The 60,948-nt window shown below is 37.4% G+C and overlaps 4 protein-coding genes across 8 annotated transcripts; 1 reads left to right on the plus strand and 3 right to left on the minus strand.

The window, feature by feature from the left end:
• Positions 1-16,810: 16,810 nt before the first annotated feature.
• On the plus strand, positions 16,811-31,281 carry LOC102682992 (rac GTPase-activating protein 1). 4 transcript variants are annotated; one of them, XM_006636308.3, is made up of 17 exons: positions 16,811-17,029; positions 19,107-19,188; positions 20,852-21,054; positions 21,554-21,690; positions 23,255-23,333; positions 23,567-23,620; positions 23,782-23,883; positions 24,852-24,984; positions 25,253-25,404; positions 26,379-26,543; positions 26,660-26,755; positions 26,872-27,070; positions 28,101-28,206; positions 28,340-28,472; positions 28,807-28,933; positions 29,096-29,210; positions 29,814-31,281. In XM_006636308.3, exons 2-17 carry the CDS (start codon positions 19,107-19,109, stop codon positions 29,872-29,874), a joined length of 1,944 nt encoding a protein of 647 aa, XP_006636371.2. In that variant the 5' UTR covers positions 16,811-17,029; the 3' UTR covers positions 29,875-31,281. The 4 variants fall into 4 exon arrangements, with proteins under 4 accessions (XP_006636371.2, XP_015214029.1, XP_015214027.1 ...); XM_015358543.2 differs by having other exon boundaries at positions 16,811-16,961; positions 19,103-19,188; XM_015358541.2 differs by lacking the exon at positions 16,811-17,029 and adding an exon at positions 17,044-17,134 and having other exon boundaries at positions 19,103-19,188.
• Positions 31,282-31,369: 88 nt separating this feature from the next.
• Positions 31,370-41,962, minus strand: gmppaa (GDP-mannose pyrophosphorylase Aa). 2 transcript variants are annotated; one of them, XM_015358548.2, is made up of 13 exons: positions 41,653-41,962; positions 41,224-41,321; positions 40,305-40,408; positions 39,265-39,457; positions 38,802-38,861; positions 38,393-38,523; positions 38,233-38,247; positions 37,005-37,139; positions 36,393-36,490; positions 36,265-36,311; positions 34,228-34,320; positions 33,901-34,069; positions 31,370-33,347 (listed from the first exon to the last, which is right to left on the minus strand). In XM_015358548.2, the coding sequence occupies exons 1-13, from the start codon at positions 41,690-41,692 to the stop codon at positions 33,247-33,249; spliced, it is 1,284 nt and encodes a 427-aa protein (XP_015214034.1). In that variant the 5' UTR covers positions 41,693-41,962; the 3' UTR covers positions 31,370-33,246. The 2 variants fall into 2 exon arrangements, with proteins under 2 accessions (XP_015214034.1, XP_006636283.1); XM_006636220.3 differs by lacking the exon at positions 38,233-38,247.
• Positions 41,963-42,853: 891 nt separating this feature from the next.
• Positions 42,854-50,580, minus strand: catip (ciliogenesis associated TTC17 interacting protein). The gene is made up of 10 exons (XM_006636309.3): positions 50,232-50,580; positions 49,587-49,679; positions 48,656-48,841; positions 47,672-47,727; positions 46,946-47,032; positions 46,447-46,614; positions 45,811-45,935; positions 43,825-43,901; positions 43,456-43,544; positions 42,854-43,142 (listed from the first exon to the last, which is right to left on the minus strand). The coding sequence occupies exons 2-10, from the start codon at positions 49,654-49,656 to the stop codon at positions 42,939-42,941; spliced, it is 1,062 nt and encodes a 353-aa protein (XP_006636372.2). The 5' UTR covers positions 49,657-49,679; positions 50,232-50,580; the 3' UTR covers positions 42,854-42,938.
• Positions 50,581-50,672: 92 nt separating this feature from the next.
• On the minus strand, positions 50,673-60,683 carry pnkd (PNKD metallo-beta-lactamase domain containing). Its single transcript, XM_006636310.3, has 9 exons — positions 60,518-60,683; positions 59,842-59,957; positions 59,286-59,398; positions 58,410-58,468; positions 56,229-56,321; positions 54,565-54,728; positions 53,623-53,709; positions 52,912-53,027; positions 50,673-52,022 (listed from the first exon to the last, which is right to left on the minus strand). The coding sequence occupies exons 1-9, from the start codon at positions 60,676-60,678 to the stop codon at positions 51,849-51,851; spliced, it is 1,083 nt and encodes a 360-aa protein (XP_006636373.2). The 5' UTR covers positions 60,679-60,683; the 3' UTR covers positions 50,673-51,848.
• Positions 60,684-60,948: the final 265 nt, after the last annotated feature.

The raw sequence follows: 60,948 nt of genomic DNA on the forward strand, positions 1-60,948 counted from the left end.
AATTTAACTTTGAAGAGACAGTATTTTTAAAAAGCTGAGAGATATTTGATACTGCAAAAACTCCATTATAATAAAGAAACAAAGATAACCTTTCAACAATGTAAACAGCTCACCCATAGCCTAAATCAAAACAGCATTTTTAATCGCAAATACAGTCATGAAATTCACAGTCTATGTTTTACACATTTTGAGAAGTGGTGAGGTTAATGTTTTTCTGAGAATTTGGATTACTAGTTTGGGTTAGAGTAACAATAACAGAAATAGTAAAAGCTTTAAAAAGTAATGAACATTGCAGCAAAACCAATGAGCCATGACGCTGAATTGTAAAGCCTCTACTGAAACAATAATTGAAACTAAATTAAACACTTGAAACATTACAGGAAAGGACAAAAGAACCAGTGGCTTTAATCGAAACAAGAACAAAAAAATGAAATGGTAAGTACTAAAATAATAGCAGCATATACAGTTCACACAGCTTAGGTGCAAAACAGTAATGACACCCTGTTGTATGTATAAAGTGAATAAATCCAGCAACAAAAACATTGTCTGAGAATAAAAAACATTAATGCAATTAATTGTCAAAATTACTGAAGGATGCAGTTGAGAGTTGCAAGTTCTCGGGTGCTACAGTATATACAGTAAACAGATGACCCTTGACCAGGTGCTGAAAGGTTATGGACTGAGGATAGTTCATTCCATCACAGAAAGCAGCACTTCTGAGACAGCCTTTTCGGCAAGGTAGGGATATTCATTTTTGCTCATTGCACAGGAAGGTCTAAGTTGCAGAAACTTTTGCATGAAAGGGATCTGATGTGTAATCTATGTCCTCATCAAGACCAATAAGAAAGCAAACAGAAAGCCTGGATTAATACTAAACATAGTGGAACTGAAGTCAAGTGAAGTAAAACGTAGGAATGCTCACAAACGAGACCATTCAGCCCATCTAGCTTTGGTTTTTAGTGGCTTATTGATCCAAAGATCTCATGCAGTTGTTTCTTGAAAGAAGCCATCAACAATAAGGCTAGGTGGCTAGTTCCCAGCTCTCATAAACCACCAGCATGACCTCATTTAGAATATGGTGTTCAATTTTAGTCATCGTAGCACAAAATATATCATAGCCTTGGAAAGAGTTCAAGAAAATTCCCATTCTTGGGGAATAATCACATACAGAGAGGTTAAAAGAGATTTAAAAATGTATTCAGTCTAGAACCAAGGGGATTGAGAGGAGATTTGATCCAAGTATATGAAATTCTAAAGGGTAAAGATGGATCAACACAGGGGATCTGAGCACACAGTGGGGAAACAAGGGGTCTCAATTAAGAGAATGGTAAGAAATAGGCTTCTCAGACACAATAGGTGGTTGATGCCCAAAATCTCCTTTGACAAAGTACCAAAGAGGCAATATGGGCCAAATGGCTTCCTTCTATTCTAATCTTCCTTATGTTCTTATCCTGGGGGATACCAAACCTTGTTTTCCAAGGCAATTTCATTTTAGTAGAGAATTAAAGTTATTAAATTGCTCTCCTTACTGCACTTACTGTATACTGTGATATTAAAAGCTTTTTTAACCCACTACCACATCTGTCCCCAGTTTTCTGAGAGTAATGAAAACTATATTCATATTGGAAATATTTCAAATATTTTTTAAATATGTTTTGACTTCAGAAACAGTTTTGGATTTTTTGTAGACCATGCCCTGTGGCTGCTAGGGAATCACTGGTAAAGTGCTGGACTTCGTGGTGATACAATTGGCCTAAAATAAATTTGAGGAAAGATAGCACTAACAAATAACCCCTTCAAAAAACGCCAGTGAACCCAAATCGGTGTTGAAGCCAAGACAATTTTTACCTTTGCTTGCTTGAGGTGAGGAAGTGGCTAGAGGTATTTCTCTGTCATAGCCCTCCGTCTTCTTTCTGTGTGCTGGTGGAGGGCTGCGGGAGGGATCTGACCAACTAGGAAAACCAGCCTTTAAAATGTCAAGCTGAGCTACAAGTACTATTTACAGCAAAAAAGACAATATGAAAGTTATTTGTCAAACAGTACTTACAAAAAAAGATTCAAGTTTGATTCAGGTGACAACAAAAGCATTTTAATGACAAGCAAAATTTCTCATTTGGTTCATAGTGCAAACATACAGTATAGTGCTGTGGGTGCACTTACTGAATACATTGCTCCCTGAAGTGTGCTGTAGTTATGTAATTGCAGCAAATGTCGACAGTATTTTTTAAAGAAGGTTTGATATTGTACCCTTTCTTACAACAAAGGACTTCCAGCAAAGTGTAACTAAGCTGTGATACAAGAAAGAGTTAACAAAACTTGCAAGTGCATTGATAACTCCAGCTGCTTGAAGACAGATTGTGGATACTGTACTAGATTTGTGATTTATATTCTTTCACACAATACATAGTCCAGTGCTATTCGTGTGATTCTGGTACAGACTGTTAGTAATTAAAATAAGGTTTATTAAATAAAATTAAAAAAGAAAAAAATATTTAGCATTCCAAGCTTTTAGACACTACTTAGATTTCACTTCCCTCAAAGAGACAGACATAGACCGTGGGACAACCATTAACTCATAATGTTCATTTTCTTGTGTAAATCTTTTTAGAATGGCTTCTTTCGGTTCAGAAGTGCTGGAGACTATCCTGGCAAGCAACAGGCAAAAGGCATGGTACACTCAAGACAGCACGCAAGCCCATTGCAGGGCAGACAGACACATCAGCACAGACAGGACCAGTTTTCCCAGATGCCAATTAATTTACCGGCATGTGTTTGGACTGTAAGAGGAAATCCATGCAAACGCAGAAAGAACATGCAAACTCCACACAGACAGCACCCCAGGAGTTGAACCCAGGGCCCAAGCCCTGTGAGGCAGCCATACTGACCACTGTGCCACTGTGACACCCATATAATAACACAGAGAATAAAAAAATGTACCACTCTAAATACGCAATAATGTTTTTACTAAAATAAAGTTTGTGGGTTTTGTATATGGATGAAATTATCACAAGAAAACTACCAAAGGGAACCAGTATACCTCCCATATCAAGAGAACACAATCAGCCGGGTTGCAGTTGCAGATGTACAGTTTGCGCTGCTTCCAGTGGTGGGCACCCACGCTCCTAACCCATGGTTTTCTGTTGCTCAGCCTTGTTCATAACGAATATTGTCATCATCTGCCATGTCTGTTCAATAAAATGTCAGAACACCTGATACAAAAATGCTTTATTTTTTCCCCACTGATAACTTATTGTGAATAATTAGTTGTTATTATTATGTTAGTGATAAATTTCTTATGATGGTCTGTATAAAAACATATCTCTGAAAGTCAAAACACAATAGTCCTGTTTAGAAAATGCATTAACTAGAAAGATGTTGGTTCCTGCCAGACCCATTATAACAAAATAGAAATAGTCTAATTCAAGATTGCACTTCTGCATTTTCTCATTTTCTTCATTGCTAATTTTCTGTCTCCACAGTGAAGTTAACTGTGTTGTCATAGCCTAGAGGGAAACTCTTCTGATAAACTGCTTGCTTCTAGTAGGTAAATATGTATATTACCCAGCAAACACTGAATTTTAAGAAGGCATCTTCATTTTACAGGCAGCCATGATGACCATGTACACATAAAAATATTTACAGTATTGAAGTCCTCTATCTGCATGTTCAGAATTGACAGCATATTGTGCTACACATTCTTACAAAAGCGCTCCTGTGCAGAAGAACAGTTGCTCAAGCATGTGCATGAGGATTAAGTAGTGTACAAAGAATTTGGTAAATTTGCATTAGAAACTACTAGTGCTTTTGCTTATGTGAAAATATTTAATTTAATCTTTAGGGATATACTGTATGTTCATCATTACATTGATAAAAATCTTTCAAATGAAGAACTTTAAAAATACACAATTTTTTCTTCTCATTTCACATTAATTAGAAAAAAAATACACAAATAAAAATTTCTGAAAAATAGAAGAGAGAAACACAATGAGTGAATGAGACCCAAAGAAGGCTCTACAGCCAAACAATGTGTTTCCACCCTCTATTTTTCAGTGTGGAATTAACCTTTACTTGTTACTTTGCAGCCAGTGTATACTGACACAGTTCGCCACTCAAACAAATAAAGACTAAGTTTGTTAATTATCCATTTATCCTGTGTGATATTGTAAAACTTTTTAATTTTTTAAATTTTTTTATTTACTTTGAATTTGCTAGTCATGTCAATAATCAAACTGACATAATTTGACTGGGTGTGTTACATAAAATAAATTGATTTATTTGATATTAAAGGGAATTCTGCCTTGTGTGCCTCACTTTAATGACTACATTTGTTTGTTAAATATTTTGACAACTTTGGAACTGTTTGCCTATGGGAATCCTTAGTTTTGCCTTCCAAAAGAGATTAAATATTCAGTGGCAGAAGACAATTACTAACATTGCTGAAAACATGCCACTCATTAAAGCCAATCACTAAACTACATGGAAATATAAAGAGATACATAAATTTCCCAAAGTGCATCACTCCCAATTCAATTAGCATAACTGTCAATTTAACACCCTCAGCTTATGGCCCAGAGTTTGTTGTTAACCTGTTTTCCAGAGAATAAGAATGCAAATTCAAATTTAATGTTGAAATACTGTAACACAAAACCTATTTTGGTAAAAACCAGCCTGTATTTTATTTCAATAATGCTAAGGTTATAATTCAAAGCTTCAAAATTATAGATGATCATTGTAATTAAATTCACTACTTTGATGAAAGACAATACATATCAAATTTATCCTAAGATGAATGTGAAATTGTTTCAAAACTGTCAAATACTTTTTTTCTACCAAATGTCTTTAGTTTCAGTAATAGTTATGCATGCAAGTGTTGCTATTTATCAGGTAAAGTTACACATTTTCCTAAAAGGCATTTTCCTTTTTGAAAATATTCCATTTAAACCAGCACATGATTGTCTTATTTTCAGCATTTCCTGTTCTGTTTTCTAAACAATGTAAATAAGAATGCACACAGAGGAGCAGGTGATTATGCATTCTGCCCAACACTTCCCATCAGAATTACATTTTTATCAACATTGCACCGGGGAGAGGGTTTAAATTAGAGAGCAAAACTCAATTTCCAAACCACAGTGGAATTATAAACGAGAAAAAAAAGATAAACCAGAAATGACTTTATACAAAGGATTCATTAAAATATTTCTGCACCATTCAAGTTGGAATAGGCTCACTGCATTAGAAAGGGGAGGAAATTCAACTTACAAAATTACACATTATCTTCTTATCAAAGGAGCATTATTTTGATTTGTATTGCAAAGCTCCATAAAAAGCACTTAGAATACAACATCCCTTTCCCAAGGCCTAATTCATTCTCTGTATGTAAAAATAACTTGGCTTCCCACTGGCTTTATGTACTCTATGCTTTACAATAAAAACAGTGTTTTGGGAGCTGCAGAGCAAATCCAGCTATATGAATGCATTTCTTTCCACTATTTTGTCATTCCATTTCTGAATACGTTATGTGGTATCATAATGTCCTAATTGGTTACATAAAATTAACTTCATATTTCATTCTTGAATCACCCAAAGCAGTTTTTTTCCAATGTTTTTAATTAACTCAGTATTCCTAATTATTAACAATTATCATAAAATATAATGAATAAAGAACAGGCATTAAATACAGTGGACATTTTCACATCTTGTCTCAAATCATCTTGTGGTCTATAATGAGCATTTATAACATTAATAAGCAGTTGCTGACCATACCTCCTGCTGTCATTTCAACCACGCCCTCTCCTGTTTTCACAGGCTTGTGATTCTGTCACTTTACCAATTTTGATTCTGCTTACAGTATAGGATTGAGCTGGCAGCTAAAATGCAACCTACTACCTGTATCTTAGACTCCATTATCACACTTCTACTCAAAGGCAGCTTCTAGGCTCTTTCACCATTTTGTCCATTACCTTGTCCCTGAAATCTGGTTTAGTTCCTTGTAGGCGTTCAGTTTCTTTCTATTATAGTTGTGTCAAGAACAGAAGAACCGTTACATTAACAGCCATTAAGCCTATCTACTCAGTATGGTTACTACTATCTTATTGATCCAATGACCATACTGGACAGTTTCTTGAAAGAAAGTCAGTGTATAGACTTTAACAACTTTTTGTAGGATTTTGAACAGGTTTCCTTGATGTCTTCTCTGTTGAGGTCTTACTAGCATAGTATACAAGGTTAACATAATATCATTTGATTTGAAATTTTAGTTTTCCTCATTTTTTATTTGCCTTCCATTTTGCTTCACCATATTGCCTGGAAGATGTAAATAGTGTTCTGCATACAATAAACACTGATGTAGTCTCACATAAGCAGCCCTTTCTAGATCATTCCTGCAAACAAAATCCTGCACTTGTCTCCATTTTTATCTTTCTGAAATCCTTTTGCATCTAGTGTTTGCTGCATATCATATTTTGATATAAACTGCAAATTTGATGAGTATACCAGAGTCTAGATCATTTATATAGTTTGTTTGTTTGTTTGTTTTAACCAGTTCTACGTCCATATAAAACTCCTTCAATGCCAATTGCCTTGATTTTAAGAATTAAACATTTTAGGGAACTTTATGGGGACCAAAAGCCTTCTGATATTGTGCATATACAATGTGCTCTGTTTGTATCCAAGCTGTTGCTTGTTCTAAAGACCTCTAGCAAATTAATTAAACAACACCTGCCTTTTCTAAATCCATGCTGACAATCTCCTAGAATCCTGTTGCCATACAGGTAAGCCTCTAGTAGAGTACTAATTAATGTTGGTATAACCTTACATGTAATAAAGGTAAGACTTATTTGACCTGAGTTCCTTGCTCTGGTTTTGTCCCCCTTGGAATGAATAGGTACTACGTTAGCAATTCTGCACGTGTATTATCCCTGTCTCGAGTGACTGCTGGAAGAGTTTTGCTAATGGGCTATGAATAACATCTCTTGTTTCCTAAATTACAATTGGTAGAATGTCATCACTTCCTGGAAAGATGTTTGTTTAGTGCTATTAATACCCGTAACTCACTTAATTCTTCTACACTAATAATTTTTAATAAAGAACTTTGTCTTCCTTCAGCCTGAGGTATGAGGTTGATCTCTTCTTTGGAGAATAAAACAGTCATTTAAAATATCAGTCACTTCCTTTTCATCATCAAACGTTTCACATTATTTATCTCTGAGACACTTTACTTCATCCTTTACAGTTCAAGAACTTTTATTTATTTTAGCCTCCACTGCACTATTTATTTTTTCCTGTCTTGGCCTTTTCAACATGGTTTATCACATGTGCCTGAACTTCATAAAACCCATTTTCTAACTGGATACTGTTCTTTTTTAATCATTTAATATTGCCATTCCTTTCTCTATATATTTTTATTGATTTATTAAACCATTTGGACCACTGCTTTCTCACCTAGAATTTATAAACTCTAAGGATGAATATCTTCTGTGCGTCTTGCAGAAATTCTTTAAACTATCACCATCCATTTTGTCCTGATTTTATATCGATCCTACTCCATTTTACTGCTATCAAACTCTGTTCCAATCCTTCATAGTCTGATTTCTTTAAATTCTAAATTTTTTGTTTTGGACTTTAGGTGTGTAGTAAGGATGCAATTGTTAACCATTTCTACCACTTTACTATCAGCTATTGATTTTTCCCATTCTTTGTGAGAAAAAGTAAAATCTTGCCCCTTGATAACCAGTTCTTCATTAACACATATTTCTATTTTCACTATATAATAATGTACCTATATGTGATGGTGTACTGTATATCCTTACCCTAACATTATACCTTTTGAATGGTTTTCTGAGCAACCTTTGATTCATCAAGGTTACGTCCCTGTGCACAAATGCTCTTTTTATGTACTGTGTAGCTACTCCTCCACCTCTTCTGTCTTTCCTGTCTCTTCAGAATGCAGTGTATCCACTAATGCTGCATTCTTTAACATCACTCTTTGTTAGCCATGTCTCAGTGATTCCAATTACATCATAATTGCCTGCTAATGCAGTGGCTTCTATTTCTTGCATTTCCTAATACTCCTGGTATTTAAGTATAAGCACTTAATTACCTGGTTGTTTGATGTTTTGTTTTTCCTTAGACTTCTCCTTTGAGTCTTTTTTAAACTTTCTTTCTCCTTTCCAAACTTTCTTTAGATTCTCTTTCACCTACATTCTGGTTGAAATGTTTTTGAATGTCTCTGTACATTATTGCCTCTAGCTGACTGGTACATATCTCATTTAGATGTAAAATATGTGGATCATATGCATGACTGAAAGTTACATTTAGAATGTAGGTCTAATTTCATGTTTATATTACCATCCTTGGATGAATAATGCTGTTCATTTCTTTCAGGAAGTCATTGAATGCTGGAATTTTCAAAAGCTGAGCAATGTGAGGTCAGCATTATGTTGTACTGGATAGCAGAAGGAGTACAAGTTACCTTGTACAGACAAAGGAGTGAAAAACAGAGTGAAGGAGTCAAAGCCAATCCAGTATCTCGTTAAACTAGACCTGTCAGGAAACAGTCTCTGCTGTAGAAAGTAGAATAATGTCTGATTGATAACTTGACAACTATCTTGCAAGAGAGCCTGGCATTTCTTTTAGAAGCTTTAAAACCATTATCTAACATCTTGCCTTGCCAAATGTTTCTCTTAAATGGGTACCCCCAAAATCTCTGCTTATTCTTTCTCATTCAGAGATAAGAGTCCGTAAATGTAATGAAAGCTTTTCACAAATGATACAGAAGGGTTTGTTTAAACTGGTTACTGGTAATGTGAAATGGGTTCACCATTGGTACCCTCCAAGATTGAATCAATGCACTGGAAGCACTCAGCACAGCTATCCATGGAAGGTGATGGAAACTGACACTTGGTATTCTGGTGTTGCACACCTAACAGCTAGTTCACAAGCCCACCATACACCAGTATGAGTTTGAGCAGTTACATTATTCATACTACAACCCAGGCTTAGCCAAAAGGGACTAGTATTTGCAATGATGTCAGCCTTTAGTTCTCCATGACTAGACAGCAAAAGACATGACTAGACACCCTTAAAAGACAAAAAGATACCCTATTGAGAAGTGTCTAAAGGAACATTCAACAAAGATTATTGTTTAAGAATAATCACTGTTGTTTTGTTTCTATTTACCTGAGTTACAAAACATTTATATATACTGTACACTGTGCTAGAACAAATCAAAAATGCATTTTTCCTTCATAGGTGTGCTGTAAACACAACAATTGAAATTACAGTCTTAAAGTATATCCTTGCAAATAATTAAATGAGGGCAAAATAAAACTTTGTGATGAGAACACTGATTTACACAGCCCATTGAGCTCATCATTTTCCTGTACATTACATGGTTTCACTAGAGCATGAAGCTTAGTTTTGAAAAAACTTTTCCATGCATTGATAATTCTCTATGTAAAAATGTTTTCTAGTATTTTCCATTCTGTCTGTTCAGCTCCATCTGAAATAGCAAGAGTCTTCCCATTTCTGCATCTGTGGAAAGCATGCTTCAATCACTTATGTGCAGTATCCATTTTATACATTTATCACTTCACTTTTGCTCTTTTCCACATGCTGAGCTGTGTTTCTGAATAATTTGCCAATCAGACAAGTCTGTTTTTTTGCATTTTAATAGTGTTCAACTCTGGTACAAAAGTGTCAGTGACCCAGTAGTGCAGAGGAATTGTGCAGTGTCATACAGCAGCAATATCCCAGGCACTCTGCAGTATTTCTAATGGTCAGTGTTTTCCATTAAACATGCGTAAATTTAAAGATAAAGCGCACAATGAGAGCACAATGTCACATTTGAAGGAGCTGAGCAGAGCTAAATTAGTGTCTGTCAATAAAAAGCGTGACAAAACTGAACCAAGTAATTATAGACCAATATATCTGACCTTTGTTATTTGTAAGGTTATGGAAACAATTATTAGAACTAAACTAGAAGATGATCTATATGGAAACATGTTTCTAGGAGATGGTCAACATTGATTAAGATCAGATAGATCTTGCTTAAGTAACCTGTTAGAATTCTTTAAATAAGCAACTATAGTAATGGACACATAGAGGACACAATATGGCATATTTAGAGCATTAGATATGAGTTTGAAAAAAGTTCATTTTATAAGATTATTTCCCAAATTACAAGCAGTAGGCATTTGTGAAAAGGTGTGTGTTTAGATTAAGAATAGTAGAGACTGTAGATCGGGGTGAACGCTCAAATAGGGAAGCGGTAATTATTTTAGTTTCACTGGGATCTGTACTAGGACCACTTCTGTGTCTAATTTAAACCAATGATCTACACAGTGGTACAGTTTGTAAACTACTTATGATTTTGAAGATCATACCAAAATAGGGTGATTAGCAAATATCATAGAAGAAGCAAATGAAATTCAAAAAGATTTAGTTAAAATTAAAGATTAAGATGTTAACATTGAACAAAACAATAGTAAGACCTCACTTAGAATCATGTGTACAGTTTTGGTCATGGAAGTCCATTTAAAACCCAACACTGTCACTGGCAAGCATGGACAGGGTTGTGAGTACAGGGAACAAATTACTCAGCCATATTGTTGAAACTGGCTAAAATTGAAACTGGATAAATTATTGCAGCTACTAACTACCAAATGGGCCAAAGTAGCCAAATAGCCTTATTTTCCTTATAACCTTTATTACATTTTCATGTTCTTAATTAGCTGTGTCTGGTAATGTTTGGAGACACTAGACAGTATTAAAATTCTCAAAGGGCAAACTGTCCAGAACAAAAATCTGCACATTTTCCAGGGGAGAAAACCACATCAGTTCATGCACTAACATCTAAATTAGGCACTGCAGTATAAAGTGTCTCACATGTTACATAATCTTTACAATGGTTTAAAAATTCTGGACAGAGATTTTAGTATTGTTCATAGCAGAAATACACAGATGGCTCTCTGTATTGCATCATGCTAGCCAATTACTAAGGTCTGCAGGAATGGAACAGATGACAAAGTACAGTACATTCATCCTTATCACAACAACTGAAATGGCTGCATTGCTAAGGAACCTGACACAGTAAGTACGAAACACCCTGCCATTCTGGAGCACAAAGGACAGTCCCTCTCACACTGGTGCCAGTGCACCTTCACCAGAACCCTGCAAAATGTGTGTGCTGCAATATTCCCTCTTATCCATTTTTTTTTGTAAGATGGTGTTAATGTGACATTCAGGCTAAAGAGGGCAATCTGGAAGTTACTGATCCTGGAACATTAGCTGCATTCTTCAAAACAACCACGAACCATTGAAATACTACTACATATTCCCTGCCTGTGTTTTATTATACAGTATATCTTCCTTGAATATGTAAAAAGATTAATTATCTGCAAGATCCTATAGAAATATTTATATTTCACCATCAGTTATGAGTGTAGTTTATTCTGATAATACTTGATACTAACTGGAACCTATTTTGAAAAACTAGAGCTAAAAAACTAGAACCACAGCTGTAGAAGCATTTTTATTACTTTTAACTACATTTTCATATTTTTAATAACACCATTCCTTGTCTTTGTATGGACTCAGTGATGCAAAGCATTGAGAAATAGCAAGACTTAGAAAGAGCTCTATTTTTAATCTGAGAAGGATTCCCATGTCTTATAAAACCTGAAGCAATGTAATGAAAGATGCACTTGTGACACATCCAGTATTTTTGCAAGCTGTTTAATATTGTGGCAATTTCAGGTATATAGTTCATGGCTTCCCAAACCCAATGAAGACCTACAGCAGTTCTGAAATTCCTGAAATATGGTGAAGGATACTATGGTAGCAATATCACTATAGCCGACTTTTTCCAAATTAGCAGACTATTTCAAACATTGTTGAAGTCCTACTAATGTCTCTAAAAGTGGCATAAGGCTTATGTTCTCCCGAGCTTTGTTGAATCAACCAAACACAGCAAATCTTTGCTCAAACACGTTGCTAATCACTGTCGGATGGAACAGCCTCTTCATCATATTAGTTCTACCAGATGACCAGTTACAGATGTGTGTGTATACACAGTGCCCTCTACTGCTAGAAAGTGAATTACAGAAAACAGGCAAAGACGGGCAGTTCTCATTCTAAAATAACATAATAATGAGAAGTTCTAAAATCTTAACAAAGATTATAATTTATAAGCAAAAAGTGCTTTCTTAGGAAAAGTAATATACAATATTTAGATTCAGAAAGATCAGAATTAAATGCTAAATAGATTTTTCAGACTTGTTCTTTCCTAATCTGCTTTGAGCTTCTCAGCCCATTGCCCACGTACTGTATTAATCAGGGGTTGGAAATCTGAGATATGACAGGATTATATATAATGAGTTTATTCCTTGTAAATACAGAAGGGATGCCACCGATAAGCTGCAGGGTCAGTAAGTGGACAGACGTGGGAAAGATCATGTCCAGTATTGCTGCTTCAGAAACAGCTTTAATTAGTTCTGCCTTGGTAACCCAGCCTGAGTCACTCTCCAGAGGCCTTCAGCAGGAAGAGTGCTTGATATTGCTTTTCTATCTGCTGGCCCGGGTAAAACTGCCAGGAACAAATCAATCTGGAAGGAGAACCAGCACATAAACACCCAATAAGGGAGCCTGAGTCTTTCATTTTCACATGTGTCAATGACCTTAAACAAAACACTTGTTTTATTTATTCTTCTTTTCATCTTCATTAGTAGTAATTTCTAAAATACTACACATTAGCAATTTGTTATACAGTACTGACATTTTCTAGCAGAAGTTCAACTTTTCAGTAAGCATAAATAAAGCAATATTAATCCAATCCAATAATATTCTGATAAAAATATTTTTTATTATAAAAATAATACATTTCCATTCTGATATTTAAAACTTGTGACACTGCTGCAGCAACAAACAGTTGCCCCTTACCTCCACACAAATATACAAACTGGCATTTGGGTGCATTTTATACTTGTATCTCTGGAACTCTGTGCTTTGCTGCCCTTAATTCATCAGACTCAAAGAGCAAAGTCTCAGCGGATGAAACACTGGTGTTTCAGCTCCCTGGAGTCCTACTTTGATGTGCTCTGTGCTCTTCATGGCAGAGCCTGCAACAGTTACAAGAACAGCCCTTCCTGTGTGTTACCGTCAGGGTCTGCAGCACGCTCACACCTCCCCGAGATGCACTGCTCCTCCCCTGGTGACTGAACTCCTCCCTTTCCCGCAGCCCTGTGGTGAGCAGTAATGGGCTCTCGGTCCTGCCTCGCACCCTGGTCTCCCGGGATGGGCTCGGATTTGCTGCGCCCTCGCCAGGGCGAGTGACTTCCTGACAATGGAAGGGAGCTGTGCCCTGAAGGGCTCTGGCCCCACACTGCGCAAAGAAGGGTTTTCAAACCTGCATGAACAAATTACTTTCCTGTGCTTTGATGTGCACTCACACAATGGCCATGGTTACTTCAGACAGTAATAGTCTATGTCTGATAATTTAAGAATCAATATTTGTACATTTTTCACCATCTTCCGCACTGAATTATTGAAATACTGCCTTCATATTCTAACCAGCTGCACTTCGGCTTTCATGTGAATTAAAAGAGTGCCTGTGTGTCAAAACAAGGGGATTTAGTCCCTCTTAATTTGGATCCCTGTTTGTACCTCCTCAGGCAATATATCTGTCAACTGCTCAATTTTGTGTTAACACAAAGTGATGTTTTTCAAAGAGGATTAAGACTACAGAATAAAAAAAGGATTTGTTTTGGGACATTTGTTGAGTTGGGGGGCAACCATTTTCCAGACAAACTGCACAGAAAAGTTATATTAACTATCAAAAGCATTTGAATGTAGCACCACCTGGTGGTTATTAATCAAGTTTCCTCTAAACGTAAGTGGTTTTAACTTTTTTCATAAAAGGAAACATCATTGGTAAGCAAGTCTATTCTTCTATTTCCTTGGCACACAATTTCTTAAACCCCAAAGCAAGACATCAAACACACCTATATATTTATATATTTTAAGCATGTGGGCACTGTAATACAATTTGTACTTTGTAGTTATATGACAAAACATCAAACATCAATGGGATGGATCAAGGACGGTCATAACCCTTCATAGCCAGACTCTGCTCTTCTTACTTTGTTCTCTTTCCTCCTTAATCTATTTTAATGTTCATAAACACAGTGAGCTAGTGGACAAATGTTGTCTGAACTTCTTTGATTTTTTGTTGTTTAATATGAGCTATTGGAAAATACTTATTATAGTGAAGTAAATAACTCATGAAAATGAATGGCATTGGTAGTGTTCATAATAGCAGCCACAAAAAAATACAATATGTCCTCATAACTTACTGTCCTCATTCAGTTGTGCATTTGTCAAAAGCTCTGGCCGCCCTGCACCTGTCCCAGGACTCAAGTGCAGGGTGACAGCAGATCCTGGACAGCATGCTAAGGAGCCATGGAAACGTACAGAGATAGATGCCAGTTCACCTGGACAGCTTGCAGACTGCACACAGAAGGCAGCCCAGTCCTGGTCCTACTAGCTGTGAGGCAGCTGCACTAAATGTCACTTCACATGCATTTTTTCTCAAGATTCATCACAGAGCATCGCACAAACATGACCAGACCATTTCTTGCTTATTACTTTCCCTAGGAATAAGGAGAAAAGATGTAGAATTCCTGAGGTAAATTGTTGGTAATGTCTTCCATCCACATCCTGAAAAAAGCTAGGATTTACCTCCAAGAATAAAACTTGATGCAGTGCGAAAAAAGAAAACAGATCCCTGTGCGATACTAATTGTGTTATATTTATCTACATAAAGAATTTAAAGAAAATGTTATCTCTGCTGTGCTACTTGTATTGCCCAAAGGGAAACCATTTTTATTTATATGCAGTTTATTTATGAATCATGTAAAATGGTTCTTGCTGTCTTGTTTAGAGCAACCTTACTCTTAAACACTGACATAACTAGTAATGACAAGTCAGCAGGTTCTGGCTCATGAATTACACTTTATAGATTAGTGAAATTCAACATCCATCCTCTAAATCTATTCCAGTACACTACCTTGTTACAATTTAATTATTAATTAAATTAATCAGTTTAATTATTTAACGGAAGCCAAAAACAATCAATTAAATAATCAAGGCACTGGATACAAAGCCCACTAAAGAAATTAATTGCAAACGTCTCAAATGTGTGCAGGTCGTACATGATGGCTAGTGATTAAACGTACACTATAGAAATCGTTTAACATTCATGGCTTGTGGTTGAGACCTAACCCACACCAAAGGAGAGAGTTAGCAATCATTCCAAGGCTGGAAGTAGCACTATCTGCCAGATTGGAGAAGTGGTTAGAACTCTAGACTTATGACTGGATGGCTGTTGGTTCAAATTCCAGGTGAGCACTGGTGTTGTGCTCTTGAGCAAGGCATTTCATACAGATTGTTATGACACAATGCTCAGATGTGTTAATCAGTACAAATATAAGGCCTTTAGGATAAAGGTACGAGCCAAATAAAGTAGAAGTGATACTAAGAGCACATTTTATACATCTAAAGTAAACATTCAAATTAATCTTTAAGGTATTTCTAAAGTTATAATACTAGGAGAAAACAATAATACTTACAAATAATGATGATACTGAGAGTGAATATACATCTGGGGCAGGGTCTCTCACTCCTGGTTCTTGTAGACCATTTCATCGATCAGCTGTCTGGAAAATAATCACTATTCATGATGTCAGCCTTTAATTCATTTACATGTGTCTGCATGGAAATTAATTTGGCAACCTAGTAAAACTAATTTAGACAGGAATAGGGGAGCAACAGTTTATTAAGCTTGGCTCAGGCTGACTAGAGAACTCTGTGCTAAATGTCTCTACAACAATACAGAGAAAGGCCAAGAGGAGAAAACAAATGCCGTGGATTTGTTTTTTTGTTTTTTGTTTGTAAAGTGTATTAGTATTTTTTTGAAAGAATTAATTGTAAAAATAAAAATGAGAAAATATGATGTTTTCAAACAAGTCTGAGCGACTTGGAGGTCACAGTGTATGGAAACCTGAAGACTGTCTGCCAGGATCTGGACTCAAACTCAGGACCCTGGCTGTAGGTGCTGAAGACTTCACCTGCACATGACACAATGGGCATATGTATGTTTTATTTTAACACTCCTTTAGATGTGCATCATTCGATTAAATAAACAAATGAAGCATCAGAACACAACCGGGCTTTACTGAGGGCTCCAGGTTTTACACTGGTTTGTGAACCAGCTACGTGAAGTTTGATGCAAAATTTCACACTGTACTGTAGGTGTGGCAAGTCTGGAGACCTACTATCTATCACCGTAGGAACAGAACAGCATTCAGAGACCCTCAAGTGTGCATCACTTGTTACAGGCATCTTCAGTTTTAAATCTGTCCTTACTAAACTTTGATTTTTTAAACCAAAGTATCACAAAGGAGGAAGAGACGATAAATGGCTTACAGCAGATTACATATTCCATCTCAGTAGCAGAAGAAGTGGAACACTTTCCTTCTGTTTTCTAGTTCATTTTTACAGCTCCGTGGGGGACGCGCATGAAGCTGCGCCTTACTGATTTTATCACATGTTTAAGTGAGAGCAGCTGGCAAGACAAAGCTGTTAAACCGCGGAATTACTCTTGAGCAATCTTCTACCAGTTGAGTGAACGTTTACTAAACAGTATAAAGACATATTTCTAAACCACCCATTAGCTGAAAGTGTAAGATGTAGAACTGATTTCTGAAGATCATTTATGTTATGCTAGCTAATAAAAACCTAATAGAAGGTGGAGAACCAGGTGAACTAATTCAAAGACACCTCCCCGAGTGCCGCTCTTGCTTGTACTCACTAACTCCATCTTCGCCTGTTGGGGGGAATATTCCCTGAATTACTCACAATTGAGTCTTCAAGCGGTAAAGAACATGTATCGTGCAAACTAATGGAAGGTGAAAAGTCAGCATCTGTAACACAGAAGAAGGGTGTCACGGCGAGTTACTTGTTTCTCTGATTAAAGGTCATAGTGAATCAAATTCCCTAGAACAAGTTGCGCACGTGACGTGCGAATCAGTTTGCAGTTGCTTTGTCTTTTTCAGCCTGTGAATAGTTGCATTATAAGGTTGTAAGTATAAGGTTGTATTATATTTATTTCTAGACTTATCTTAATGAGATGTAGAAAAAAGCTCCTCATATTTCTAATCTGCTCTATAAACGGGCAACAGGGTATCAAAAGGCATTAATGGTAAAATTAAACGTCATTGTTGTTGCAATTGTTAATAACGCGTAGTATTTCATACAGTGCTCACTGAAAAGGTATGGTTGTACTGTATATGGGCTTTCGGTCCAAGAGACCCGCTGAACAGGTGTATATGCTAGGACATCACGTTGTTGGAAAACGAGTTTTCCTTAGATGGGTAGATTTGGTTCTCGGGGACGTTAAAAGGCAAAAAGACGGTAAACTGCGCTTAAATAGATAATTATTTATTGCAAACGAATATTTTCCAATTTTATTAACTTAGTCGGGGGTATCATTTAGGTTAAGCACCAGATACAGTTGTTTCGAAATGTTCAGTGGATGATGCTTTACTATACAATCAAACGTTCACACCCCGCCGCAGAGTTCCTCTCTACTTTCAGAGCTCTTACCGGGGGAGGTGATCGCGCCCTCTAGTGTTCATGGTTTTCAGTACAATTGAGTGAGTCGTCTGGCGGAGGGCTGGCGTGCCGTCTGCTGTAACTATTTTAATCGTCTTTTAAGGGAAAGTTGTGTTCCGTTGGCTTATTCATATTCAGGTATATGCATTATTACATTAATGCATTTTTATGCAACGCATAGCCACTGTTCACTAACGATAAGCCATGATACCGCTGTCTCTCCGGTTGCTGTGTTTCCTAATGTTTTCCTGGGTTGTACTTCTTTTTCGTAAATAAGTTCATTTTTATTTTGTGTTCTTGTTGTTTGGACGTTGGGAGTCCCCATAGCGTTTTCCCTTTGTTTACATAAATTTTGTAGCAGCCCGATTCCAATCTTGATATTCATTAAACCGCATCCTGTGCTCAATACCTTATTATGCCTGAAGAGTGGAAATTGCGATCAATGCCAGCATTCGATTGTGCAAAGGTTACTTCACAGTGACAAATAGCAATGTCATAATAGCTGCTGAGATATATTTTTATTTCTGATGGGCCCATTAAGTTGGTTTGTTTGTAGGTTTGCATTTATTAAATTACATTAATATTTTCATTGTTTGTTTTTAGATGATATCAGTCACTTAGGGAACGTTAGAAAAACAGAAGTAACAAGTTGTCAATAAGTCTGGTTACACAAAGAATGTTTTTTCTTGTTGTTCCTGTTTGAAGAATTGTTTTTGAAGTTATGCAATATTGTCTTGTTTTACTTTAATGCTAATTTAATCCGCCATAAATTGTATGATTATTCTGTAATAATATTAAGTGATTAGAGCCTCAAAGATTTATTTTCATCTTTAGGCCTAAACAACCACTCTAATATCTCAAAGAAAAGATGATTAGTGGACTAATATCTAATGGATGTTTTTCTTCACATAGGATTTTGGAGTAGTGTTGAGAATTCTTTTTCCTTTATGTTTCAGTAAGCATGATCTGTTATTGCACATTGCTATCATTATCATTTTTTGAAAAATCATCTTGAGGACTTGTGATGTCATTGATTTTTTTTTTTGAATGCCATCACTTCATTTCCAATCATGAAGAGTAGTCTGTATTTCCATTAGGAACAAGTAATAGGTTTATTCCATGCTGAAAAGAATAAACTGGTGTTTTACCTTTATAGCCTATGCATGGTGACACAGCTACCCACCTGTATTTCCATTAGTCTACATTAGGATTCCTGTTGAAAAAAACCTTGCTCTTCTGGCTGGTGTTTTGTGATTGGATTCCATTTGATTTATCCAAAGCAGATCTCCACACACACACATATATATATATAAGAATTTTAAAAGAGACAATAGGGAGAATATTTTCGTAATCTCTACATGTAGTTTTTTTAATGATAATAATAATGATTCATATTTTGTTTTTGTATTACAAACATTCTCTGCTTGTTTCACAGCAAGATGGGGGAAACATTTGTAAAGGAGCTGTTGAGTTTGTGTCTCATTAAAATTGCAGTGGATGACAACACAAACTCAGAACTTGGTATGTTTCATTTCTTCTCCTTTAATGTGATTCAGTATGTCTGTGAAAGATATGAAAAAACAAAATAGCTCAACATTGTTTTAAAATATATGGTAATTTGGTGACAATATGTATTGGTAATATGCAATGTTGTTTTCAGATATTGATGTAAGATGAAAAAAATCAATGAATTCACACCTCAGGGTTCAGTCCCGTGTGGATGTGAAATTTTGCTTGGTGTGGACAGATGGCTGTTATTACAGTGAGAAAGGGGCGCATGCGCCTGTAGGTTAGTGGAGATATTAGTGTTTCTATTATTGCCATTTTACTGGTAGAATATTACTTGTCCTTATCTCCAGCTTTTTAATGAACTTTCATTCCTAACACCAAGGTTAAAAATTAGGTTTAGCCTGTGGAGATTGCTTTTTTTATTGTCACCTTGATATATTGTTGTAAAAATAATTAAGTTAATTCCCTCTGTTTTGTAGAGCTTATTAAATTTTAGCAAGGCTGTTTGCTTGTGGACATTGCAACCAAAACTCATTAATTTAGGGAAGTAAGCATTATTTGGATTGTTTTTTTTCATGAAAATCCCCTTTCAATAAGCTTGAAAGGTTTCTTTTGTTCTTAGAAAATACATTTCCTTTATATACAAACACTGTTGTTCACCAAAGCTGCAGTTTTCAAGCACTGTGAGCCAGCTCTATCCTTCAGAACTGGTTTTACTTGCAGTGATTTAAATGAATCAATGAAAATGGGGATTTTGAACAGTTTAAAATGGATTAAATAAGTAATTTAAAAATTCTTTCTTCTTTTTTTTCTTTGCAACATAATCAAAATTATTCCATTCAAGACAACTGTGTGCTACGTGCTTTATTACTGCACTTTGATTCAAACATTAACTACACACCTAATAGGACATTTAGAAACCTGCTGTTACTAGCTTTCTTTTGTTAATACAAGGTAAAATAAGTTGAAGCAGTATACACTGCTCTTGTTAGGACCCAGAAAAAGGTCACTAATTTGTAATATAATAGTTGGACATTTTTATATAAAAACTTGGTTGTGCTATACTTATTGAGTATGTGACAGTATTTCATGTGCTTTTCATGAAGAGGACTTTTTTGGATAGCTTTAGTCTTGTAGATACAGCAATCTAAACTGACATGATATTTTGGGATTCTGTTTGCTTTCTTTTGCTTTGTGTTTTGTGATCTGGGGCTTGCCCAAGGGAATATTGACCTCAATCACGGGTTGTGTCACTAGTCGACTGTGACTATCATTCCCTCAGTGGGGCTGTGCAGTTGGCTGAGCACCACTGAGGACAAGGTGCGACCATTCAGCCAGGACACTCAGGTCTCAGCCACACAGCAAGATTCGGAATTGGGTTTTTTTCAGACATAGTTTTTCTGCTGAATCAAATAAATTAGCAGCCACAGCAAGATATTTTCGATATCTTCTTGAGAAAAACTTAATTCAGTGCCAGATAAATAAGGCCACCTCAATATGATCTCAAATAAGAAATCTATATTGTAAAATGCATACGATTGGGACATTTTAGATGTCATTTTTTTAAAGGAGAATGCAGTGTTAAAACAATCATCATAAGCATGAACAGAGTACATTCCTTTACTGATTTTTGGCATATATTATAAGGCACAAGCCTGTCATCATTTGCTTTCAGAATTCCTCCACGTGGTGAAGAATTATGAGGAAACTAGGAAAAAATGGCTGCAGTCTGAGCTAGAGCTGAAGAAGTATAAAGAGCTCCTGATGAAGTCGGAGTTGACAAAATCAGCACTAGAGGTAAAATTAAAACATGCTCGCAACCAGGTTGATGTGGAGATGAAGAAACGGCACAAAGCAGAGGCTGATTTTGAACACCTGGTAAGTTACTAAACAGAACAAAGTCTTTCCCCACTATATCATTGACAATAAATCTGCATTTTTGTGCATTAAGACTTTTTTGTGCGTGTGAATCTGGCAACAATTTAAGAATATTCTGTTTTAAAGAATAAGTCCTTGGATTGCTGTAGTAAAAGAGGAAGTTCGGGGCTTAAAGCTGTGTGAAAGTTATCGCATTTCTCTACCTTTGCCAATGGCAAAACCAGCTTAACATTGTTTTGAGACATTTAGAAAGGAACCTTTGGTGGTTAAATGTGAAATTTTCTCCTCAGTCAGATTGTTTTAAGGACCTTAACCATAGAGGATGAATTAAACCAAAACCTCTTCTTGCAAAAGATATACAGTAGGTATGGAGTTGTCCTCTTTGTAAGAGTAAGCAACTCATGATGTATATACATTTAATGTCATTTGCAAGTAGGAACAATTTACACATTGAATTAGTATAGAGCATATTTTTGTGTGTGATGTTTTTTAATCACAGGAAAGACAGATGCAGCTGATTTGTGATGTTTTAATGCATGATGGCCAGTCTGGTGCTTATCTAAATGAAGAACAGAAATTTGTGCTGGCCAACTTCAATACGAGAAGATCGGGTGTCACTCACAATATGGGCAGAAGGTAAAACTCTAAAATTTATAACATCAGGGGTTGGCTTGTATCTTGTCATTTCATTTCAAGTTTAATGCTTTTATAACCTTGTAGAACTTACTGACTAATTTAGTGACTAATTCAGAAGGTATCTGAATTAGTTGCTAAAATGTCAGCCAACACATGATTCTTGGTTTATATTTCCACTGTCTTTAACTTTTTAATTCTCTGTCTCATTATTAGACATATCAAATGAATAAGATGTTGATATTTTCCTTATCCTTTATAATTGCAATTAACTGCATCTCTATTAAAAAGGGAGAACTTAGATGTCACTTGATAATTAACTGATTGGCCGGAATCTAACTTAATTTTGGCAAAAGATCTATTGGTCTATAACTTTATTACAAGATAATTTATTTGAAAATAAGCTGTATGAAATAAGATGAGTTCTTCTATCCATTCTTGGTTCTTAGTTGTTGGTAGTACTGGAACTGGTTTGCGTACCTAACTTTGTTCAAATTGGGCACTGTTCCTCCTTGACACAGTTGGCTGTTTACAGGGCTCCGTTTTGCCCCATTGTTATTAGTTCCTAAATTTCTCCATTGGCTCAGTTGTAATTTCTATGATGTTTAAACTCAACTATATGTTTGCATGAAACCTAATATCAATCAAACACTGTCAGCATAGATGATGTTAGAAATGGATGCAGCAAAGATTTTAAAACCAGATCTGACAAGTTCCAAGATATAATAATTATCTCTTCCTATCAACCGTGTCCACTTCAGTTCGACAATCGACAGTTTTGGCATTAGTCAAAATACTCACGTCAGAAATCTTTGTGTCATCTTCCATCTTGTTTCAAAAGCAAGTGCAGTGTGTGAAGGTGTTATGAACATTTTTCATTTTTGTAACTGGATCAGATGTAGAAAAGCTAATCCATGCATTTCTCTTTTTCTGGCTTGATTATTCTAATACAGTGCTTGCTAATGTATCCAAATGTGTTCTTGCCAATTTGCAATTTGTTTAGAAGTCGGCTGTTGAGATCTTAACTAAAAGTAAAATGCATGAGCACATCTCTCCTGTTTTAGCTTCCTTAACTGGCTCTCTGTGGATTTCCGAATACGGTTCAAAATAGTACTGTGCAGCTTTAAGAAATTACATGATTTGGCTCCTGACTACATCTGTGAACTGTTATCTCCCTACACATCTGCACATCATTTGCACTCTTTGGACTCTGGCCTTCTTTAGAGCTCCCAGAATGAGGATCCGAACCCTTGGAGACTGTACTTTCTGTACTGTTGCTCCAAAGCTCATATTGCATCTCTCATATCAGTTAGCACTTTTAAATCCTGTCAATTTTCATACACTCGATTTTAATTGTTTTTTTCATGTTTTTACATTTGCAATGTTTTAAACTACTTTAAAGTGTCAATAAAAGAACTATATAAAATAGCTTCGTACTCATTGAGTGAGTATAATCTGAGTTTTCACTTTCAAGGTCTGCTATATGGTATACTATGGTATAAGTAGTAACTTTAAGTATAGTTTTGGTTTTTAAAAAAAATATTTCTATTTTTGTTTTGTTTTTCAGATTATCTGTCATTGATGAATCCGGCAACTCATTTCTGTCACATTCAGATATTAGTTATGACCGAACAGATGATGACCTGGTAGAACATTTTTTAATTTTTAAGTCCTAAGCCCCATTTTAAAATTCCTGATACAGAATATATTTCAGGTGCTATTGAATGTGATTGAAAGGGGAGGATTGGTTAAAACATGATGGTGGTAATAGTTTTGAAATGTACTGTATGAATGTAAGTTGTCTACTATAGTAGCCAAAGTAAACACATTTATCTTAATATTTATAATAATATTAAAAACCATAAATGCTGTTTTGTAGGATCTGGATACTTCTGTGGTTAAACCACTTAAATCAAGAGCCCGAGAGAAAAGGGTAAGCATTGTCTGACATAAGAAACAAGTAAAAATATGGGCTACTTGTGATGAAATTGGGGAGAGGGAGAGGAAGCCTCATATTAATAAGCACGGTGGGACTTGTAATATTCTTATAAACCTGAAAACACCTGTGTGTTTGTTTTTATGTAACTCCTCCAGCGCTCCTCTCTCGCTCCGGGGGTTGGGCCGCCTCTTCTCCCTAAGCGGGTTCGAGCCGGAGGACGATCAGGTGACTTCTTAGGAGGAAAGGCAGCTGAAAATGTAAGAAGAAATTACTTGTGCTTTTCATATCATAGGCTGTTTAAATGAACAAACACATCAGAGAAAAAGAGGACAGATATGCTAAGATAAGCTAAGCATTTATAAAATGTTTGTGTCTTGCGAGTCTGTGGGCGAATAGTAACAATACCTGGCTCGACAAGCAGTTCATGGGTCCAGGATGTTCTGTGCCCACGAGCTCCAGCTGCTGCAGTCACTGAAAGGACACAGTAGGGATTCTGACAGAGATGCTGTGTTGGGTTGAGAGAATGATGAGAATGAGAATCTGTGCTTTTTATTTTAGTGCCTTTACCTGTTTTTTTTCTAATCTTTATTTCAACCTTTAGAAAGCCGAGTTTTAGCATCCTATCAAGCGTGTACAATGTGTCTCGTTGAATAAATGTAGTGCTGCTATCTTGAATCTCCAGAGAAGGTGACAGCAAAAAAGCACAGCCTTCTTGCCCTGAGGCGTTGTTACATGGCACAGTTAGCAGAAAGTCAGCCAGCTGTTCAAAAGGAGATGCTGCCTGTGAAAGAAATTCTTTCATTAATCACCTGATTATTCCTGAACTTGTATCTTTTATAGACAGGGGGCAGCATGTTGTCACTTCTTATTGGAAACTTAATTCATCAGGCCCCAGGCCCTACACTTGTCATCATTCTCGCACTGCCTGTGTCCTGGTGTGGAGACGCTGCTGGACCAGGCATGATCAGCTTCTGTGACGCCCCTTCCTATTGCTGCACCTTAACATTAATCGTCCCTTGAAGGAACACAAGCTTTCACACTGAAATTAATTACCCTGACTTCAGTCAATAGCCCTGAATGTGATTATAAGAGACTCATTAGTGTTTGATAATTTTCATAATACCATTTGAGCTTTGGAATCATGATTAAATATATTATTGTGTGTGAAATGTAATCCAAGGAGAGAACTATGTAATGCTGAACATGGAAGTGTTTTGTTTTCCAGGTCCACTGTGAATCGATTGTGACAAAAACTACCGTGACTCTGCCCGAGGACAGAGGTCACATTCAGACTGTGTCTACTATTGAGACACTGCCTCAGAGGTCTTTCAGAAACCAGCAGATCTCCTCTGTAACAGGTGCTTATTGATATTTGCTTATGTTTTTACTGGCAGCTGCCCATTCTGTAACATTGGAATTGTAGAATTAAAAACAGTACAGTACAAAAACTGTAAGTGTGACATACATATGTATGCTGTTGATAAAGTGCTCTGAAGGGGCACAAACATCAGAATTTAAAAGAGTTTAATGTTTAATAAAATGTTTTGGATTCTGTGGTTATTTCATTATTATTCTAAATCTCAGTTTTGTGTAGGACAATAAATTAAGAATTTTAGTCCCTTCCAGAGCAAACCACAGTGTGGGCTGTTGGGGAGGACACAAATGGAGGAAATCTGACATGTGTCACTGAGATGGAAATAGATTCGAACATTAAGTTTCAGAATGTTCCTGCTATCCCTGAAGAAAAAGGATCACGACACACATTTATTTCTAAAACGGTGAGACCATTTTTGATTCCTTTAATATTTAAGTGACTTCAACTATTCATTGCAATCCTGCTGTCACTGAATGAAACATTTTTAAATATTAGGTGTGGTGTTAAAAGTTATGCATAATAACTTAACTTTCATTGTTTTTAATAGTAATTACTGTACCAGGTGGGTGTTATGCAGCTTAGTGTCTGTTCAACTTGTATGGAAGTGGGATCAGAGTACAATCTGTAGCCAAGTGTTCCTTCTGGTTTAAGTTCTCATCAATACATTGTTTCATGAAGTTTGTTCTTGAACTGTTTCAGTTCTGCTACAAAATGAAAATGTTGCCTTTTGTAAAAGCTAATGAGGCTGCATTTGCAGTTCAGGGACAGGGTATTGATCTTCTGTATAAGCCAACATAATTGACCTATAAAGTTGCACACATCGCTTAATGCTCTTCTGCTTTGACTTAGTCATGGTGGACATCATGCTGCAGGAATGTTCTGCTCTTGAGTGCTCAGCATTTTTAAGCAGTCAAATGGAAAACAGGTTAACTGTCATAGAAGAAAATTTTTTTCAGCTTCAATTTTGTTTTCTGTTTAAATAAACTTTTTTGGGGAAAAAAAAGGTTCCTTCCTTTAGAATCTCCAGCTTTGTACTGAACTCACCTCACTGATGCAGTGCTCATTCCAGAGTGACGTATAGTGTTACAGCTGTGAGTCCCACAGTGCCTATGGTGGAGATGGCATTGCTCAGAGGAAGGGATGTAGGTCTCGTTGGTGTCCAGCAAGCCACACATGAGCTGCTGGTGTGCGACGCATGGAGGTCAACCCTGATCTGTGCAAGCCAACTCAGCCCAGTTACGTGCAGGTATTTAGGACCTCAGCTGGTGACGTCTGAGCTGACCGCCACAACAAGCACTCCTCATTCCCTTCTCAGTCCGAGGCATTCAGGAACCCCTTCTCCCCATCTTTGAGCAGATTCCCCTTTTGTCGTCTCAGGTTATCCGTCCTGAAGCTTGTATCCCATGTGGGAAGAGGATCAAGTTTGGGAAGATGGCTGTGAAGTGCAGGAATTGTCGGATGGTGGCTCACCCTGAATGCAAAGACCTGTTTTCCCAGAGATGTGTGCCTAGTGTCTCGGGCCCTTCTGCTCAGAATTTCAAGGTATTGACTAATTTTAGCTTTGTTCGTAACATGTGCATAGTGAAATGTTTGTTCCTTATCTGCTTTTTTTTGTTGCAGCTAGCTTTGAGTTGTTTTCAAATCCTTTGTTTTTCCAGGGCATTTTGGCAAATTTTGCTCCATCGACTCCTCCAATGATCCCTCCAATAATTGTACAGTGCGTAAATGAGATTGAGAAGAGAGGATTGCAAGAGGTGACTCCTTTCTTACCCTAGTTCTTTTGGATAATATTTCCCGATCTATTTCAGTGATTGCTTGTTGGTTAAAAAACCATGAAGAGATCCGTTAATTTATTTTCTTTATGATCCAGATTGGAATTTACAGAGTGCCTGGCTGTGAGCGAGTTGTGAAAGAACTGAGGGAAAAATACCTGCTTGGGAAAGGGGTAGTTTCACTTAGTAAGGTGGATGATATTCATGTCATCTGTGGACTTCTCAAAGACTTCCTGAGAAAACTGAAGGAACCCATTCTTACTTTTCATCTTCACAAGGTGTTCATGGATGCGTGCGGTATGAATTTTTGTTCCACTTACAGATATAAGGCAATAGTTATGAGTGGTTTAATTGCATAACTTTGAGTAATGAGCTCTGTTTACAATTATCTGCAGTTAAAGAATAAAGTCCCTTCAAGCAGCCTGTTAGCTCTCAACTCAAAAGAGCTGCTCTGATCATGGCTTCCCTTCAGTCTCAAAATCATCTTCTAAGCCATAAAATGAACTGAACCTTGTAATGACTTTCAGCTTTCCTGAGAGTGTGACATGTTTTTAAACAACTAATTCAAGATCTATTAGGCTTCACCAGAGAGGAAATGCACAGGACATGTAGGGTAACAGTTCCAGTTAAATGAGCTTTCACAAGGTGAAATTAGTAGTTGAAGAATCCAGTTCAAACTGCCTTTGGGTTGCAGATGCCAAATAATCTCCTGTAGGTTTTGTGAAAGAGTAATACTTACAGTTGGTGTCTTTATTGAAATCTAATAAAGCTAATGTTTTCTTTAAGCTCTTCTTATCTTTGTACTGCACCTTCTGACCAGTTACTTATTTAGCACAGAGATTATAACCCATTCAATTTATGTCCACTTACTGTATTTTGCACCAGTCAGATTTAATCTTGTGATAATGAAAGCCAGCTTTCAAAAGTATACATTTTCAGTTTGTCTGAATCAGATTTAATGACTCCAGGGCATCAGCTCTGTTGCTCTATTTTTTTAAATTAAAAATTGAAATGGGTATTTCAAGGAGTCAGTGTTAATTTCCTAGGCTTTTAAGTGTTATAGCAAATGCTACAGTGCATTAACATCCTCTATGCAGCACAGTATCAAAACTGACATTTATTGAACCTACACTCCAGCTGCTTCAGAAAATGTATATTTCTAATTATCAGTTTTTGTATTGGTGCTAAATGGTAGTATGCCAAATTCAATACCCTACAACATAAAAAGGAAAAAGGGAATACATATTTAATTATGTGCATTAGTTTTCTCTGCTAAAAAGAACTAACCTTTTCACAGCCTCTGATGCTCAGGTACTGTTCTTCACAGAAATTCTCGATGATGATAACAGTATTGCAGCGATGTGCCAAGCTACAGGAGATCTGCCGCAGCCCAACAGAGAGACACTGGCCTTTCTCATGCTGCATCTGCAACGGTGAGCTCCCCCCAGAGCGAGCAACACAAGCAGACTGAGCACATGCTATTCTACCTGCCATGAAGTCTAACAATCTGCTTTTAACTCATTGAAAGGTTTGTACTGTTAAAACAATTTTAAATTCCTTCTCCAGAGTGATGAAGAGCCCGTTCTGCAAAATGGACCTGAACAATCTGGCCAGGGTGTTCGGCCCCACCATTGTTGGGCACTCTGTCCCAGAGCCATCCCCTATGATGATAATGAGGGATACGACACTGCAGCCGAAAGTAGGTACATGGGGAAAATAGGTCATATAAAATTCAATTTATTACATTTTTATACAATTTTGGGAACATTTAATATAATTTATGGAAATGTAATTAAGACTGTAGTGATTTTAGTTTTTTTCTAGATTTTAAACCACTTTAAATAAACCAGAGTGGTATATTTTTAAAATTTGACATGTTAAAACTACAGAACTATTAAACATTTTGATACCTTCAAATTTTTAATGTAACCAGTCCACATGATCTAGCACTGTTTTTACATGACACTAGAGGCATGTGTTCTAATAGTGATGATTTTCACATTTCATTACAAAAAATGTGTTTATGTGATTAGGTTGTTGCTCGTCTCCTGTCCCTGTCAGAAGATTATTGGAAACAGTTTATTATGGTGGAAAGTGATCGGATAATTTCATCTGTAGTTGATGCCAATATCAATAATGATAGCAACGCCATGGAAAAAGGTAAACAGCTAACCAATGCTACCTAATATTATTCTAGGTAAATATAGTGTAGTCTGTGAAACCAGCTCAAGATGAAACAGATTTGATCTCATGCTAATGACAGTAGAGTAGTTTTCTGTCAATTTCAAACCAGTTTCACCTCTCTACACATTTTTATATCAGATCGCCTGTTTAAGCCCTTGACGTCCCCAGAGATGAGTGGTGCTTTCAAAACCCCCAGCTCTGGCTCTCTGAAGGGCAAATTCAAAACCACTCTGGGCACTGCTCTAAACCAGCCGTAAGTCCTTTCGCTTTCTCTCCGAGTGCTGTCTTAAACAAAAATACAGGAATGTGCAACTCTTCTATTTGAAAAGGAATATAAAAGCAGAAAGGTTTAAAACTGGGTAGTACTGAAACATTGATATTGCTGTAGAGATATGATACTTCCAGAGTTTGTTTTTTTGAGGTACTCAGTTCTTAATAAGACTTGAAGATTTCTGCAAGGCATTTGTATTTTCAGTTTATCACTCAAAACGGCCTCTTCAAAATTTTTGGAACCTAAAAAGAATTACCAACATTATATTCTTCACGTTAATCGGGTAATTTTTGTTAGTTATGGGCTTTATTATAACAAAAGCCAGGAGGCACTGTGACCCTCTGGACATGAGTTTAATACCCCAGCTCTAGCTTTACCTTAACATAAGGAAGCCCAGCTCAAGGCCTGGAGGGTCACAGTCCAGCTGGTCTTGTGTTCTTTGTATCTCTTGCATGTAAATTATTGGAATCAGTTTAACCAATAAGTTCAATTAGGTCGATAAGGATATGGCTGCAATAAAAACTAGTCACTTGACTCTGGATTTGTGCAGTACAAGAGTTATTTTAATGAAGTGCTTTTTTTCAGGTTCAACAGCAAAACCAAGACTGAATCTGGCAGAAAAAAGTTTTTTACATCCCCAAACTGATCCAGCTGTTTTTTTATTAATGAAAAGGGGTTGGGTTGAGGTGTGACTAGGTTTTCTTTTGACTATAAAATGTCAGAAATGTTTCTTAGGGGCTTCTGGAAATAGCGTGAATGCTGCTCCAATGTTTAATTATGACATTTTGAAGGAGAGAGGCTCTTCGAAGCTGCTTATTCTTTTGGTGGTTTCTAAGAATAAATTTGTTGGATTATTTTGAATGTAATTGTAAAGTGCATCAGGGATCTTTAGCCTTTTATCTTCCAGTCTGTCCTTTCTGCTGCTGCACATTATCAAAACTAACAGCTCTTTGTTGGTAAATGGAGCTCCTAAAATTAGCTGTTTTCAGGGCAGCCTCTGCATCTGCCTCTCTAAAGGGCTCTATTTGTAATTTATTGCTGGCAGACCTTAAATAATGGATTGAATTTAGTAGTAGATGAGAATCTTGCATTTGTACTGAAACTAGTTCCTTTTTTCGTATAGATATTTATATTTAATATTACTTGTATAAAGCCATTTTCAAAAGTAATGACATCCTTGGATGGATAATCATTTGCAGTGTATATATATATATTTCAGTCATATATGAAATATGATGATTCCTGATTGTTTCTAGGCAATGTTTATTGCATAAATACACTGCCATATTTATCAGATTTTATTGCTATGAAAGAGGGAAGAGGAGTGAAGGGGGAATCAAGGACGTACAATATCAACAGCACACCATCCTTCAAGCTTTCCTGGTACCTTTCAGTTGGAATATTTATAAACTTGGAAACAATTTGTGTTAAGCCATTTTGAATTTTCTTATGGTTCTAATGAAAACATTTAAATTTAGTTTTTCTGCTATGCCCTTGTCACAGTGATTTATTAATCACAGTTCAGTATCTGCTGAACAAAATAGTTTCAAGTTTAACATTTGTAAAGACCTTTATCAGACTTGAAGAAAACCAGCTTGGTACTTCAAGATACCAGGAAGACTGAAATATTCAAAGCTATTAAAAAAATTGAAAGTACTTATGCATTAAAATATATTCTGCACTTGGTCAGATTTACTGAACATAAATACCTTGTGAATATGTATGGGAATGAATTAGTGTGCTGTGCCATGGGGAAAATCGTATTTATGGAATCATGCACTGGAAAGGAACTGAAGCACTTTGTAAACCTGGAGTGTTCAAGTAAGTGAATTAAATCTCCATCTAATATCTGCATCTCTGATCCTCGCAATATTTATTCTATAAAAAAATATAATGAATTTGAACAGATTTTTGCACCATGTGGAAACTTATAGCTTGATTACATTTATTAACATTACAGTTGGCTGATATGCTTCATACAACACCCCCCTGGGAAATAGCACAGGCCCATTTTCTCTTTGAAGTTGCTACACTCCTGCTTTGATTAACCTCCACTTTAGCATTACCCTCCTGAAGCTAATCTTGCAGCCAATGTCATGGCAACAACAGCAAACTGGTACTAATAACGCATGTATACAAAATGATGTGCACACTTGTTAAAATTTTATTAAAGGTAAAGGTACAGTAAGTTACAGTAAAGGTAAGCAAAATGTCGAGAGAAATATGTATTCAGTCACATGAACTCATCATTTGGGCAAGTCTCTACCAGCTTTGCACATCAGGTTGATGCAATCTTTCCCCGTTCTTGGCAGAAAAAGCTCTTGCAAGGTTTTTGGGGATCATTTATGGACAACAGCTTTCCTCAATAGGATTAATCTCCAGGTCATTCAGAGACATTCACTTTCTTCTTAATGCTACACTGGAGTGGCTTGAATCATTGTCTTGCTGAAAGGTGAATTTATGTTTCTGATTTATATCTGGTGCTCATTTCCCTCTACAATTTGCACCCATCACAAAGCTACCACCACTAGGCGAGACAGCTGGGGATGGCTGTGCAGTAGGCAGTCAGTCAGTATGTTGGTTTGGCATCATGCAAGGTTTCACATTTAAACCAAAAGGTTCACATTTTGTCTCGTCAGACCCTAAAACCCTTTGCTACATTTGCAGTAGCACATAGATGCTTAATTACAAACTAGATGCAAGATAAATGTTTCTCAGTTCTATACAAACCCTTTGTGGCATGGTTGGGCTGTTGTTAACCAGTCACTATTTTCTCCCATATTGGCCACAGAATTTCATAACTTGCTTGCTGTCGGACCCTCAGTGGCCTCCCTAACTACTTTCCCCCTTGCTTAGCTGCTCAAGATAGAGGGAGAGCCTTAACAAGTTACTGTGTGGGTGCCTTCTACTTCAAAAGGCTAATTCATTAGGCTTTACACAATGCCTAAGAGACCTTTCAGAGACCAGTGTAATTAGTTTGAAATCATGTGAACCATTATCAAACAGGGAGGCAACTCACATAATTGTGTGGCTTGTTTAGGTGATTTTGTGCACCTAAATTAATTTGTTTGCTAAACCTAAAACCTAAAGGGCTGAAATACACAATCATGATTTTGTTTTTCTTTCACATTTTTTTTTTCCCCAATGAATGGAGTAGTTTATGTATAACAAAAAACAACTGCTATTTTAAGTGTCCTGACTGCAAGCTTAAAAAAAAAAAAAACCTGGGCAAGGGTCTGCTGAGCTTCAGTGGGCTGCCCATTGTGAGTTGCAGATATGGCTGCTGGAATAAACCTATTACTTTGCAGCCTACGCAGGATGACGCAGCTACCCAGCTGAACATATTTAAAAACAGGTCAACAAGGGTGATATCCACAGTATTCCAGGCATGACTTGAATAGTGTTATTTCATCAATCATCTGCTTTCAAAGCTCTAATGAAGTTATTAAACAATTAACTACATTCATTTTTCTTTCATTTTCCTTCATAGTAATAGTACAAAAATATTTCAATATACTGTAGACTAAGACAATTATAGGTACAGTATCAATATGATCAAATATAAAAACTGTAGTTACCCATTCTATTATTCCAAGTTAATGTAAAGGTTTAAAAATACATTTTAAGTGTGCTTAATAAGTGGTTTCTGTGTTTTAGTGGATATTTTTATATTATTTTTAAGATTACCTTTTTTTTTTGAATTTCTGAAAGAATTTAGAAATGTCGTAGAAACCAGGATGAAATATTTGAATAACAACTTTCCGCTTCTGTTGGAACCCAGTTTGATGCCAGGTGTAGCGCAATGCAGTGACAACGCAGGCAGCCAGATGGCGGCCATACAGCTGTGCCCTGGAGCAGCAGGTGGGAACAAGGGAAAAATCCCAGCTCAACTACTACACTGCGTTTCTAACCAACTCAACAACATCACATTTATTTCTTAAATACAGTAAAAAGGCAATGTTATATGTGCATTTTTTTCTAGTGTATAGAAACACCTATTGGCAATCTTGCATTAGAACTACAATATAATCTGGTTTTTAAAACTCCTGTTCAGATCCTTGTGGGGGAGAACGATGGAGTTGAGAATAATCACTTCTGACGGGATGGTCACGTTACAGCCTGAAAAGTAAAAAATATGTTTTTTTGCTTTCATATAATCAACCTACACTACACAACGTTGTGATTTACATATCCTGCTGCAAGGTCAATTTCAAGAGATTTTCAACTTGCAAAATTTACATGTAAAATGTATCACATCATTACAGCTTATCACAGGAAAGGACTTGATAATCACATCCATTACAGTTTATTACAGCAGAGGACTTGATAAATGACTGTCCTTCAATATGTTCTTGTGAACAAGTGATTCTAACATCTGGACCTTAAAGGCCACAATGCACCAGTTTGTAAGGAGCTCATCATCCTGTCTGGAATTCATGAATCAGGGTGGAAATTTAATCCTGAAGACATGGCAGCACTCGGGACCAGGAGCAGGCCTGGACCAAGGAGTGGGGTCTGCTGAGATCTGGGTCTTTTTAGACCTTTCAAGTGACCACGGGTTGGACTTTCCAATCATTTTAATATGATGGTAACTTTTTGCATACAAAATATGTAAATTACACTGTTCATAAATAGGTCAAAAGTATTTCTACTTTGATAATACCATACTCACCCAGAATTGTTATTGAAGGTGTAAGTTTTCCATCCCTGAAAAGCGTCTCACTGTCTATTTTAGCATAAGGGTCATTGGGGTTGGGGTCACTTGGTGTGCCCTCAACCCGTGCCCACCGGCCGATCGTACTGTCCCATCCAACAATGCTGTTGAGGACACAGCTGTGATCCTGAGTAAAACATTAAAAAATAATAAAATTGCTCACAAAATGCTTTCAACTCACATGTCAGAGTGGCAGATTTTGGGTAGCAGCTTAGCTCTCAATAGCTACTAAATGTGTTTTTCTGGATGTGAAAGCTGTTAATGCGTTAAGTATGTGATGGTCACCTGCAGAATGGCACCATGAAGAATGATGGACTCTCGCACTCGAACTCCAGCTCCTATTGTCACTCCAGTGCCGATGGAGACGTTGGGACCCAACTGTGGACAAACATTAAGCCAAAATGAACACAGGAGTTCCTGTAAATCATTCTGATCCTCGTTCTTTCCCTTCCCCTTTGCTCACTCTGTGGACATTGCTGTCTCTATGCCTCTCCCCCTCCTGCTCTGTCACTCGACCCCTCCAACCACTGTTCCCAGCATGTTTCCACTCTGGCCTGATCCAGCCGTTACTTTCTGAGCAACACTCCTAGAATCCACCCCACCCTTACTAGCCATTCCACACAACTTCTAGCCCAGTAATATGAATTATTAGTATTATTAACAAACCTTGCATATGTACAGCACTTTCATCCCAAAGACTGAATATTATGAAGACCAGAGTACACAAGCGCAGGATACAATTGAGTCAGGACACTTGTAATTCCAACCCACCTCTTTTTCAAAACTAATTATGGGATTTTTACTGACTATGTCAGGACCACACCATTGTGATGTCTCATCTGAAGGATTGCACACTTCAATCAGAGTGAGCCTGGTTTGAAAATTCTAGCGCAAAGGAAAAGGCTGACATAAAGAAGGGAATTCCAGTTTGTGAGCATGGAGCAAACTACCCAGACAGGTGGCTGAAGTCGATACCCTGGCTTTTCCCAAGAAATAGTTGGATGAGATCACTTGCCTACTAAATACCAAACAAGACAGAAGGACAGGGTGTTTGCCTCTCTTTTGTAAACACAGCTAGCAGCCCACTGCAGTTCAGCAGGTGTGAGTCAGGCCAGTACCTGGATGGGAGACCTCCTGGGAAAGTGAAGAGGTGTTTGTGGGGCCAGTAAGGGGTGCTCATCTTGCGGCCTGTGTGGATTATAATGCCCTAGTATGGTGATGGGGACACTATACTTTATAAAATACATTGTCCTTGTGATGAGACGTAAAACCGAGGTGCTGACTTAAAAATCCCAAGGCATTTCTCGAGTAGAAGAGTAGGGGTTACCCCGGTGTCCTGGCCAAATTTTCCCCTGGCCTTCACCACTTATGGCCTCTTATAATCTCCATCTATGAATTGGGTTCATCTCTCTTTTTTTCCTGCCCACTGATAGCTGATGTGTGGTCGGAGTACTGGCACACTTTGGCTGCTGTCGCATCATCCAGGTGGAGCTGCACATTGGTGGTGGTGGAGGGGAGTTCCCATTACGTATAACATTCTTTGAGTTAAGTGTCCAGAAAAGTGCAATATAAGTGTAAGGATTATTATTAAGCACATGCATTTCACATACACATGCATTTCATTTCCAGTGTGAGCTAGAATTATTGTCATTGTAATAATAATTTCTGTCTTTCTGTATGTGATTTCACCTTGTACTTCTACTAAACGGAAACTTCTTATATTGCACTTTTTCCTGAATAAGGCCATCTTCTCAGCAAATAAATAATCTCTCCATAATCAATAGCAGCCTTGTTGAATTACAGTTGGGTTTAGGATTTGATTTAAAGAAAGGCTTAAATATAGGCTTATTACAAGCAACTGTACAGAACAGTCCTGTAAAATAACTTGCATTTGTACAGCTACAATAACCTATTAATGATAATAACTGTTCATGGCATAATTTGTCTGAAAAAAAAAAAACATTAAACTGTCCTGAATGCAGCTTGATTATTTTGAGTACACAGGAGTAAGCCCATTGTATATGTTTTTATAATATTGTAATTTTAACCGTAATTACTGTAGCACAATTTTAATGTCAGTTAAACATTCTGCCTCTGTAATTGTAATTAATGGTGCTGCGGCAGTCTCTAACAATGATGTGAACACCTGCTTAACTGCTCTGTAGCAGCAAGAATTCAGTATTTGGTAAACTTTCACCTGCTTATATTTTTTTTTACTGTAGTTAAACACTTTCAGAAAACTTCTTTTATACACTTTTCTTGTTAACAAAAGCTAATCACATTAAATGAAATATTTCATTTTATTTACGTGTCAATGCTTACCACAGCAGTGGAGTCGATGTTGGCAGTTGGATGAATGTACACGTTGCCTGTAAAAAGATCATATGTCAGCCTGAAAACAGAATTAACCCCAGACTAAAGAAGACAAGAGTCACAGGCAGCACCATTACCACTTATCTTGGGCCCTCCTTCTTTATTAGAAGCAAGTCTTTCAGGGTGAGTTCTGTGATACTGATTTAGGTACAAACGGCTGGCGTAGATGGCTGATCTGTCAGGAAAAACAAATTAGTTTTAAAAGGCTGCAAGTGACACTGTGGCGCCGTGGCTAGCATTGCTGCCTCGCAGCGCTGGGACCCTGGCTACAGTTCCGGACTTGGGGTTCTGTCTGCATGGAGTTTGTATTCACATGGGTTTCCTCCAGGTTCTCAGGACTCCTCCCACAGTCCAAAGACATACTGGCAGGTTAACTGGGCTTTGGGAAAACTGACATTGGTGTGAGTGTGTGCATCTCTGTGTCTGTGTGTGTCCTGCAATGGACTAGCGTCCTGCCCAAGGTGTACCCTGCCTTGCACCCGTCAGGCTTAGAATAGGCTTCAGCGACCCTGCAACCCTGAATTGGAAAATGTGCTTAGAAAATGGACAAATGGATTGAAAAGGCTGCTTTGATGCCAACTCAGTCACTTCACTGAGATTAAGCTTTTTGCTGGAGAACTGTACTCATGGACCACATTAAACACAGCACGTTACACATGAAACAGAAAACGGTGGTGCTAAACACGTACCCTGCAGATTTGATCTGGCTCCAGAATCGATCTGTTTTGTACACATAAAGCTTTCCTTGCCCTGCCAAAGCAGTAAAGATGTCCTGTTCCAAGCGAATAACTTCAGCACGCTGCCACCCGTTCACCTGCTCCTCCCTGCAGAATAAAGACAAATACACACACTGAACTGCTAGTCACTCTGGCGAGAACAAATTAATTGGCTGGTTTCCTTGTGTATTCTTCACCCTTCCATCTTCTCAGTGCTTGGTTTCATATCAGGACACAAGCATCTCGGATTACACACAAAGTACTCTGGTAACCTAGGCCACCCGGCATCCCGCCCCAGTACAACACGCAACATGAACAGGTGCCACAGACAGCTTTGTACCTTCAGGTATACGCAATATTTAAACCGAACACAATTGTTAACCCACTAACAACTTTGCCATTTAAACTATTTGAAGTTCAAAAAAGGAAATCAAAGAAAAATGTAAGAAAATAGACAGAATGTTCTGAATGTAGAATTTAAAAGCTACTGCAAATGAATGAAAATGTTTAAAAGCTTCAAGCTGGTCTGATAATCTTACATGGGAACTGCTGCAATTCTTAGCCCAGTGACTACACAGAATGCCCCAGGCGATGCTTAAAAATCGTCATCAAGTTTTAATGTACACATGGCAGAAATAAATTAACGCGTGACTGCAGTCAGACGTTTAAAAAAAAAGTCTTACAGAACAATGTAACACTTACTATAATTAACTTTTCTAGAACATATTTGATTCCCAAGTTGATCTTAAGTATTTTAATAATCTTTATTATCTTTAAATAATACATGACCTGTAAACACAAAGACGTGCAATTTGTACAGTACATTTCTCCATTATTCAATTTTATGACAACGTTTAGCTATAAGGTTAATAAAATATATTACTCCTCCACTGTGACCAGTTAATCTAAACACTAAGATGTTATGAAATCCGAACCTTAAATACTGAAATGTTTACTGAAAACTTGTGTTTTATTAAACTCCTGAAACAATTGTGTTTTTTACTGCAGTATTGCTTGGCACAACAATATTTATCTCAATTTCACAAACCTTTTCATGTCTCAAAAATAATTTTAATATTATTTGTGCAGCCTGATCTGTAGTTACTTTTTTGCCACCCATGACAGGGACAGCTGGTTAAAGCTTTATAAAAACACGCCACAAGTCTATTTGTTTTTCTTCACACCCAAAGTACTGACTTACCCCTCATAAGGATACCTGATGACAGGGTTCAGGAAACAGAATGGTGGCAGAAGAGGGGAAAGGAAAAAACAAGAAATGAATAGAACTGAGGTAAGGAAAAGACTAAATGAGAAGGACAAGCTTTCCCAGGCCCTCTGCCCAGGGGTGCTCGCATACGCACAGCAACAGGTCCTGCTGGTTCTTCTGAAAGACCGCTCCAATGTGCTGGAAGATTTCCGGTGTGAACAGGTAAATGCCACAGTTGATAATATCACTGACAAACGTGCTTGGCTTTTCCACATAGTGCAACACCTAGATGGGAAACAAAAATAATATGTGCATTGCTCATTTTTGTGCCATCCCCTTCGCATTGCTCCCACAGTTTTAATATTTCGAAGATTGTACTCCAACACAAGTAACCTTCTAACACTATGAAAGCTTGTGAGCTAAGCAACTGAATTTCCTAAAACAAAAAAGCTTTAACAAGGAAAACCTAAAAATCACCAACTTTCTCCATAAATTGTGTTATATTTAAACTACATCCATTTAACCCAGTTAGATAGGGTATAAATTAGGGTATCAATTATTACCTCGTTAGTTTGTTGGTTTTCCACAATGCATCCATAGTTCATGGACTGTTTTCTGTTAGCCTAAAATATTAAAAATACTAACAATTACATATGAATTGACACGGTATTTAAAATCACTCAGAATTGTGTTTAGTACTGCAAAGAAAAACACTGGGCAAGATTCCATCAACCAAATAAAATGTATTAAGCATTAAATACTAACAAAAAATAAATTTGAAGACATGAAAAGTTACATTACATTAATAAGACACCTAATAAGCTACAAGAAGAATGCATAGCACAAAGAGACTAAATAATTTAAAGAAACATAACTAACGTTGAATTATGACTTACATCTCTACAGACACACATACTGCGCTCCAAGACAAATTATATAGAAGCCACCAAGCAAAAACTGTATTCAAACTGCCTGAAGGTGTATGAGAGAACTGTCAGATAGATAAATCTTCACTGGACTGCTTACAGTGGTACCAAGAATGACAAAACTGTGTGGATCTCCATGTTCCTTCTGGAATTGCAACATCTCAGGCAGCGGGAACTCGGAGCACACGTCCGCGTTCATGACGAAGAACGCCTCCGGACCCCCCGACAGAATCTGGTCTCTGAAGTGGTAGATCCCCCCCCCAGTGCCCAGCGCGGCGTACTCCTGGAGATACCTGAGGACAGGCCCAGAACACACAACCAATGGGCTTCTTGGCTCCACACCGCACACACATCTTTAAATGCAAAGGCCAGCTGAAGATGGTTCTTACATATACGTTCGAAAACAAACTCTTCACCAGTTTCATAGTCTAAAAAAAGTAGGATGTGTCCTAGACTTATGTCATTCACCATTGTTTTTATCAGTTACCTTACCATTAGAGGAATGACTCTGAAGGCTTTCTTGTCTGTTTTTGTTTGTCAATATCTCTTTACGAAACAAACTTTAATTAAAAAACTATGCTCTTTTATAAAAGAATATCAACATAAGGCATCAAATTAAAACTAAAAATGTTCTTTCCATAATTCGAAGTAACAGAGCAGTTTAGGCATATTTAAGACACACAATATCATGTTAATAGGCAGTTACTGGACGATTTGACCCCATTACTCTAGAGAAAGAAGACCAAAACTAGCATGGTGGGCACAATGATCTCTCCTTCATGGCTTCCCGATGTTCTGCGTGTTCCATATATTGGGATGTTGCACATACAACCTACTCAGTGACAGTTTGGGTCTTGCCTGCAATGAGTGCCAGTTAATACCACTCAGGCATTAGAGACTATCAACTGTTTGAGGACTTTTAACTTTCAAACAGGGAAGTTTTTTTTGCTATGTGTATATATATTAATTTGTGGGAAATAAATTCTTAGTGGACTTTTAAAATGTCAGCAATTCAGTGCAGTCTTAAGACACGAAGATGAAGTAAAAAACATGTTTATTAAAAATGTCCCTTAGAAACACAATATTGTAGTCCTGTCTACTTTAAGATAAGAACCAAGTTTTGAATGTTCATGGCCATACCTTATAGGGATTTTAAATTCCTGTTGTGAACAAGACAGAAATCGAGTGAGTTCTTCATTTGGTTGGTAAAAACCTACAAGTAGGATCTCTTTCATATTTGGTACCTACAAAGACAATAAGAGATATAATGCACTTCAAGGAGGTGAACTTGTTACAGATCCTTGTATAGATCAGTAGAGTTCAGTTTTACTGGTAGCAATTATGTATACAACTGCATTTGGCGTTTTGATCCAGTACCATGCTACTATCAGCAATGGCCAGTCAGGTCGGGAAAATATTCTTCTAATCACGTAAGGGCTCGTACGAGACCGGTCTAACCGCCTTTGACGCCTCCAGTGACAGCATCTGGAAGTTGTGCAAGGGAACCTGCTTCTGTCGTTGACTGCAGCCAGTAGGTGGCAGCCATTTCCCACGATTACATGGACTAAAGTACTTCCGTCTATAAGGCTATAAGACGAGATCATGTCAGTAACCAACACATTAACTCCTAGTGTGATGAATGAATGAAGACATATTGCGGTTGCGTGTTCAGCTCCAGTCTATAGCTGCTTAAAAATCAGACCCGGCTCTGCCTAATATACATACACATACACATTTAAGTACAGCTCAGACTCCCCAAAACTCCTAAAGCTGGTTTAATTGATAAAAGCTTGTATTTTTAAATCTCATCTTAATAATTGGAGTGGTTCACTTCCAACGTATAAATACCAGAATATCTGAGGTTCATATGGGTCCGCAGGACTAGCAATCGCAATCGCACTGAAAAACGGTGGAGAAGCCCACAAGCTCAACAGCCCAGTCGTTCAATATTCAGAGATGGTTGTTTAAAGCAATCTAAAACAACCTGAATAGTCGAATAACCTAAAGCAACTGAAGCACCAGCAGAGGTATCGATAAGACGGAAATCGAGTCGGCTGACCTTCGCACAAGCTTCGATGTGGTGTTGGAGCATCGGAACCCCAGCGACTGGGAACAGGGGCTTGGGAACCTCAAAGGACAGAGGCCGAAACCGAGTGCCTGGGGGAATTCAAAGGAGAAAAAAATCTTGTTTTTCCAAAAGCGATAGATTATCATCAATTTACCGCTTCCAGATACAATTGTAAAAGTAGTATTTCTTCCTGCCTTCACATCTGACAGTTTATCACTTGCAAATATCATTTACCCATATGGGGCTTGCAATGAATGAAGCAAACAACAAGCAACTTCAAACTGACAAGCTGAAACTGTGCCCCCGCTCCTTCACCGACTAGATGCACGTCGCCACGTCATCAAAACAGCTGATAAAGATAAGAAATAGGAGAAAGGCACGCGAAATCACACACGTTTTTCTTGCCCCGTGTAGTTTTACCTTTCTGTGGGCCTCCAATCAAGATCACAGCTTTCAACATCTTCTCTGCGTTAACAGTCCTGTAACTGAGAGGCAGTGTCACCGATCCGTCAATGTTCAGCTGTTGGGCTTTTCCGTGTGAGCATAAGCCAATTTCCAGTTGCGTAGAATAATACAATAATACCAAGGTACCGCAAAAAAGTGCTCAGATGAACGGACTTCAAGAATTATCTCCGTTCTAACCCGCAAAATTTAATAACATTCAACCTTGCAGGATGAAAATACTACACAGCTCCACGTACACCCGATCTTCAAGTTTGCAGTATGCGTCTCAAACAGATGACGTATGAGGTGAGGAGGATTCTGGGAGATGTAGTACCGTTCCAACAGAGAGCTCAGGAAAAACACACCTTGTATCATCTGCAACTATTTAAGGTCAAGTTAGTAGCAGGCTGCAAAGGAACAACTAAAGGTTTATTCCATGCTAAAAAGAGAAGAAAAGAAACAACGTTTCGGCTGTGGAGCTTTACTCAGATTACTTGAGTGTCCACTCTCCTACTTCCCTCCTGCTCCCCACTCCCAGTTTATCATTTCCCATGCTTGATCAGCTGCTGACTTTCCTCTCCAGGAGACCGTTAGACATTAGTAACCTATTTGGTATTCAGTAGATAATTGATCCACAGAACTCATCCAGCCATTTCTTAACTGTACTATTCAACATTTCTGGGTAGCTAGTCCCACTCCTTTACTTTGCAAAACTGTGAAATTGCAATACATTGCACTGATCCTTAAAGATCAGCATTGTGGATTTCATGAGAGAATCACAGTGATACTGGAGGGCAGATGATGTCTCCATGCCTAAAAGAGTTCAACATGAAAACATCAACTAATAATAAACCAATTTTAAATGGCATCTTTAAATGCACAGTACAGAACAACATTAAAAGACAAGGACAGTGAATTATATTTTCATTGCATGTGTTAGCAGTACATATACTTGATTGATTGTATCACGAACTCTAACCCCTTGTTGAGAATTACTGACCTGGTCAAACAGCGATCAGCTGTTTGTACCAAAATACAAAGCCTGAATATATTAGTCCTGGATCCTATCTTGAAAGTTTTACTATGAACTGTAATTTAGTATAAATACATCACTTCATTAATGGTCTATTAGTACACTATTCTAAAAGGAATACAAATGAAAGCAGACACTACAGAGTTGGAACTAAAAACCTTTAATGTTTGATCAAAATATAACTTCAGATGTTGTCTTTAGTCCTTCTATCATCTGGTTTTCAGACATTTTACCGAAATGGGTTGGTTTTGTTGGAGGACATAAAAGTGTTTCCCGGATTCCTTTGTGAAGAAAATGGTGCAAAATACTCAGCAGCAAATGAGAAGATATCATTGGGTTTTCTCAGCAGTAAGAACTGAAGGAAGTCTGCCATTAGGACTTTGAGTTCAGGATGGTGTCTCACATATGAAGCATGACTTGCTTTTAATTCTTCCTGTAATGTAAAAAATACAAAGATTAAATAATTTCACATCCTGTTCTTAGCTAAAACTAGTAATAGCTAAAATTACTTGAGGGGTTCTTTCACTGATGTGAGCATTGTATTTTACCTTTTTTGTACCACATATACTTTATTTGATTTAACAAGTTATTTGTTGATGATATTTAACAGACATGTATACAACAATGTATAACTAAGCTATTTATCATTAAATAGGATACATGTTGATCATATAGAATACTGCAAACTAGCATTGCAAACTCCTGAATTAAACAGAAAAACATACCAAGACAGTACTTTTTTTTACCTTCCTATCAAGAAACCTTGAGTACAGTTGCATGTCTTCTTCCCAGACCAATGGTTTCTTCTCAATTACAGTTTTAATCTCTTTCTCATCTGAAACAATGTACATAATAAACGGACACTTAATTCTGGGTGCAACCATGTGCAAAGTTTAGGTAGAGTCAAACTTGCACTACAGAGCAAATGTAATTAATACACATGCCTTCTTAACAACCACCTTTTTTTAAAACAAAGTAACATTTCATTTACAAATTAAAATGAAAACAAACATGGTTAAAATTTTAAACATGCTAGGTATGTGTAGTGAATATTCATGTGAAGGATATCTTTAAAAGTATTTTTTTTAAGTTACATTTTTAAAAAACAAAATTACCTCTTTCTGTTTGTGCAGGCATTTGCATAAGCTTCATCATCACTGGAGATCCAACTTGCACTCTGCTTGATAAATGCCTGAAAGATATTGCAGTTCTTCAAAGTGCTTTTCTTACCAGTTAATAAAACAACACATACTGTATTTCTTTACATTCAGTGTGTCATCCATCACAGTACAACCTAAATAAGTAAATATTACTATCATTTTGCTGAGAAGAAGAAACACATGGCTGCTACAAAATCAAGCAAAAACATTTAAGATTATTTTTAATGATCAGTGTGGCAATAATTAAAAATCATTTCAATGTCTTTGGGTCAGATTAGACAATGCAGAAAAGAGGAATAATATATAAAATGCTTTAATACCACCTCCAGGGTGTTAAAGGTTTAGATCTAAAAAGCAATGAAAAGTAGGCTTACCATTATTTCCTTATGCACTTTAAATGAATACAATTATTATATATTTTAGTATATTCATATTTTATTCTTATTTCAAGTCTTTCGTCCATCCATGTTCTAACCACTTCATCCAATTAATGTGCCTTGGGGGAGCTGGAGCCTATCCTGGCAAGTAATGAGCACAAGGCAGGGCACACACTGGACGAGATGCCAGTCCTTAGCAGGGCAAACAGACTAGAGGTGTGCTACACGACCCGAGCCCGACGGGGCCTAACAAAATATTAGGTTACGGGCCGGGTTCAGGTCGGTTTTTCATGTACAATATCAGGCTCAGGCCGGGTTCAGGTTTGTTTTCTAATAAGTGAAAATGAATTATTATTATTTTGTTTTAAATTAGCTCATTTTGCACGCTCGCTCTCTCTCACTCTCGTACGTGTGTTACAGAGCCTACCTAACTAACTGTTCGCAATGGATGAAATAAAATGAAAATCACAAACTACTCAAAATGCCAAATGAGTCGGGGACAGCTTCGTTATGGAAACAGTATAACAACAGATAAAAAGCTCACTGGTCACGTACAGTGTAGGGCTTCCAATGCTATTTTGATTTACGATAGGCAAATGGTTTATTATCGTACTCTTCTGTGCTGTGCTCATGGGCCCCTGTGCCTTGCTGTGTAGGTAAGCTACTGTTTATTATCCCATATGGAAATAAAATACAGCCTATTGAAGTATGATAATTATTGCCAGGTAGGATAATCAATTCCATAAAAATATACAATAAAAATTTGTGTGCTGGTGTGTTGGCTTGCATGACTTTATGATGAGGAAGGTAGAAACCAGTAATGCCTGTGCACATATTTGCTTTGCTTATAGCACTTCGTTTTTTAGTAGGTCTATTACAGTTATCAGCCATTCCCCACTTTCAAAAGTATTACAGATTTATAAAATACCAGTTTTTCTCAGCGCACAGCATTTTCTGTCAACTTCTATCAACTCAAGCGCACAGCAGCCGAGCAAAGCATTGTAAAACCGCATATGTGAGAATCCTTCTCTGTGTGTGCAGGTGTGTCTACTCGCTCTGAGAGGAAGGGTCTCAGGGTCGGGTTTCAGTTCTGGCAGTACCATTTGGGCTTGTTCGGGTTGGGTCTCAGGGTCTCGGGTACGGGCTGAGTTCGGGCTTCAATTTCATGCCCGTGCAGACCTCTAAAACAGACATACACTAACACCAGAGCCAGTTTTCCCAGAAGCCAATTGACTTACCAATATGTCTTTGAACTGTGGGAGTAAATCAGAGCACTTTGTTGAAACCCATGCAAACACTAGGAGAACAAACAGACAATGTGCAGACAGAAGCCCAGGTGTGGAATTGAACCCAGGGCCAATGCTAACTATTGCTCTGCCCTAAATGCCTTCAATTAACTTTATATACTACACTGTAAAATCATTTTCCACTTTCCTTGCCCTTCATTCATTTAGTGTACTATTTGTGTTTAGTGTACTATATTGTGTTCAAGTCAGGTCAAGTTCAAGAACTACAGTTCAGATTGTAGACTAGATTTGTAAGGTTATAGGTAAGCCCCTCTTACCCATCAGAGAGAAAGTAGCTGTGCCAGGTGGTAGGGATGTCATCTTCTGACTGAACTGTTCTTTCAATGCCAAACACCTCAGTCCCCTCCTTTTCAACGGTCTGGTTCTTGACCCCTAGCTCTTTCTGGGACATAAAACAGTGCAGAAGAAAGTGTGTCCAGTTCATCGTCGTACAGAGATTCTGTTCTCATCTTGCCTCACAATCAGATAAAGGATTGGTATGTTAAATTGTTTTTTTTCACATCATTAAAATTATACACTGCATGAAAATCATAAACTGAAAAGGGATTGTATAAGAGTGGACATTAAGAGCCTTTTGAGTCTTACATCTTTGAATTAAATGTAACAAGTTTTTGCCAGTGGTTCATCTTTCACCTTATTGATGTGCATGCTTAGCTTATTTTATTCCACACTGCCTGGCAGAGGTTGGGGTCAATTTGAGTTTTTCTATTCCAGTTCCCCCTTTCAAACTAATTCCTGATTACATCCATGTTATTGATGTTGGGAATTGTAACTGAATATCTGGAATTGCCCCTTACCATGTTGCCTGGCATTCATCCTCATTTCCCAATTGAACATTACAGTAATTTAAATTACCATTCAATATTTCCTGTAAAACAAGAATGAAAACTTACATAAACCGAAGTACAGATGTGAGTCTCTGCATCAAATGCAAGAAATATCATGCTCTCTGGAACATGCCTTCTCTTTGCAAGTACCCGCAAAATTAGAAGGTTAGAGGCCTCTGACACAAACCCTTCGAGAGAACTCAAGGGAACTCTGAAGGACTGTTTCTTCACATCCTAAACATAAACAAAAAACATAATAGAGGATGTGCCCATTTCAAAACGCTGAGTGTACAGGTCTCTTGTTGTAAACTACCCACTGAGGCAGTTCCCAAATGACATCTGCATTTGTTCTCTTTATCTTTGGACTTTTTTCTTCTTTAAAGAAAATACTACTTAGATATCTTAAGTATTTTTTATTTATTTTTTTACTATATTCATCTTACAATCTTAATCTTAATCTTTTCCTTACAGTTCTTTGGACCATAATTTAAATCACTAAGACTGTACTACCCAATTAAATATTATCCATTACTGTTAGGTCACACTGACATCCACAAGTAATTACCTCTCTTTCAGTAATAATTTTGTTCACTACCAGATGATCATCCTGTCTGATGAGGTGTGACTTTCTGTCCAAAGGATGATCCCGAAGCTGAATTGAGGGAGGATTAATAACCATTGAGTTTTCCATTTTACATCTCAGTCATAATACAACAAATAATTGCAATGTTACTTTTAATTACTTTTAAATATTTATCAAACTGAACAGTTTAGGGAACAGTTTGTTTCAAAATGCTGCAATTATTTTACGTGAAATATCGTGTGAAAATATATTTACAATGTGGGAACTAAAAGCCCTCTCAAGGTTATGTATTAACTTAAAACAAGGTGTATCGTTAGTCATTTACAATTCCACTGCATTGCAAAGCACCACTAGGTGGCGCATACAGCCGCACTTTATTAAGTTATGTACAAGTAAGGCCTCTTCCGCTACAATTTGGAGCCCAAACACGATCTATAAATACAAGTAGCAGGGTTACATCCTGTTTTAGACACGCATTGGCTCAGTATCAGTCACTTAATTGTATTTTTTTGTATTGTAACACCTGACATTATTCCAGTTGATTTTAGAGCTGGAGTTGGTATTTTTAAAATCAAAAGACATAAGAATTAAATACTGATTTAACAGAAATATTTATATATTGAATATATAAATAAAATAACCCCAACAGTTGAAAAGTTTGTTAACAGCGTGCCAAGACAGACGATGAATGTACTGTACTGTAGATACCTTGACGTATTCATGATGGTGCTGCTCCAGTGTTTCAAGTCTCTCGGATACATAAGCTTATAACAAAAACAAGAAAACTGTCAGCAGATCTCATGCTCTTTGTACACAACATTTGTGCTTGATACATTTGCTTCCTATTCTTTATACCTAAAATATCACCAAAGATTACTAAAAACCAAATACTTGCATCTCTTGGTTCATTAAGACTGATCTACAAATGATAAATAAATGCAACTTTTCCACATTTGTTTTCAAATATCTGTAAGAACACAAAAATGGTTACAAACACAAGACAAGGAGGCTATTTGAATCCCAGCAGTTAATAGATCCCAGGATCTCATTCAGCCGATTCTTGAATGAAGCCAAAGCATTAGCTTCAATCACACGACTCCACACTCACACAACCCTATGGGTAAAGAAGTGCCTCCTTTTCTGGCTTTTAATGTACTTTCATATTGTGTCCACCGTAGACCTCTGGTTTGTGTTTGTTCATTCAGAAGAATTCCTCTGTATTTGCCATGTCAGTATTTAGAATACTTGTTTCAGGCCATCTCATAATCTTCTCTGCTCAAGACTGAAAAGGTCCAGTTCCTTCAGCCTGCTAATGTGGGTGGATTGTGTGAAGTCCCAGAATGCATCTGTTAGCTGTTCTCTGAACAGATTCTTGAGCATCAATATCTTTGAAGTCGTGACTAAATCTGACTAAATTCCAGATAGGATCTGATTTTAACCACAGCCCTCAGAGGTCTTAATAATATTAACACAAAAAACACACTTTATACTATAGGTTAGGCTCTTGTACATCTTAGTGAAATTGCATAAAGCATTAAGCTAGAAGAGTTAAAACGAAGGCATGAAGATTCAATTGTGACAATTCTGTGAAATTTATCTCTGGGTTTAACACAGTGCAGAAACTTAAGTATCAGCTGTAGAGCATAAGGCGTGGTTAATCTTTTGATTAATGGATGCTGCTAGCTCACTTACCCATGACAGAAGTTCCACAAGGTATGTCATCAATGGAACCGTGGCTGTTAGCATGAATTAGGTAACACATCTCATTGTTATAGACAGCATTCTCAACAGTAACTGTGAACTCTCCAAGTTCCCTTCCAGTATCTGAAACGGTCACTAAGGAGTCAGCAAAAAGGCACTGCTGCAATTCCTCTCTCGCTGGGAAGAGATGTGTTTGCATTAGAGGTTTGCTTCTCCCTAGCAGTTTAGTTCCAAATCAATTTTTAATGACCTTCTCATGGACTTCCTTCTAGGTCTTAAAAAATAGACTAACAATAAATATTCATATAGTACTTAGATAATGGAAATGCATTACAGAACAAAAGCAGGAAAGTGAAGTCTATTCGAAATTAAGTACTCACTATCATTTAAATGTCTTTATTTGTGTAAATGTCTTAGGACAGTTCTCTTTTATATTAAATAGAATATAAACCAGTATCTGAATTGTTAAATTAACAGTGATTTCTTGGATTGCACAGCAGTTTATGCAATAAGTTATTGGACTATGGCATTACAGCTAATGTACTCACAGGCACAAGGCTGGAAAACTATTCTGCATGCAAGTGGCTCCTATCAAAACCAGATGGTTACATCAACACTTTAGCAGTTATATTCTGAGTGCTACTTTTAACCTCCTTTGTCACCATCATAAGATGCGCCAAAGCACACATTCTCCTTACGTTAGTAACTGTAACACGTTATTGTATGTTTACATTTAAATGCATGATACAATGATCAGCAGGAAAATAAATGACTGATTAAGCAAGATAACTTTGGAAAATGAACTGTTTGTTCAAGTAAAATAAGCTGACATTTTTAGTTGCTAAACTTGATCTAACATAAAAGTACATTATATCTGTAAAAACTGTTAGATCCTGAACAAGTCTTTTGAATGGTAGCTTACCAACGGTGGACATGAACTCAACAGCATCTGTGCTAGCTTTGGCCTCCGAGTGGTCCTTAAATTCGGCCATGAATAACTCTCCAGGACTTCAAACTGCTCCAAGTTAATTCGCAGGATATACGCGATTGTTAACAGATGGAGACAACACAGCTATGAAAACTTCCGAGATCTCTTAAAGAAATACAACTAAACCCACGTTTAGAAACAAGCGGGTGTACATGTAAAAACGGCACGGGAATCAGGAGCTCACGGGAACGCTTTAAATCGCACATTTTATCGAGAACACGATCAGATATTTTTGGTGGCTCTTAGTGTTTTAGCAAGTACAGCATGCAAATTACATAAAAAAGAGGAGACCCTTCATTCACATATTGACGTAGACAAATTATTTAAAAGGCCAAAGGCTAAACAAACATTATACAGCAAAGTAAAAATACGGCTTGCTGACGTATTTTCTACTTTAATCATCTTGTGTGCGCAGCTACAGTCCCTGGCGAGAAGTACTAAAGACCCAAGTTGCCCAAAACCGAAATAAAACGTACAAGGACTAACCTCCGCCCGGCTCTAACCTCATGCACCAAAGTCGTTCATTCTTTCGCAATTATAACTAATAACAAATTAAATAATTAAATAACAAAGGTTTACCTTCCCGCAGAAGGATTTTGTCTTGCCTGACAGAAGGTTTTCTCAACACTATGCAGGACTTTTCCGCAATTCCTCGGTGTTGTTGCCACGGTAACGACGCTACAACCGCAGGCGGTATCGCAGGGAGAGGATTTACCGTATATTTATTGTACGTGCGCACATAAAAAGGGGGCAGTATTTATGACGGTGTATTTTCCAATTTCCAGTTGCTCTGAAATGTTACATGCTCACTCTGCAAATATTCCACACAACCAGTGTCTCACTTCTTCAGCTTGCACAGAGCTTCACCAAATTTGGAATCAACGCTTTCACATACACAGACCAAGCTATACAACTCTTGAGGGGAAACACTGACAAACAACACTGCTGATACATACAGGACGCCCATCTCATTGACAGTAAAAGTAAATATGATATTCACAGAGACACCAATACAAAAGATCGGAAAAACATCTCAGATGAGCACAATTTTATTGTCAAACCCATGTTATTCTGTTGTATTTCTAGTACCTGAAATAATGGACATCCAAAGATCACATTACTGTTATTTTCAAAGGAATAAAAGAGAGAAAGGCTCTGCATCCAAACCTTCACCACATTAAAATTAATCATGCAAACTGTTTTGGGGAACAGGGACATCAATTAAATTATTAACTTTATTAGAAATTTCCATAAAATGTCCGAAGTGCTAACTAAAGGTAACCAAACACTGTCAGGTTTACTGAACGTTGCTGAACAACATAAGATTATATTTCAAACATTAAGTGCTCCATTCTAAAGATGGCAAACTTATTGAAAATATATTAAACTCAAATGTACCAGAATTTGCAGGAGAGACAAGCTCTGCATTCACGACAAGAGTCCCTGGACCTATGCCAGAATGGTCATCATTTAATAATCATTAGTAAATTCCTCTGCTCGATTGATTTAAAGTATGACTATTTCAGCTTGAAAGCCATTAACATTCAACTTCTGAAGTCAATAGTTACGAGTGAATCTGTGCATATTTATGTACCATACACTCAAACCAGATTGCCAACAGTGGAAATTAATTAGGAATTGATTCTCCACTCCAAGTAACATAAGGAATCTGTTTTTTAAAACTTCCATAAATATTAAACACCATTTATTTACTTATGAAACTATCAACAGTGCATATAAAGTATTTATTCAACAGTTCAATGAGCTGAAGCACATTAAAGAAATGTCCTTCCTGAATGAAATTCAGCAGCAGCTGCCACATCACAGTGCACTGTATCTCCAGTGTTTGCTGTTCAATAGCTGCATGTTCTCAGCTCCACAAATCACTTCATGCAGTAGCCTGTTCATCATGAAGGCTTCCTCCATCTTCAGGCAAAGTCAATTATGAAACTCAGCAGCAGGGGAGCAGAACGTGCAGCATTGGTCTCTCAAGCAAACAGTACCTCTGCCTTTTATGTCACTTCAAGTTTCTAATTTTGCTCATGGAATTTAAACAGCATTCCACAGGAATCACCCAAACTCACACAACTTCCACTGAGAGGAATCCCAACATGCACCCATTATCCGGAACTGGGAAAGCCAACAGTTGCATGTTGGAGATTGTTTTTTTCCTTTTGGAAACAGTATTTCCAGACACTATCTGCCTTTGTAAACGTCCTTGCGCCGGCGCAGCTCCTCCAGCACCCGGGCCCTGAAGCATGCCCAGTCCTCCTCCAGCTCCTGCTGCAGGCCGAGAGCCTGGTGCAGCTCCGGGCTGTGGCTGCGCAGGAAAGGGTTGTATTCCTTCTCCTCTCTCATCGTGGACGGGCACTAGAATAGCAACAGACATCAGACAGACTGGCCATGCTGTTGTGTATTTTGTTCACATTACAAAAACAAAACCACATTGCACTTCATGCACAACACAACAGTAATGAAAGACAAACCCCACGTCAAAAACGTATATTAACATACTTATTATTAGTGATTTCATGTTGTCAGGAAGTGTCATTAATTGCATCAGTCATTTCAGCATTATTGTAAATGGACAAATAAGCATTACATCTCAATCCCATCTTTAAAAAAAGTTCAGACACTCCTAAAGCTTAACAAAACGTATTGTCATAGGATTTTTTCATCCATATTAAAAGCTCCAAACATGGTGAATTGCAATACATAGTAGGCCTTCAATTTATTCTCAGACTTTAAAGGTCTGTTAGTACAAAACTGTTTCAAATGTAGTGGGCAGCTTTTTCCTTTTAAAGTGCCTTGGATTGTTGGTGGAGTGATAATATGTTGCAAGAACGTACTTCAGTTCAGTACAAAGATGCCATGTGCATAAGTTCATCTTACAAGGAGTCACGGCTCACCTTCCATTTCATGGGAAACACTTTCCCACAAGATAATTATTTAATCACACCGTCTCATAGATCCCTACCCACCTTTCTACAGCTGGAATCCACTTAAAGCAACCGTTCCCTCCTTTATGAATTCTACATTGATATGTAGAGTATCTCAGAATGAATAAACACTGCTGCACAACCATACAAAAAGTCTGACGTGCCACACACCAACACATCCACACCTGTAGGCAGAGACTGTCATATGGAAGATACATGTGCTCCAGAGACCATCAGAAAGGGACAGCTCGCGGAGAGAATACAGCAGTCTGTAATCTAATAGCATTGAAAAGTCCATCAAACAAATGTTGACAGCTCACCGTACACATTTTCTGCCCTCTTTGCTGTAAGACCCAAAGAAATTTGTTTTCCCTAGCAGCATTGCTTGGCTCAACCTCAGCAGCAAACATAAGGTTATCTTCAGCATACTCGTGACCTGGAGCGAGAGGATTAAAGTGTTGTCATATCTCAAAGAAAACGTTACACATAAAAATGTCATATTTTAAAAACACCTTTAATGACACGGCATATATAATTCAATTTCACCAATATGTAATCACCACAAATTAATAAGCTGTACTGTGCTTAATTTAGAAAATCCCATACATAAATGCAATGTTAAAGTGTTTGGCAATGTGATGACTAGCCCAGGCTTTCCATTTAATTGCACTGTTTGCATGACCTACTCAAGACCCAAGACATTCCATACAGAAAAGAGCTGTATGACCCTTCAGCCACTATAGCACAATCTCCCTTCGAAATACCTATTATGATATTTCATTAGAAACAAGAAACTGGATTTTTTACCAATCAACTATAAATTAATTAAAAAAATAATTTTAAGAAGGTACAGAAATTTTAGGTGGTAATGTACAGCATTCTTCCACATTGAGGCAAATGTTTTTTTTTTCCTTAGGTTCCTAAGCTTAACCTTATACAACTCTCATGTGTGAACTATAGTTGTAATTTAATATTACAAAACGTTATTCAAGTCAGTTTTAAATATGGAGCTTTTCTGCTGTGTTACATACCTGGCCACAACAGGGTGTCATCACTCAAGGAGCCAACCACATCCAGTGAGGAGAGCATAGTAGAGGCATTGCCTTCAAAGATTCTTCCTGCGCAATACAGAGCAACTAGTAAAGACCTTCTCACACAAATCAGCTTTTATCCTACAACACAAACTCAATGACATCCACACTGTTACAGTCATCATCGCCTTAAGTTGCTTTACAGCTGAGCTGTTACCTTGACCTGCATTAATTTTCCACTGTAACCTACAGGTAGATATCATTTCTACTGTTCAGAAAGCAACAAAGTCAACACAGAAGTAACTTTATCTAGAAACAAAAATCTTGCAAAAGAGCTGCACATAACCCTCATCAGAAGCTTTTACCTGTAAAAAGCTTGTAAAAGCAGCAGTTATGTAGTATATCATGGAAAAAGCAGAGCTAAAATGCTTCACATTTTACTTCACAATTAAAGAGAATACCAGTTACTCATCTAAACTAGTGTAGAAAAGCAGCAGTGATAACACAGTCAGGATCACAGCTTGACTGAACTGGGAAAAAATGAAGACTCCTGCCTCACCAGGTGGTGTAGCAAAGGTGTGAGGCACAAAATATTATTATTATAATTATTATTAATAATAATTGCTTAAAGTTATTTAGCACTTTTCTGGACACTCCACTCAAAGCGCTTTACAGGTAATGGGGACTCCCGTCACAATATTGGGGCATTAGGGCCCACATGGACTGCAGGGTGAATGCCCCCTGATGGGCCCCACTAACACCTCTTCCAGCAGCAACCTTAGTTTTCCCCAGGAGGTCTACCATCCAGGTACTGACCAGGCTCACACCTTCTTAGCTTCAGTGGGTTGCCAGTTGTGAGCTGCAGAGTGATATGGCTGCTGGCTGCTGGCAAAAGGATGTGAACACCTGAGGCATGCCAGCCTGCTACAACTGAACACTCACCACAGCCAGAAAGGAATACCAGGTCTCCAGAGAAGAGACTCGACGGGCCATCAATGGACTTCCCATCCAGAAGATAGATCATGTGGCCAACAGTGTGCCCTGGCGTGAAGAAAGCTCTGAAGTGCATCCGGCCCACATCTATCGAATCCCTGTCTGACAGAGGGCTGCAATTACACAAAAAACAAGGCACATGTGTCATGTGCCGGGCCACCTGACTCCCACGCCAACAGTCTTCTGCTTTGGCAAGCACAAGGCAGAGCTAAACTGAGGCACTGACTGTGCTCATAATAGCTGACATCACAGAAAAAAATGAATTCAGCAAAGCATGCACAAGCGCTGCACTCACGATAGAACTGAAGAGTACAACACTGAGCACTTCATGGGGCATGTGTAATGAGAATATTCTGGTTAGATAAAGCCAAATTATCATGATTATATAGACATCAATGACATTATCCAAATACTTGTCATCAAACAATTAATGAAGACACAAACTAGGTGGCCGCAACAGTAAGACCTAGACAAAAAAAGCCAGTAACAAGACCCTTAACAAGAGCCAGCAGCATCTGTTTTACTAGAAGATAGCCAAAAGAATCAGAGACAAGATACTGGTACAGTATGGTAATGTTTACAAAATATAAAAAATACTACTTTTCATAAAAATATGGGTGTGTTAACTGTGTCTTGTTGTTACTTTGCACGATTTAAAAAATGTAAGTATGAAAAAATAATGAAGCATCTTCTAAAAAAAACATTTACAATTAGTAACAATCATTAAAAAGCGATTAAGTACACATTAGGATCTGACTGTAGGTTTGTAAACTGGAATTACAAAAACTCAAGAGCACAAATCCTAAACCATTGGTATGAACAGATATTTAAACTCTATTTGATGATAAATGATGTATGAGGTCCAAAGTGCCCATACAAACCTTTTATAAATATACAGTAGTTAGGAACAATCTTTCTGTTATATACTGAGAGGCATTTAAAACTCAAAAATGCTATTTGTTCTAATGCTCTTTTGTTGCATTTTAATTGCCATTTAAATGCACATAAGATGTGCTTGTATTTATATCTTCAATTAACAATAACTAATAACAGGGACATTGTATTTATTTCCAAATTCTTTGTAGCAAACTCAGAAGACCTTTTCAGATATTATATGTTCTCAGAGGTATTTTCATGCTATATAAAAAAAAGTTGCACTAACAGCAAAACAAGTAAAACAAACTATAAAAACTTTGGATACAATTCAACCACAAAGGCAAACAATGACAGAATGAGGAAAAAATGCAATTGTGAGATATCAAATAAGATGATGTCACAGTCTGGGTTAAAGTCAGAACTCTCCGTACTGTTCATCCAGCGAATACCAAGTCCTACAGTTCTCTAAACAGGAAATAGCTGATGTTCAGTTTGGGAGTTTAAGGAAGTGAAAACAGACACCGCAAACTAATTTTCTCTCAAACAATAGCTGACATTTTTGAGACAGAGCTCAGAAATCATTTTAAATTCAATCTACACATAAGTGTATCTGAGTTTGAGAAAAAAAACATTAATGCATTAAGGAAACGAGCTCACAAAAAAAGCAATGTAGTTTTAAAAAGTCTTGAGGGAATGCGATACGTCACGTTTTCATGTGCACGTGATCTCAAACTTACTTGGTGAGGCCCGGAATGTTGTCCATCGCACTCCCATACACTCGACAGGAGCTGTGAAGTCTTCTCAGGCCTTTATTGCCTCCACTGTGGTCCCTGGGGATTGCAAAGTACTGGTTACAGAACTACAAGCTGAAGCACATACACCTCCCTGCCTTTTAAACACATGCACATAAAAGTTACACTTATATAGAGAAAGTCAGCTGTATTTATCTAACAAAGACCTTCTGCCCAATCTTTTTTTAACTATCAACTAAAAGACCGTAACTCTTACTTACTGAATATTTTTTCCCAAACAAAAGCTCTATTTTCTTTATAAAACACTGACAAGGACATTGTTGTGTGTGAGTCAGCAAAGAAAATAAGTCTCCTTTGTTTGCAGACAGTGAGGAAAAATGCACTGGCTTGCTTGTAGTGAAAAATGAAAGTTGTGTTTAGATGAGGAGACTAACATGCTGTAGCTGAGAGATACAGTGCTTTTTGAAAATATTTAGACCCTTGTACAGTTTTCATATTTTGTTGCTTTAAAGCTTGAAGTCAAGGTACTTTGAATTTTAAATTGTAATATTTGTTATATGTTTAACCAAATCCACAAACTCAAATAAAGCAATAGACAAAAAGAAAGCAACAAATTAAGGAAAATGGAAAATAAGTCATCATTGCATAAGTATTCATAGCCTATGCTGTGGAAAATCTAAGTTAATTAAAAGAGTGGCCTCTGTCTCTGTGCAACATAGCGGTTCACATAATTTAGTGAGTTTCAAGCAAACACTCAACCATGAGATCTTAACAACTCAGGTAAAGGATCTTAACACCTCAGGTAAAAAAAAACTGCATAAAGATACAGATCAGGATGTTCACATCATTCTCAAAGAGATGTTAAGGGTTAAGTCGATAATTAAAATGTAGAAGGCATACAGGCACTGCATAGATCCCACTGTTCCTCAAAACTGAACAGATGGACAAGGAGGAAAGTGGTTAGGGATGCCTCTGTGGGACAATGTTGACTTTGAAAGAATTACAAAGTTAAGTGGCTTAGACAGAAGAAAATGTTCAAGGCTCAACAATTTCCCAGTTACTCCTCAAAGGGACATTTATGGAACTAAAAATAACATAATGAACTATAAACTAGGAGCAAACTAATATAATCATGGGCTAAACTTAACCTCCAAGGAATTCGCAACAAAGAACCTGATTTATTCCGCAAAAATGTGGCAAAGGTTTTTGTGGTCAAACAAGACAAACTTGGAAATTTTTGGTCTAAAGACAAAACATTACATCAAAAACAGTATAGTACATCACTCAATCAGTGCCATCCTTTGCTGTCAAGCATGATGGGGACTGTATTATGTTTAGCTTCTCATCAGTAGAGACTTGAAAACTTGTGAAGACTGATGGAAAACATAAATGGAACAATGTGCTTGCAGATCTTAGAGAAAAACTTGCTTTAGACCTAAAAGTGGGACAAAAATTCAACTTTCAGCAGGACACTGATCCAAAGCACAAGGTCATAGCTATGTTGTAGGGTCTTAAGATTAAGCATGTGAACATATTTGGGTGAAAGTCCTGATTTGAATCCTATTGAGAATCTACTGTGCACAAACAATCCCCAAGCAACTTGAGAGGGCTTTCACAAGAAGAATGCACAAATTTTGTACCAAGCCAGTGCGCAAAGCATATAGGCTACAATCCTATTTGGCTTGCAGCTGTCATTGCTGCCAAAGGTGCATCCACCAAATAGAGCTCACAGACTTGAATACTTACACAATCGACCTATTTCTAGTTTTCTTTTTAGTTTTTGCTGACATTTACTGTAACACTTTTATGTTACACTTAGAAATCTGCAGTGTGAGCTTCCAGGTTTAAATAAAATATCAAGCATAAAAAAATGCATGCATTGCTTTATAACTGAACATAATTGGACACCTTTTCCCCCACCCATCAGATACAGCTGCTCTAGGAAAATAATCCATGCTGCTCAGATGAAAACAAGACCCAGGGCACAAGCCATTGAACTATCAGTGATGCAGCTCAAGCATTTAGGTGTTTGTGACACTTTTCTGGGCAGACAACATAAATCAAGTGTAGTTCTAGCACAGCCCATGCTAAAAGTTACAGTCATACTGATTTAAAGAGGCTGTTATTTAATAAAGAGTTGTAAACCAAAACCAGGCCTCTCCTCACCAGTGCTTGTGTGTACACAGAATAGCTTCTAATGTCACTCCTTCATCCTCAAGGCATGCCTAAATTGGAAAACAAGAGATTTCATATGCAGGACTTTTCTTACATTACTGTTTAGATAAACTGCTGTCTATTTCCTGCTAATACCCTGCCTACTGTATGTGGTCTTGTACTGACTAGACCTGTACTGACTTTGGACTGACTAAAGCGAGCAGATGATTATTCACAATCAAAATGTAGAACACAAGTCATCTGTTAACAAATTAAAAAAAAATCTTCAAATCATGAAGTGAACTAGATAGTTTTGGTTTTGGACAGTTGTTTTGATGTACAAATATCTCATGACAGATGTAAAGAGAGACGAAAAAATGTTTATATAACAAACATTTACGGTGAATACTTTGTGTATAAAATCTTCAGAAAAAGCATGTAACAAATTAAAAAACATGTTTAAGGAACCATATTTTTAGACAGATTACTAAATTATTCTTAAATGTAACTTGTACATGCTATACATTTATTACCATCTGGTCAAGTTGTGTCGACCACATGGTCTGGTATCTAATTGCAAATGCAGCCAAAGTCCAGCCTTTGCACAATATCCACAATATCCATTCCTAATTAAATAACTTTATTGCCATATGTAACCGGTACATGTACTGGTACAATGGAATTCTTACTAGTTAAATTAACTCAATTTGACCACACAGCTGAAACAAGACAGATGTGTCTTACTGAAATTCAGTGACAGGTGATATTTCACCTGTATTTCTGTGACGGCAGAAATGAGAAGCTTTAAGTATGTTAATGCATCAAACCCATTTAGAAGTATTAAACAATACGGTACAAGTAAGCAATGCTAACTTGTGTGTCACTTACCTGGACAGCCTGTGGGTCAGCAGGATCCACAAGCACAGCTGCATTTGATGTTTTGTCAATCACCAGGTAACTATAGTTATCTGACAGTATAGGAATTGGCACAATCTTAATACCTAAACATAAAACAAGAATCACCGAAGGAGATTAAAAATTACGAATGCAACATTTTCCACATTTAACTTTGTATAACAACTCCTTGGATTAAAATATATTAAGGTCTATCCGCTAATATGTCCATTTGATGTGATTTATTTTTTAGCCCAGATTATTTAACATACAAAATTATTTAGGATTAATTACTTTTTCTTACTCTGATTATTTTTGATTACTCTGGAACAATATTCCAATTCTCATAGCTTTCATAGCAGGCTAACGAATTACGAAATCATGAAAATCAAGTTCTTCAATGGCAACAAGCCACTGATATTTCAGTAATTTAATTTATACTGTACCCTTATGCTTGAGTGGCTTAATGTATTGTTTTAACTTGCATCTGTTTGTTCAATAATCTAAACAAGGTATGTTCGCACATGGTTTTAAACTCTAGAACACGCACCGTTGATATCCATTGGCTGGACAGAGGAGTGACCAGTGGGAAATTTCTCTCTAGCTTTTCTCAGTTGCCTCTTGTAGAACATATACCCCAGTTTAGTCCGTGTGTACAGCGTGTACCTGAAATGTAAACACTGCTGTAGTACACACAGATAGATCCGACGAACTACTTTGCAGTTTAAGGGGACTTAACATGCAACATGACCACCTCACGACAGAAAATATTAATTTTGAAATCTACGACATAGGCTTCAGCAAAACAAAACTTTTTTAATTAAACCATAAAGGCACTGAAACCACTAGCATGTCCAATATTACTCTCCTGCTTCTCTTGCCGTTACCACAGGGTACTGACATATGCATAATGTTCATACAGTTAGTCACAACGGGACTGACACACGGTAATGATCCGCCTCTACTGTGATTATTACGGTGTGGACACCGATATATAGGTTCGTCTCAATGAATATATATATATAGGCCTGTATATACGCCTGCAAAAACATGATTTCATTAAATGAAAACACACGTACAGCACAGACGGGGTTCCTGTGGCTGAGGCCAGGGCACCTGATCAGCAGTAAAGGTGCTGTCAGCTGCACAAACAGTAGTCACTCCCACTGTTGGGAACCTGGCCTCCTTCGCCTGGTCAGCAAAAAACACAAAATGCCGCCACTTACGCGATCCGGAAGAGTGGTTTTTCCGTTCGAGCCATTATCCTCATAAATAAATGTTTGGTGCAGAAGCTCCTCCTCACCCCTCGGTACCGGAGACAGATACAAAACAGCCCTGACGCCGCGGCCGCCAGGAACAGCGGAGTGAACCAGTCCGGAAGCGCCATAGCTGTGGGCGTGGACGAGTGACGTCAGGGTCTCGGTTTGGGCGGGGTGGTGTGCGAGAGTTTGATCATTTATTAATTAGCCCTGGCAGCAGTGAATTGGACTGGTGTTGTTTAGGATAGAAAATATGTTTAATTAAGTAACTATATACTCGCATTCCTGGTACAGTGCGTGCCTATACTGAGTAGTAACCATTGAAGTTTTACCAACTTTAATTTTTCTTTTTAATCGATCATTACTAATCTTAGTATGCGCGAAGATTAAAGCATACT

This window comes from Lepisosteus oculatus, chromosome 12 (genome assembly GCF_040954835.1).
Source record: "Lepisosteus oculatus isolate fLepOcu1 chromosome 12, fLepOcu1.hap2, whole genome shotgun sequence".
Lineage (NCBI taxonomy): Eukaryota > Metazoa > Chordata > Actinopteri > Semionotiformes > Lepisosteidae > Lepisosteus > Lepisosteus oculatus.

Bases quoted from the DNA above. Each gene is read 5' to 3' on its own strand.
- LOC102682992 (XM_006636308.3), top strand. From the start codon at position 19,107: ATGGGGGAAACATTTGTAAAGGAGCTGTTGAGTTTGTGTCTCATTAAA. The intron at 23,621-23,781 runs GTAAGCATTGTC...TAACTCCTCCAG, and splicing joins CAAGAGCCCGAGAGAAAAGG to CGCTCCTCTCTCGCTCCGGG. The intron at 28,207-28,339 runs GTGAGCTCCCCC...TTCCTTCTCCAG, and splicing joins CTCATGCTGCATCTGCAACG to AGTGATGAAGAGCCCGTTCT.
- gmppaa (XM_015358548.2), bottom strand. From the start codon at position 41,692: ATGTTGAAAGCTGTGATCTTGATTGGAGGCCCACAGAAAG. The intron at 38,862-39,264 runs GTAAGCAGTCCA...TTAATATTTTAG, and splicing joins TTGTCATTCTTGGTACCACT to GCTAACAGAAAACAGTCCAT. The intron at 33,348-33,900 runs GTGAGTATGGTA...TTTACTTTTCAG, and splicing joins ACCTTCAATAACAATTCTGG to GCTGTAACGTGACCATCCCG.
- catip (XM_006636309.3), bottom strand. From the start codon at position 49,656: ATGGCCGAATTTAAGGACCACTCGGAGGCCAAAGCTAGCACAGATGCT. The intron at 45,936-46,446 runs GTAAGTTTTCAT...TTTATGTCCCAG, and splicing joins ACATCTGTACTTCGGTTTAT to AAAGAGCTAGGGGTCAAGAA. The intron at 43,902-45,810 runs GTAAGAGGGGCT...AATATCTTTCAG, and splicing joins AGCTACTTTCTCTCTGATGG to GCATTTATCAAGCAGAGTGC.
- pnkd (XM_006636310.3), bottom strand. From the start codon at position 60,678: ATGGCGCTTCCGGACTGGTTCACTCCGCTGTTCCTGGCGGCCGCGGCG. The intron at 59,399-59,841 runs GTGCGTGTTCTA...TTTTATGTTTAG, and splicing joins CCAGCCAATGGATATCAACG to GTATTAAGATTGTGCCAATT. The intron at 52,023-52,911 runs GTGAGCTGTCAA...TTGCTATTCTAG, and splicing joins GAGGGCAGAAAATGTGTACG to TGCCCGTCCACGATGAGAGA.